Consider the following 71,564-nt stretch of genomic DNA (forward strand, 5'->3'; position numbering starts at 1 on the left):
AAAGAGACCAGCCACATATTTAATACACATCAAAGCCAGAGGCCTCCCCCTGTTTGGGGATCAGTGGTTCCCAGCTGGTAACGGGAGAGTTGGCTGAACCCTTTTCTTTTCTTCACCTGGCACGGGATGAGGAGGTCACTCTGAGTGCAGTGTGGGTCCAGAAGTATCCTAAACCCCATGGCAAATGGCCTCTGTGAGGGGTTGCTTCCCGCAGTGCTAAGATGCAGCCACCTCTGGGGTGGATCCATGGTGGCCATTATTTGCTAGTGACAGGCCATGGACATTTCTTACCTATTTTGTCCCTCCAGGTTTTCCATTCTCCTGTTAAAGAAGCATCCCCCAGGGCTCCCTCTGCCTGTGTGACTGGCCAGCAGGGGGCGGTGGTCACTTTCTATCCACTTCTCAGGCACTGTGAGGTAACAGTGTAGCTGGGTGGGGGTGGGGCTGTGTGGGGAGAATGCAGCTGAAGGGGGATTGTGGTGGGGGAGGCCTCTGGGTGGCTGGGCAGGGGGTACCCTAGTGAGGTTGTTGGGTTCTGGAGATTTGGGGTTTCAGGGGGTGGGTGTGATGTGCCCAGCCCTGAGGCTGTGGGTCCTGGAGATGGGTATCGCTGGGGGCCGTTGGCTGCAGAACAGCCAGGGTGGGCATCTCTTGGGGAGGCGGGACAGGGGGTTAGAGGGAGCCTGGTGCTGTGCCAGGGGCTCTGTCTGGGCTTCCCCCGCAGACTCCTGGGATCGCTGCCCTGCCCAGTGCACAGAGTGTGTGTGGGAGAATCCCCGGTGCTAGGCCAGGGGGTGCCACAGTAAAGCACCAGGGGATCCCGCAGGGGGGCGGAGGGGGTGCCAGGCAAAGGGCAGCGCAGATCCTGCTGGAGGGCAGGAGGGGGGATCCTAGGCAGGCAGTGAGGGACTGAGTTCCCAGTGGGGGTCCCTTTTGGGGGGTCTCTGGTTGTTGGGGTCTCTTGGTGGGGGGAACCCTTTGGGATTCCCAACCTGGCAGTGATGGTCTGGTGGGGGTTCTCTGGCCAGTGGGGCTCTGAGGGGTATCTGAGGTCCCTGGCCAGGGACTCTGGGGGCTGGGTCCCAGGGAGTATCTGGGCGGGGAGAGCTGAGGCTCTAGGGGCTGCTCCTGACCCCTCTTCTTCTCCCTGAATAGCTTATGCCAGAATCCTGGCTCCAAGCACTGCCCGACACTCCCCGGCCAGGCCCAGTCACTGTGATAACTTTCTAGCCACTTATCAAACCCTGTGAGGTGAAATCAGAGATTTTTGTTCTTCTCCCCTCTTGAAAACTGCAGGAACTTCCAGTTCCATTGTCCTAGATTGTCCAGTCCTTGTCCTAGATCTGGGGGTGAGGGAGGAGGGAAGGGGGTCAGCACTGCCGCACAATGGTCCCTTCCACAGCGTTCTGGACTCATTCTTTCTGAACTCTGGTTTCATTGAGACCATTGTTAATCCAGAGTCACTGTATGGAAAGACAAGGAGTGACTCCGGATGGACAGTGGGGCAAATGAGATCAGCAATTCTCCCTGTGAGGAGGGGCTCTCATTAGCTGCTCTCCCCAGAGAGCTAAAGGAGGGAAGCTGCTCAAACGCTCTGTCCCTCTCTGCTCAGGATATTGTGGTTCAGCTTCCTGGGTCAGACGCTGCAGCCTCCATTGTGATGTGGGAGACCAGGCTTAGCAGCTGCTGCTCCCTCAGCGGGGTTCTGTGCTGGGAAGTGACCTGAATTAAAGCTGCTTCTCTGCCCGGCCCAGGGGATGACTTTCTCAAGCTGGTCCTAGCCCCGTAGGGCAGCCCCGGGACCTGTTAATACTAAATTCTGAGCCAGAGTCTCCAGGTAACTGAAAGACCTCAGGGAAAGTCCTGGGGACTGGCAAGAAAGTGACTCTGCACAAACAGCCCCTCCTCATTTCTCCTCCCAGTAGCAACTGCCAGGAGAAAATCCAGCCATGGGAGAGCAAAGCCCCCAGGAATGGGACTGTCCCAGCCAGAGGGGCAGGGAGAGAGGACAGGGGAAGGAGAGACTGAAAGGGGCAGTGGGAAAAAGGAGCGGGGAGAGATTTCCAGCTCTCTAATCCACCCAGACACATGTATTGCTGCGTCCCTGGGTAGAATCACTTTCCAGTCAACAAAACAAGGATCAGACAGAGGAAAAGCCAGTTCCTGACTCCATATTCCCCCTGCTGGGGTGTGGCTACCATGGGGTCAGTGTCCGAGGGAATCCCCCACAGTGACTCCTTTGGTTCTGCTGTTTTCTAGCCTTGTGTTCACAGACTTTGTTACAGGGTGAGGGGAGGGAGAAGGGAGATTAAAAATGTGTCTGGGCTTAGCCTGTCAGGAGGGGCCAGATCTACATTGTAATAAACAGATTGAGCATTTCCCAGCATGGCAGAATCTAGGGTGTCTGTCTGCAGGGAAAGGGTCTGGGGGAATTGTGATGTGAAATTAACTAAAACCGGTTCTGAAACACCCACAACTGCCCTTCTCCCCCAGACAGGCTGCAGAATGACGTCCATGTTTTGCTCCAGCTCATCCCAGCCTGACGTGGGACAGGGAAGAGAAATGGCTGCAGTGGAGCCAACTCAGGTAGAGATTGTTGGGGGGTTGCTGGTGGGTTCCTGCTGGAGGAGAGGGAGAGCAAATACACCGGAGATGGGAAGGTTTGCACAGTCTGGTTTGGAGGTTGGAGCGGGAAATTCACAGCGTGGGGAAAGGAGGAGGCCAGGGTGTGGCAAACCTGCTGGGAGTTATTTAATAAGTGGCCTAGATTCTAGGAACAGACCCAGGAGTTTTGGAGGTGGAAATGCCCTAATTTGTGAAGAAAGAAAATAGCCCACCTCCATGGAGCTAGTCAAAGTGACCAGACTCCCAGGGCTGGAGCCTGAGCTCACTAACCAGCGGCTGCTGTGAGATATGAAGGGGGCACCCATGAGTCAGGCTTATTGGAGCTGCCTCTCCCTTCATATCTTGCTCCTCCCAGTGAGGAGGCTATTGGGCTTCCTACCAGGGAGCTCTCCCTGGACCCTGCTAGGGGCTCCATCTCCTGTATCAGTCGGTGGCTAGTAGGTGTGTGACGGATCTGCTGGGAGAGACAAGGGACTCTCTCTTCGTCCCCTCACCCTGGTATTTGCTGGATACGCTGAGCGGGGTGGGGGTGGGACTCTGTTGAGTGCGATCCACCCAGAGCTTCCATTTGATTGGCTCCTCTCTGCCACAAATAATGGGGCTGTGAATGGGGAAAGAGGTCCTGAGTGTTGGACTCTCGCTCTTTCAGGGGCCGGTGACCTTCGAGGAGGTGGCTGTGCATTTCACCAGGGAAGAGTGGGCTCTGCTGGACCCGGCTCAGAGAGCCCTCTACAGGGATGTCATGCAGGAGAACTATGAGACTGTGACCTCGCTGGGTAAGGGTTCCTGTCCCCTCGGTTCTTGGAAGGGGAAATGAAGAGATAAGGTTCACGCCAGCCCCGCAATGCCACCTCTACTCTGTCCTGTTTCAGCATCACCCCAATATGCCAGTGACACACACACACTACCAGAGACCCTCCCCTGCTGCAGAACACTTTGGGAACAGAGCACAGGAGCCGTATTGCAGTGTCAAATAGCTCCTGTTTGCTCAAGTGAAACTGGGGGTTAGGTCTGGCATAACTGTTCCATACCCCTAATCATTTTTGTTGCCCTTTTCTGAACCTTTTCCAATTCCAATATATCTTTTTTTGAGATGGGGCGACAACATCTCCATGCAGTATTCAAGATGTGGGTGTATCATGGATTCATTTGCTGATTTTACAAATATGATATATGATATATTCTGTCGTATCTATCCCTTTCTTAATTATTTCCAACATTGCTCGCTTTTTTTCACTGCTGCTGCACATTGAGTGGATGTTTTCAGAGAACTATCCACAGTGACTCCAAGATCCGTCTCTTGAGTGGAAACAGCTAATTTAGACCCCATCATTTTGTATGTATAGTTGGGATTATGTTTTTCAATGGGCTGCACTATGTGCTATCCTGACATCTAGTACTGCTGAGATCCTGCATTCAGTAATATCCCTGTCCTTCCTGTTCCCTTTCTCCACTGAACCCCACCAGCCCATGCTTCCTGTTCCCAACTTCCCCAGGACTCTCTCACTGTCTCTGAACCTCTCTGTCAGCAAGAAGCAGTGCGAGGGAGACTTGCCCTCTCTTGGAGTCTTCGATTTCTGGGACATGGATTTACTTTCTCTGTGTTGTAAGAGGCTCTGTCATAATGAGGGTCTGTGACATTACCTAGAGTACAATCTGGACTGTTAAATAGCTGTGTCCCCTCAGTTCCCCAGGCTGGGGTGCCTTTTACACTGCTCTACTGTGAGAGCAGCCACTCCTGGGCAGTTCACACGCAGTCTCCAGCATGTAACTCACTCCCAGCTACACAGTATTGAGTGCTGCTAGACAGCCACTCGTGAATTACACCCCAGGAGAAAACCAGCAAATTCTCAAGTGCCCAACTTTCCCCCAGAAATGTGCGTCTTGCACTGTCCAGCATGCTACTGAACAACACAAGCTCATATGATGAAATGACATGCACCAGCTTGTTATCCCAAACGGAGTTTCCAACACACTTTAATCCAAACACACTGGTTAGATAAACAATAAACCAAGATTGTTAACTACCGAAAACTAAAACTAGGCCCAGCCCATGAAAGGGGCACTCCCAGGAGAGACTGTATAAAGGCCGGAACATCAAACAAATTGGAAACCTGAGAGAGCTGCCTTGGGGACAATGACAGGGAGAATCCCCCAAAGTGACTCTTTGGATTCTGCTCTTCTCTGGTCTCTGATTGTTCCTTCCAAAGTGGAGTACTTTGCACTTGTCCCTACTGAATTTCATCCTCTTTCCTTCAGCTCATTTCTCCAGTTTATCCAGATCATTTTGAATTTTAATCCAATCCTCCAAAGCACTTACAACCCCATCCAGCTTGGTATTGTCCACCAACTTGATAAGTGTAACAGAAAGACTGTTATTGGGAGGGTTTCACCATGTGTCAGAGGGTTACACCCTGGTGGGAGGGGGCTAGACCTGTACTGGGATAAGGTCACTCTGTGCTTCACAGTGTGGCAGAACCTAGAATGTCCATTAGCAGGGGAAAACCTGGGGGGAATCGGGTTGTGGAATGGACAAAAGCCCCATCTGAATTCTTACACCTTGCCCTTTTCACCCCAGCAGGCTACAGAATAATGTCCATGCTTTGCTCTAGATCATCCCGTCCTCCCTGGGGGAAGGAAATGGCTGCAATGGAGCTGGCTCAGGTATGGGATTTTCAGGGAGCTGGTGGTGGGTTCTGCTTGGAGGGAGAGGAGCAGTAAATGCATAGGAGGGTGGCAATTGCTAGAGGTGGTGGGAGGCAGGAAATATCTCGGGTGGAGAAAGGGAGGGGACAGGATGTGACAAACCTGCTGACACTAGTGTAGTTTAGGGTGTGATGGGTTGTCACCCCCAGGGGCAGTCTGGGAACCGCTGTGCCCTCTAACCCTCAAGCGGGGCTGGCCCTTCTCACACTGTTTTGCTGGAGATTCAGCCAGCCTCTCCAGGGCCTGTTATCACCCAACATGACAGCAGGTGGCGCCATACACCCAACTAAGCTACCTGAGTGCTTTACCTGAGCCACTCAAGGAGAGAGAGAAAACAGCCAATTTCCCAGCTCCCCAACCTTGCACACTTGCTGTAGTATAAATTCAGAATTATACCCTCTTATAGTGCACAGGGATCTCTGTAATGTCAGCTCATTAATATAGTTCACCTTCCCCTCGATATGGGAAAGATGTGCACAGCGAGCTTGTGCTAACCCAGCTGAGATTTTCCCCAGACATTTTACTCAAAATACGCTGGTTAAGATAAAGCATAAAACAAGTTTATTAACTGCAGAAAGGTAGATTAATTGATTATAAGTGATAACAAACAGATCAAAGCAGATTATTTAGCAAATACCGAAACTCAAACTAAGCCTAACATACTATCTGGATAGAATTTGAATTAGCAGTTTCTCACCCTGACTAATTGATACAAGCAGTCCACCAAGTTTCCATACACAAGCTAGAAATCCCTTTACCCTGGGACCAGCACTCCCCCCACTTCAGTTTTTGTTTCTCAGGTGTTTCCAGGAGTTCTCTTGTGTGGGGAATGAGACCAAGAGATGACGTCACACCCCACCTTATGTAGCTTTTCCATATGGCGGGAACCCTTTGTTCCAAACTCAGTTCCCAGTCCAGTTTGTGGAAAAATACAGGTACTAAAATGGAGTTTAGTGTCATGTGGTCTGGTCACAGGCCCTGCTGCGTCATAGTATCCATGACTAATTGGCTGGCTGAAACATTCACAGGAAGGCTAAGCTCTTCTACAGTCCATTGTCTTTGTTGATGAGCCATCAGCACTGTCTGGCTTCTTCATTGTTGTACCTGAAAGGCTCGTTGTGGCTGTTACCCAGAGTAAGCACCTTTGAAATACAGATTCAGAGTCAATATCCATAACTTCAGATACGAACATGATAGATGCACACAAACAGGATAATCATATTCAGCAAATCATAACTTTTCCAGTGAAACCACACATGATGCATCTTGTACAAAATACATCATAATTATGTCCTAATCATATTATAACCATACCACTATGATGAATATGGGGGTGTAGTGTCAGATAGGGCCTAATTTCAAGGCACAGGAGTTGGGAATGGCACTTGCCCTCTTTGTGGAACAGGAAATAACCCTCCAGCCAGGGCTGGGACAACTTCCCAGACTCCCAGTGATGGAGCCTGAATCTACTGGCACTTCATTAGTTACCACCAACCCCAATAGTTGTGGCAACTGCAAACTTTATCAGTGATGATTTTATACTCTCTTTTAGCTCATGGATAAGAATGTTAAATAGCACAGGGCCAAGAACCAGTCCCTGCAGGAACCTGCTAGAAAGAAATCCACTCGACCACGGTTCCCCATTTACTATCACAGTTTTTAATCTATTTAACGTATGCCGTGTTTATTTTGTATCATTCTAGATTTTTAGTAAAAATATTGTGCTGAACAAGTCATATCTTTACAGAAGTTTAGGTATATTACGTCAATACTATTAGCTGCAACCAAACTTTTGATCTCATCCAATAAGGATATCCCGTTAGTTTGATAGGCTCTATTTTCTCTAAACCTTTGTTAATGGGCACTAATCATATTACCCTTCTTTGATTCTTTATTAATGAATGAAATCCAGTATTGGCTGCACCATTCTCTTGATGAGTATAGATGTCAGACTTCAGGACTTTTAGAAAGTCTTGGATACAAGTTATCCGGACCCGCTGATTTAAACATGTCTGATTTTTAATAGCTGCTGTTTAATGTCCTCATGACTTCTTGTTGGAATGGAAAGAGTGTCGTTGTCAACATCTTATGATACTAGTACATCATCTGTTTTTCTCCAAATCCAGGAAAGAAATATTTATTGAGGACTTTTACTTCTGCATTATTTTTGATAATTCTGCCATTTCTATCTAGTAAAGTTTGCACTTAATATACTTTTAAAAACTTCCTTCTTATTGTCATTGATTGGTCATTGATTTCTGATAGCTTTCTTTATCAATTTTCTACAATTCTAACTTTCTAACTTCTATTCTTTACTATTGACTTCTCCTTTCTTCCATATATTTTATTTGGAGAGTGTTGGGATTCCTACCAGGGAGACACCAGTAGGGTCCAGAGCCAGTCCCATCTCCTATATCAAGCTCTGGCTAGTAGGTATGTGATAAATGTGAAGACCCTGCCTCCGTCTGTCAGGTGGGAGACACAAAGATTCTCTCTTTCTACCCTCTGATGCCGCCTGGCTGCTCTAAGCTAGGTGAGGTGGGACTCTGTTAACATGTGCCTCCCAGAGCTTCCATTTACCTGGTGCTGCTGTTCCGTGAATAGTGGGGTTGTGAGTGGGGCAGCAGGTACTGAGTGTTGGACTCTTGCTCTTTCAGGAGCCGGTGACCTTTAAGGAAGTGGCTGTGTACTTCACCAGGGAAGAGTGGGCTCTGCTGGACCCCGTTCAGAGAGCCCTCTACTGGGATGTCATGCAGCAGAACTATGAGAATGTGACCTCGCTGGGTAAGGATTCCTGTTCCCTCTGTTCTTGAAAGGGGAAATGAAGAGTGAAGGTTCATGGCACCCCCATAATGCCACCTCTACTCTGTCGTGTTTCAGCATCACCCCAATATGCCAGTGACACACACACACTACCAGAGACCCTCCCAAGATGCAGAACACTTTGGGAACAGAGCACAGGAGCAGTATCACACAGTGCCAAATATCTCCTCTTTATTCAAGTAAAACTGGGGGTTAGGTCCAGCATAATGAATAGAAGCTTCCTACCCCCGGCCTTCTCTCAAACCCTGAGCCTTCTCTACCCAAACCAGAATGGGCTTGGTATGTAACAAGCAGGCGGCTGGAGTCAGAGCTGTCGGTCCAGGGTTACTTATCACACAGACACAGAATGCTGGCTGGGGGTATCCAGACCGGGGAACTCCAGCAGCAGAACACTGAATCTCACCCAGGATTACAGATGACACAACTCCTCACTGGTCTGGATTGCGATGGAATGTAAATGTCTTCACACCTTCCCCCTGCAGGAGAATGGCTGTTTGACCAGCTGTTTGCCTTGCTGTCTCTGAGGAACTGCTCTGTGGGTGTTCCTCAGAATTGTGACTTTTTCAGTAATACCATACTGTAAAATCTCATAACTTTACATACAGTGTTACTACACATTTTAACACGAGAATAATATTCAGTAGGTTATGTGTTTTCAAATGATACCTCACAAGCCATACTGTGTACAAAATTGATCACAATTTTCTAGAAGAGTGAACACAGGGGCATAGACTGACACAGTGTCTGTGGGTGTGTTCCCAGCAGATATGTGGGTATTTCAGTCCCTCATAAGCACAGTATTCGGCATCTTCAAGGACCTGGGGAACTGGTCCTGGGAATTCACTGGTTTACCAAGTGTGACACTGTATGGAATTGTGAGACTCTTTGGTATTAATAATAAAATAATAATATAATCTGATAAAATTGCAATCAATCGTGCTAGATATGCCATGTAAGGTGTCAGTGAAAATGTTATGATTTGCCAATAATAATAATATAATAATTTTGTTTCTATGTTTGTATCACCTTTGTATTGTGAGTTATGGATATGTAGGGTATATCTGTATTTTCAGACTTGTGCAGTGTTTCTGGGTGACACCCCCAGACATATTGGCATCAACACTGCCTAGCCTGTTTGATGGCCCATTCAGGGTCATCATCTGTACAATGAGCCCATGGAAAGGACCAAGGGGATACACCTATTGAGTCAGCAAGACATGCTGGGGTATGCCTGTGTAATGAGAACTCCAAGGCTTTTCCATGCCACGTGCTGTGAAGCTTGTGTTTGGGACACAGGAAGTACAGGCCACATGGCAAAAGGAATGTAAAGGGCAGCTGCATCATCTCCATTTGTCTTCAATCCCCCTTTCTACATCTGGAGCAACTTCTCTACAAACTGAACCCTGGAACAAAGGACTGAATGACCCATCCAAGCTATGGATGTGTTCCGGACAGACTTTCAAGCCAGCAACTCACCAATACTGCTAAGAACCTGATATATCCATTTTGGAATGTATCTGACTGCTTTCCCATTTAACTTCTTTCTGTCTTTCTTTCATTTAAACCTTTAGTTTAGATGCTAAAGGATTGTCTGGAAGGATGGAATTTTGGGTACTATCCAAACCTATACTGACCTGGTGATGTGGGTGACTCTTTGGGGTCAGAGGAACACTGTTTATGTGAGCAGAGTTTTTAAATAACCTCTCACTGTACTGGACCTAGTTGCTGATTGGGAGTCAGAGAACAGGGATGCAATAAAGGGGGCCGTGTGATTTCTTTTTTCAGCTTCTCGATAACCCGTGTGGGGGATCAGAAGCACAGTTGGTGACTGGTTGGTGAGTTTAACTTCAGTGTTAACCATCAGTTTTGGGAGCATCTGCTCTCCCTTTTTCAGCCTGTCCTAACTTTGGCATTTTCAGTGAGAACTGCCCCTGGCGCACCAGGTCACACTAAGCACTGAAGTTATGACCAAGTCTTATGAAATCAACTGAACTCCTTTGTTTTCTTTCATCTGAGCAGGGTTTCTAGTTTTCCAGCGTGATGTGATCTCCCAGCTGGAACAAGGGGAAGACCCATGGGTCCCAGACCTCCAGGGTTCAGAGGAAAGAGAGATCCTGAGATCTCCCTGCACAGGTGAGGAAACATTAAACCACCTCAGAATCTGTAAGTGCCTGAAGGAAACATCTGGGATGCCCTACAAAGCTCTTGGGGAGGTCTCTCGGTTCATTATTGTCCCTAGCAGGGGTCGTATCCTCATGGTAAATATAGTTCATGGCTTCCTATAGATCCTAGCAGACACCAGGCAGTAGCTTCCTCCCTTCCCCCTGCGTATTTGGATGGGATGTGAAGGCTGAATTCATCCCCCTCCTCTCTCCTATTTGGGGGAAGAGTTTGGGGGAGTTCAGCTCCTGATTTTTATTTGACCTGTCTTCAGCACTTGTTTTTGTTTGGTCTTCCCCTTTCCATCCCTGTTTGAGGTTTCTGTCTCTATCACAGCAGGTGATGCAATGGCATGTGAGAAAGAGGAGCGGAATTCTCAGCCTGGAAATGTCGAGCCAGTGGGTAAAAACAGAGCATTATCTCAAAGATCGAAAAGGAATGTGTCCAGGAGTCATGAGCAGGGAAACTCCTGGGAGATTCAGCACAGACCAAAAACAGATCAAGGAAACCAGACAGGGAAGAAAGTGGATAAATTTATTTCCTGTCGGGGAACTCAGAAGGTCCTCATGGAAACCACAACACAGCAGGATATCCTCAGGCGAAAGAGAAAAAATAGATGCAGTGAGTGTGGAAAAACCTTCTCTTGCAGCTCAGCCCTTTCTGTACATCAGAGAATCCACACAGGGGACAGGCCCTATGAATGCAGTGAGTGTGGGAAAACCTTCAATCGCAGTTCGCACCTTATTAGTCATCAAACAATCCACACAGGGGAGAGGCCCTTTGAATGCCGTGAGTGTGGGAAATGCTTCACTAGCAGCTCAAACCTTTCTCAACATCAGAGAATCCACACGGGGGAGAGGCCCTTTGAATGCCGTGAGTGTGGGAAATGCTTCACTAGCAGCTCAAACCTTTCTAAACATCAGAGAATCCATACAGGGGAGAGGCCCTTTGAATGCAGTGAGTGCGGGAAAACCTTCAATCGCAGTTCGCACCTTATTAGGCATCAAACAATCCACGGAGGAGAGAGCCCCTAGGAATGCCGTGAGTGTGGAAAATGCTTCACTAGCAGCTCAAACCTTAGATTTAATTTATCCTGGTTCCTCAACTGTTGCTACAGCTCTACTACCCATCAGTCCAAAGACTGAGAGAAATGGAGAGTTCCAACCATTATCCTTTTAGTATCTTATTGTTCCTCTCTCTGTTTTTTGTGCTGGCCTTTCTATTCTATCACTTTCTGCCTTTGTTTAGTTGGTAACAGTTGGTTTCCATCACTCACGTTTGTTTGTTTAAATCTCTATCCGTTGTGAAATAATTTTTTTGCTTGTTCGATAACTGTACTCAGGTGCTGTGTGAGATACAGTAGCAATGGTCCACAGTAAAACTAGTAACCTGGGATACTTGGGCAAGAGAGGATCTGGGATTTCACCAGGTATCTGGTGATCTGGGCTGGACCCCAGAGGGAGACACATTGAAGGAACTCAGGGTTAAGGTGGCTGCTGTAGCTCAGAGGAGGGTCCTTGAGTTCCAGCAGGCTGGTGAGTTTGGTCACTAACATCCAGCTGCCAAATGCAAAACTCCCTCTTCCTTGTGGCAGGTGGCAACAAGGAGACTCACAGTCCTCAGCACCCTGAGAAGGGTCACAGTGTATCTCTGTGTGGATCCACCTGTCAAATCCACACAGGGAAAGCTCCCGATAACACAGAACTCTGCCCTATGAAATCATGGAACATGTGCTCTGTGAAAGCATGTAAAGAATCCAAGCGCTGGAGGACAGGGTTTGGGTCCAGAGTGACCTAGACAAATTGGAGGATTGGGCCAAAAGAAATCTGAGGAGGTTCAACAAGGAGAAGTGCAGAGTCCTGCACTTAGGACGGAAGAATCCTATGCACTGCCACAGACTGAGGACTGACTGAGTGAGGGGGGGTTTGATAGCAGCCTTCAACTACCTGAAAGAGCAGCAGTGTGGGCTTTCTCCTGGCCACTTTTGCTGGGCTGGGCAGGCGTCCTGGAGGCCTTTCTAGAAGAGAATTGGGAACGGAGTTAGAAAAACCAATGTGAAAACCAGAACCTCAGGTTTAGACTCATTTATTTATAATATTAAATCTTCAATTCTAGTGTCACAGTCAATACAATTGCTTCAGCCTGATAGTTGCCCAAAGGGAAACTTAACGTCTCTCCAAGGGGAGTGGAGAGAAAAAACTTTTCAGAGTCCAAGAGAGACAAGGCGGGTGAGGGTAAGAGCTTGCAGAGGACCAACCTCTGTTGGTGAAAGAGACAAGCTGTGGAGCTAACCCAGCACCCTTCTTCAGTTCTGTGTAGCCTGGAAGGTCGTCTCCTCCATAACCAGCAGTTAGAACATAAGAACAGCCACACTGAGTCAGACCAGTTCATCTAGCCCACTCTCCCGAAAGTGACTAATGCCCGGCGCCCCAGAGGACCCCTGGGCCCAACATGGATACAACACCACCACAAACAAGGTTAAAAGTCAATGCACATGGGAGAAGCATCTTGTGTTTCCATGGGCGGTAGGTTTGTAGAAATTTTGGTGGTGCCCAGAACCTGCCCAAACTCCGCCCCCCACCTGCCCAAGGTTCTGGGAGGGAGTTTGGGGTGTGGCTGGGGATGAGAGGTTTGGGGTGTGGGAGGGGGCTCAGGGCTATAGCAGAGGGTTGGGGTGTGGGGTGATGGCTGTGTGGTGGAGCTGGGGATGAGGGGTTCATGATGCAGGAGGGGGCTCAGGGTTGGGGCAGACGGTTAGGGTGCAGGGGGATGAGGGCTCTGGCTGGGGCTGGGAATGATGGGTTTGGGGTGTGGGAGAAGCTCAGTGCTAGAGCAGAGGGTAGGGGTGTGGGGGGTGAGGGCTCTGTCTGAGGCTGGGGGGTTTGGGGTGTTGGAGAGGCTCAGGGCTGGGGCAGAGGGTTAGGGTGCAGGGGGATGAGGGCTGTGTCTGGGATGGGGATAAGGTGTTTGGGGTGTGGGAGGGCTCAGGACTAGGGCAGAGGGTTGGGGTGCAGGGGTGTGTGAGGGCTGTATCTGGGGCTGGAGATGAGGGGTTTGTGGTGTTGGAGGGGGCTCAGGGCTGGGGCAGAAGGTTGGGGTGTGCGGGCGGGGGGAATGAAGGCTCTGGCTGGAACTGGGGATGGGAGGTTTGGGGTGTGGGAGGAGCTCAGGGCTGGGGCAGAGGGTTGGGGTGTGGGGGGAATGAAGGCTCTGGCTGGGACTGGGGATGGGAGGTTTGGGGTGTGGGAGGGGCTCAGGGCTCGGGCAGAGGGTTGAGGATGTGGTGGGGGGGTGAAAGCTCTGACTGGGGGTGTGGGCTCTGGGGTGGGGCAGGGCTGGGGATGAGTTTGGGGTGCAGGCAGGCTGCTCCGGGACAAGGGCCAGAAAGGAGGACTCCCCCCAGCCCTTTCCCTGCTGGCAGCAGCAAGCTCTGGGGGGAGGAACCCCTCATTCCCCCCCCCAGCAGCACACTCACTCCCACCACTGTCACTGCAGGTGCTCCTAGGGCCCTTCTCAGGTCCAGGAATCTCCCTCGCCTCCCCCATTATGGGTGCCGGGGGGTGCTGCATGCACCTCCTCCCCTGCTGTTGCCCCTGACTATAGCCTCACTGGGGGTGGGGGATGGGGCTGTCTCCTTGCCCAGCATGGGGCAGGAGTGGTGACTGCAGGGGGGGGGGGCTGTGATGGTGGAGGGTCCCGCTGGAAAAGGGAAGGGTCTGAGGTGGAAGGGCAGGCTTGTTGGAAAACCATAGTGCTAAAGAAGCCTTTTTGTATTAGGCCTGAGTGAACCAAAGTTATGCTATGCTTGCCCAAACCATGTTGGAAAGCTTACAGAACTTATTAGACTGAAGGCCGTGTATTTACCTATGTCAGCTATTTTGCTTATCAGCTTGTTTGGCTCCCCAAGTGTATGCAGCTGCGTTCACATGTATGCATCCAAAGTATCTAGTACAAAGGGTCAACGGATGTATCTTGTGTCCCCTTCAGAATGACAAATGTATCCTCAACAGATGTATCTTGTAGCCCCCACAAAATGATATATGTATCCTGCGTATCCAATTATCCCCTAATAGATGCATGTACAGGTTCTACAGGTCAACCAAATGACGTAGACAAACGTAGGCTAAGTTTCAGAGGGGAAGCCGTGTTAGTCTGGTTCTGTAGAAGCAGCAAAGAATCCTGTGGCACCTTATAGACTAACAGACGTTTTGCAGCATGAGCTTTCGTGGGTGAATACCCACTTCTTTGGATGCAAGCAGTGGACACTTCTTGCATCCGAAGAAGTGGGTATTCACCCACGAAAGCTCATGTAGGCTAAGTTGTTTGTTACTGATTATAAAAAGGCCCGTTCGGGCTTGTGGGGTGTGTCTCTTTCTCTGGCACTAGCCGAGAGGAGCACCCGCTCAGCTGACCGATCAATAAAGGGTGTGGTACTCGTCTTCCTGTCTCCGTGCCTCCTTGGTGTAATTAGGTAAGCTCCAGGGGGAAACGAGCCCTTTTGGCTAACAGGCTCAGAGTCAGTCTGCCCTGGCAGCGAGTTGGGAAGGGGGGGCACTAGGACCCTGTGGCAGCAGTTGCTGCAGGGAGGCAGCATGGAGCTGCATGGAAGAGGCAGGGACGCTCTGCTCCCTCCGGGGCCCAGGGACATGCATGGGGCCAGCAAGAGGGTCCGGGGGACACTCGGGGGAAGCACGGGGGGTGGCAGGTGGGGCCAGAGGGGAGACCCAGCCCCAAACTTTGGTGGAGCGGGGCCCCAGGGCTCTGAATATTGCTGGTGCCCGGGCACCACGTGGGTATATAACTGGTTCGTATTAACTGGTATATAACTCGCCGCCCATGTGTGTTTCATTCCTTATGTCCTAGTCCCATCATGTGGCCATTTCCTTTTCTTCCTTTCTGTTAATGTTTCTGTGCAAAACACCAAAGCTTTTATTTCCCCAGGAGAGACCCAGGAGTGGGGGCTGCATTCCTGTGCCAAACAGTCACTGGAAGGGGGCAGACAAAGGCCTTTAGGACGAGGCGTCCGTCACTGTCAAAAGATCATCTCCCTCCTACAGGTCACTGGCAGTCTGAATTTGTTCCTTATCCTCCCAGAGTCTGGGGGCTGGAATCAGCACTACCCAGCCCCTCCGTATGTAGCAGGAACAAACACAAACCTGGACTTTAAAACAAGCTGTCCCCTTCCTCCTCAGGGAAGAGTTTTCTGTGATTGAAGTTGAGCTTCAGTTCCCCTCTCCTAGGGGCGGGGCTGGTGTGGGGCCAGCTCCCAATGAGCTCTGTTTTCACCTTTGCCCCCTTTCAGTCACTCTGGGATCCTAACTCTGCTCCCAGCTGTCAGGCAGCTTCCAGCCCATCCACCCTGCTCATTAACTCTGTGGTTATGTGTCACTTCCTCTGCCAGCACTCACAGCCTGCAGGAAAGCTACTCCTGCCAGATGCATTGGTATAGTGGTGTGCGTAGGTGTCTTCCAAGCAATTAATCTGGGTTTGATTCCTAGCCAATGCAATAATGGCTTTTCTCTTCTGTTGTTTCCTCATCTGGAAGTGGTTTAATTTCAGTCACAGTGTGTTATAATCACATTATCTATAGAATGAGACAATAAATGTGTCAAAGTCCAGCAGGTCATACAGGATGGAGGCACACAAGGGGCTGGAATGTGTCATCTGAGAAAGACAGAACCCTTGGAAACCTGCATCTCCCATCCCCTGGCCTTGCGTGTTATGATTCCAGCTCCGTGAGCTGTTTGTATGATGTTCCGGCATGATGGGGAAATGAAGTTTTGATTCAGTTTTTGCTCCTGCAGATTCCTTTGCTGTTACAATTATAATGACATGAACAAAAGGGAGGCACAATAAACATAACCCCCAAATTGCAATACAGGTGGGGAAAGAGACGATCATGGTTAAGCCAAACACGTCAAAATAAAAATTAATACTAAAAAAGCTGAGAGGGGAACAGATCAGGTATGTGGAGATCCCCTTGATATTTCAACGCACATTGTTAGAATCAAAGTTCAGACTTGACACTGGAAAACCCGCAACTACCTGTCTCTCTGAACACCTGTGATGAGCAAGATGGAGTTGGGACACCTGTTCTGCTTCAATCATTTATTGTCTCTCTGTTCTCTCCTTTTTCGCCCCCCAATTCCTCGTCTCCAGTGTCTCTGCCTTTCTGCTCTTGCTCCCTCTCCTCTCCCCTTTCCCAGGAACTCACACTCTACAGCATTTAGGACAAGCCAGAGCTCCCATGTTCTGCACATGAGCCTGTGTCAGAGGACGTGTGACCCCGGTCAGAACCAGTCACCAGATCAATATGCCCCTTTATGGGCAACTTCTCTGCCTGCTCTGCAATTTACATCTCCCCTCTTCCCCCCCCCCAGTGGTCCCGAGGGCAGCAGGAGCAGCCACAGCTTGGTGGCCTCTGGCAGCACTTCTGGGGTGGCCAGAGCAGCAGCTGGCCCCCTGGGGCTCCCCCCCTGCCCCAGCAGCAGCTGGAGTGGCAGTGACTCTCAGGGCTTCTCCCATCAAATAAATCAAAACACTTCCCCCTGCAAGTGGATTTAGCCCAGGACCCTCAGAGTCAGCAGCTGTTACGCCCCCACTGAGCTCTCTGGTCAGGTGTCCTAGTGCCAGGAGCCTCCGATGTAGATCCTAAAATAGTGTTTTTGCACCAGGGGGGCTGAAATTTTGGACCAGACATTGTAGCTCCTCTGTTATTTTACTGAATTGCTTCAAAACAGCAAGTGTAGAAAGTCTCCTAAGTGCCAGGCTCTCTGCCATGGAAACAGCTGCCCCTGCTCTGCAGGAGTCTGTGCGTTCCACACAGCAACTCACAAACCTACTCCACACTGAAGGGGGGTCAGACAGTGACGGTAACGCAAATCTTCAGACTATTAACCCAGGTCCCTTTCTTTTACCCAGGATGTGCCAGTCACCTGTTAGCCATGGCGTTATCTTCACCTTCAAATACCTCTCAGGACATTTAACAGAGGAAGTGAAACCCCCTCCCCCGAATGGCTCCCTGTTGAGGCGTTGTACCGTACCTGCCCCTGGAGACTGTCTGGTTTTATACTCTTAGAGCTTTTTCTCTTCAAACCCCTTATTCCAATCTCTGGGCCAACCTCTGCATTTCAGAGTTTAGAATTTACTCTCATCACCCTCCTATGGCACTTTCCATGTGAATTGGGCAAAGCAAGTGGGGGAAGCTCCGTGGCTAATGAAAACCAATGCTCTGGGTGAGGCCTGAACTCACACCCACAGCTGTATTTCCCCCTGCATGCGCCACTATAGGTGCTTCTTAGACAAACTCGGGCTGTAGGTGGTTATGTGTGTCTGTGCTTCGCCGCTTTGGCTGCTCTGTGAAAAGCTGATGGTTCAAACAGAAGCTGGTGGGTTTTTGTTTTAAGCAATTAGAGTCTAGTACATTTTAACAGGCAGAAAATGTCCTATTCTGGTCTAGCCCCATTTGACTCCTTCTGTCCATCTTCTTCCTTCCCCCTCAGTGTCTTTCCTTCCCCATTGGGGACATGCAGAGATGAACCCCGGTCAGTTTGTGTCACAGAGTGTAGAAATGAATGAAGCCAAGTCAGTGAGTCTGTTCCGGTGGAGTGCCGTGGAGCCGCCCCCAACGGGGCTGTCCACGTCTATTTATTATAAGTGGTTACATAAATCATGCTATTATGCGCATGTGCTAACATAATCCAACTACTTCGCCCCCTCCCCTGTTTGGTGCCTTATGCGCTGTGTACTACAGTAGAATGCACCTGGTCGGCGCTTTATCAGTGAGTCTCCTGATTGAGTGTGGGGGTGTGGGAACCACTTCAGCCGCTTGAGAAGTGTAACATTCCTACATCCCCTCCTTTTCTGTTTTGTCGACCCGTGCCTGGTCCGCATGTTTCATGATTCTATGGGCATACATGACGGCTTGAAATGTAGGCAGGGGTTTGCGCCGACAGGGTGTAAAACACATCCTAATTATATTAGGAATACACTGAGCAAAGCAACAAAAACCAATCAAGCAGGCAATAACAATCAAAGCATATTGCAAAACAATTCGGACCCATCCCATGGATGGCAGCCACGCCCAAAGGTCATCCCACCATGATGGGTTCCTGTCCTGCTGAATGTGTTGTGCCAATTCTTGGAGGTTATCTATGTGTGCTTGAATCCGTTTAGAATTGTCTGTCAGATTAAAACAACACATGCCATATACCTCCTCACATCCCACATGGCTGAATAATAGCAGGTAATCAATTACCGCTCTATTATCTAATATAACATTCATAAAATTAAACATCCCCATTGCATGTGCAGCACTGCCCGGCGCCTTACATACTGGGACCAGGCAGGTGCCCAACAGGCCATGCATCTCAGGGGCCTGCTGTAAACAAAAGGAGGATCGATTGGCAAGGATCACAAGTCAAGCCCATATATTATAACACATACGGTTATGCAATCTGGGTTCGGCCCTAGCCTGTAACACACAAAAACAACACAACACTATGGTAAAAGAATTAGCAATCAAACAAGCAAAGATAGCAACAGTAAAATTCTCGGGGGTAGGCTTGGCCTTGTTATTCTCCAGCATTTGCTGAGCCTGCTGCGCCAGTCGTTTCACCTGCCCCCAGGTAACCTTTGGTGCCGTCTTTATGGCTCGGCACACTGGAAAGGTCTCGGTTAGGGTCAGATTGAAGTTGGATATCGGGTTCTTGAGGCTTTGATGCCACGTCATTGTGCCACGGTCGCACATTCTTGGCAGGGACCCACAACGGACCTGTGGGAGTAAGCACAGCGGCATGCCCCCGTCCCCAGATTATCAATGGAACGGGGCCATACCAATTAGGGTCTGGGCTCTGCCTATATTTGACAGATGGGCATGGGAGCGGGGTTTCCATCTTAAATGTCATTCAGTGGCTGTAAAATTCTGAAAGACATTTAAAATATTTAGAATAAACAATACTATCGCTAATCAATTTTGCTTGGCTCCCATTGTTGGCCCATCATCCCCCACTGTTTTATTTTGCTTTTTCAGGGACTCTGTAAGTGTATGATAGATCCGTTCCACAATGGCTTGACCTGTGGAATTATACAAAATACCAAAAACGTGATTAATTTGCCACTGCGCACAGAAACCTGCAAATCTGTAAAAAATGTAGGCGGGGCCATTATCAATTTTTATCTATCGGGGGGGGGGGCGGCCCATTACGGCCACCACAGCAAAAATGTAATTAATTACATGTTTGGCCTATTTGCCCCATTGGGGGGTGGCCCAAATGTAATGAAAGTAGGTATCAATGGTAACATGTAAATATTTCCAAGGAAAAAAAAGGGGAATAAAGTGTGACATCCATTTGCCAAATTTAATTAGATTAAAGGCCGCAGGGGTTAACACCCAATTCAAAATTATAATAAAAACTGGCACAATAATTACAGGTTTAAACAATACATCGGGCCTGAATTAAAGGGATCATAAAATGCTTCACTAAAAATTTAGCATTTTAATAAAAAAATGCATGACTATCAATGGGATCCAAAAAGAACAGAATGGGTTAACTGAAAAAAGCTAACAAAAACCAAAACACTGACTCAGTCAAGGACACCGCTTCGCAGAAGGGAGAGCTTGGCAAACAGCCAAGAAGAAGGGGGACTTGGCAAACAGCCAAGAAAAGCTGCAATGAAAACGGCAGGACTCGGCCAGGCAATAGCAAAATATATTAACCAAAAAGGGAAGGGAAGAATCACCATCTGGGCCCATGAGTCCCCTTGGTGCTGCTATTTTGGCATATGAGCCCAAATCTGAACATAAATTCTTCCCACATAATCACTATCTATTACCCTGGGGACTATCTAAATGCCATATTTTCCGGCATGGGAACGAGAAAGGATTAGCCCCATCGTGCCCGGGGGCAGGGATCCAAAAAATTAAATAAAAACCACCACCACCTCCCTGGGAAAAATAAGCTCCCTATCTTTAAAACAAGAAAAAATCATTAAAAAAACAATCTTTAAAACCTATTATCATAAGCTAATAATCATATGAAATAAAACTGGAATTTGGGGTTCCACACTGCAGGGGTCCCATGGATTAAATACATACATTAATCGCTCTAAAATCATGGAGCATTTGCCATTTACCAAATTTTTACTTGATAACAAAAACCGGCGAATTTCAGGGGCTAGTGGATTTTTCCACATGGCCCACCTGGTATTGTTCCTCACATAAGTGATACAATACAAAAATCTTTCTCCTGGGGCAGTGGCCACTATTCCACCCACACAGGGGTACTAGTTAGCCATACAAGGGAAAGGGCAATAAACTCAATCATGAATGGTATCCAAAAAGAACAAAATGGGTTAAACACCTTCAACTGCTCAAACTTGGCGGACAGCCAAGAGAAAGGGGGGCGTAACTACACCCAAACACAAGCGGCAAAACTTGGCCAGGCACTAACAGCACTGGCCTCAATCATAAACAGTAAAATGCAATCCAAATTTACTTAACAAGTCTCTTCCCCATAGGGATACAGCAATATCCATGATATAGGGCTTAAGGAAAATCTCCTTTCCCCCTTCTCGTGGAGTAAGAGCAATCCATCGGGTGCTTTGTTGAGCAGCCTGCAGTCCGCCCACTCCCCAAATGGCTGGCACTTTGGATTAGTCCCAGGTGGACGGCCACTGCCAAGCGGAGAGGACTGTAACGTCAGCTCCAGTATCCGCCAGTCCCTCAAGGGGGATACCGATAAGCGAGTTTCCTCATTAATTCCCACTGGGCATCAGGATTATCTGCCTGCTCTCGTATAACGGCGAACTGTCCTGCTCCATACAATTGCTCGGGAGTGTAGGCCCCTCCCAATGCCTTCTTATGGCGTTCGATTTCTTTCTGCAGCCGCTGTATTTCTTTCTTGTGATGATTAATTTCTTCTAACATGCCTCGGGTAACGGTGGATTCCAATCCAGACTCAGTAACTGCTCGTCTCGCCTCTCGCAGAACAGAATAGGGGAGGGCTGTAATGTCCACCTCAACCTCCCCCTCTACGTTGCCTGGGCGATGTGTCACTGGGAAGGCAGCCAGTAGCTCCCTTATCTCTTCGCTACTTGATTCTCCCTCGCTGCTCAATTCTCCCATCTCCTCCCTGTGTATCATTGCCTGAAAAGGGGACAGCCAAAAATTTGGCCGTGAAGAGCCATCCGTACCCGGACATGCATCATGGCATTCGGGTACCGCCTCAAGCGGCTTGGGAGGCAAGATCCGAGGGTAAGGAGGGGGGGCCGAAGGCGCGGGGGTGAGAAGGATAACCCTGGATAACGCTCCAACTCTGATTGAATCCAGAGCCTCTGTACATCGCTGCCAAAGCAGGAGCCATTGCACCGCAGCTCTAGGCTCTGCGTGCAGTGTCGCCCCTATCTTTATCCAATCTTCTACTGACAGTGACCCGTGATCCGGGTACCAAGGACATTGGCGATTGATTTCAATTAATAGCTTTTCTAACTGACCCAGGGAAACTGGCCTGCCAGTCTGTCGTGTGATATCTTGCAACTTTTTTGCATGAAGCTTCTGCTGAGCTGACAAGTTCCCCCCCATACTCACGAAATGGGGCTATTCAGCGAGGGTCGATGCATCGGAGGCTATTCCAGCCGGTGAGCAGGGGGTATCACGTCGGGGTCACCAGATGTAGCAATGAATGAAGCCAAGTCAGTCAGTCTGTTCCGGTGGAGTGCCGTGGAGCCGCCCCCAATGGGGCTGTCCACGTCTATTTATTATAAGTGGTTACATAAATCATGCTATTATGCGCATGTGCTAACATAATCCAACTACTTCGCCCCCTCCCCTGATTGGTGCCTTATGCGCTGTGTACTACAGTAGAATGCACCTGGTCGGCGCTTTATCAGTGAGTCTCCTGATTGAGTGTGGGAACCACTTCAGCCGCTTGAGAAGTGTAACATTCCTACAACAGAGAGTCTGTATCTCCTAAGGAATGTGGGTGAAGGATTCCAGCTGAATTAACGCCGCTCACCTGGGTTAGAAACATTTGTTTCTTTCGAGCAGATAGTGGGAAATGGGACATTAATTCAGACCCAGGAGGCAAGGCAGAGGCTTCATGCTCTTGATCTCCAGGAAGGGAGAGAGGATCCCCAGGAAGGAACAGAGCTTCCTTTAGTCTCAAGCTGGGTCTCCTGGAAGTTGGAAAAGACCCTTGGTCACTGAGGATCTCATGGGATTGTGCTGCTCCAGAGGCTCAAGAGTCCTGGGTGCGGGGAGGGTGTCACTGCACAGTCTGAAATGGAAGGGAGGACCCTGGAAGGGATGGGGAGGAACAGAAAATGGAGAGGAATGAAACAGAGCAAACCCCTCTTCTCTCTCCCATCCCCAACCCAGCAAGAACTGTTATCAGTGGGGAAACTCCCCACGATGAATGGCAGAGACCACAGAGACATTCGCCTCATGCTGAAAAGTAAGCTTACCAGACACTAAGTGTGAAAAATCAGAGACTTTCACCAGATTCATCGGTGGTATAGTGGTGAGCATAGCTACCTTCCAAGCAGTTGACCTGGGTTTGATGCCCAGCCAATGCAATGATGTGATGATTCCTCCACTGGGAATTGGTTTAATTTCAGTCATGGTGTATCAATTTATCAATGGAATGAGAGAATCAGTATCCCAAATCCCAACAGGTCATTAAACACCCAGTGGAGGAAGAAAGGGGTGGGACTATATAATGAGCAGTTGGAGTCATCCTGGTATTACAATGCTTGGTTCATTTTTTTTTTTTTAATTCCTTTAGTTCCCTCTCCCTTTTAGACTCAGAGCCTTTAAGGTCAGAAGGGACCAGTGTGATCATCTAGTCCGACCTGCTGCACCTTGCAGGCCAAAAGACCCCACCCACCCACTCCTGTAATAGACCCGGGAGGGGAGGCAGCTCCGTGCTCTGCCCCTACCCCAGGCAGCGCATGGAGGCCCTCTGCTCCCCTCCCCAATGCATGTGCAGAGATGTGCCAGCAGCACTAAGGTGGCTCCCTGCCCACTCTACCTCCGTCCCTCCGTGCCGCTCCCAGAAGTGGCTGGCATGTCCCAGCATCCCCTGGGGTGGGGGGAGTGTCTCCACGTGCTGCCCCTGCCCCGAGCACCAACTCTGCAGCTCCCATTGGCCAGGAACTGTAGCCAATGGGAGCTCTGGAGGCAGCGCCTGCAGACAGCAGCACATGGAGATCCCCTGGCCCCACTCATGTAGGAGCTGCTGCCAGAGGGTTGTGTGTACCGGTCACTTTGGGAACTGCACCACCCCTTCTGCACCCCACCCCCACCCCCAGTGCAGAGCCCACACCCAAATTTCCTCCCAGTGCTTTGCTTGTCTTCCTTTCACCAGAACCATCCTTCTTCTCCTGGGCTGCAAGTAGCCACCCCTGGGAAGACAAGAGCCAGGCACAGGATTCTGCAAGGTAAGTGTCCCACAGCGCCGCAATGGACGGTGCAATGAAGGTAAGTCTTCCTGAGGCACAATGAACTGCAATGCAGCGAACCACTGGCCAGGCGGTCAGGGCGAAGGGCATTCACTGGAGGTACAAGCTTGTGAGTGACTCCTGAGCACAGGGCCCCTTCCCCTTTTAAGGACCTGCTCCTCATGGCCTGCGACTGGAGATGACTTGGCTGCATCTGGTGGGTCACACTCCACCTCATCCAGTGTCCATGCTCTGGGTGTGTGATCACTGCCTAATTAGAGTCCCAGACACCTTGTCTATCTAGGAGCTCTTCTGATCTTCCAGCTGTTCAACCAGCTCCTTCATCCCACAAGCATTGCAGGAGGGAGCGGGAGGGAGAGGGGGAAAGCCACTTCACAGGCATTCAGAGAGGGAGAGGAGACAAAAATGGGAATGGGGGAAGTATAACAGACCTATTGAGCATAGAAATCACTGCTGCTCCTACAACAGCAGGGACAGGCCACTAGGAGTTGGGAAAAATTAAGCCATTATGTTTCTGCCTGGTTTTGAACCAGGGACCTTTTGTATGTTAGGCAAACGTGATAACCACTACACTACAGAAACTCTGTTACAGGGCTTTGCCCCTCCCTTCATAAGAACAGAAGAATGGCCAGACTGGGTCAGACCAAAGGTCCATCCAACCCCATATCCTATCTGCCAACAGTGGCCAATGCCAGGTGCCCCAGAGGGACTGAACCTAACAGGTAATGATCAAGTGATCTCTCTCCTGCCATCCATCTCCACCCTCTGACAAACAGAGGCTAGGGACACCATTCCTTACCCAGCCTGGCTAATAGCCATTAATGGACTTCACCTCCATGAATTTATCTGCAAAAATAATGAGGAGTACTTGTGGCACCTTAGAGACTAACAAACTTATTTGAGCATAAGCTTTCGTGGGCTAAAATCCACTTAATCAGATGCATACAGTGGAAAATACAGCAGGAAGATATATATATACACAAAGAACATGAAAAAAATGGGTGTTGCCATCCACACTATAATGAGAGTGAGCAGTTAAGGTGAGCTATTATCAGCAGGAGAAAAAAACCTGTAGTGACAATCAGGATGGCCCATTTCCCACAGTTGACAAGAAAGTGTGAGTAACAGTAGGGGGACAAATAAACATGGGGAAATAGTTTTACTTTGTGTAATGACCAACCCACTCCCAGTCTTTATTCAAGCCTAATTTAATGGTGTCCAGTTTGCAAATTAATTCCAATTCAGCATCTCTCGTGGGAGGCTGTTGTTGAAGGTTTTTTGTTGTAATATTGCGACTTTTAGGTCTGTAATCGAGTGACCAGGGAGATTGAAGTGTTCTCTGGCTGTGTTTGAATGTTATAATTCTTGATGTCTGATTTGTGTCCATTTATTCTTTTATGTAGAGACTCTCTGGTTTGGCCAATGTACATGGCAGAGAGGCATTGCTGGCACATGATGGCACATATCACATTGGTAGACGTGCAGGTGAATGAGCCCCTGATGGCATGGCTGATGTGATTAGGTCCTATGATGGTGTCCCCTGAACAGATATGGGGACAGAGTTGGCAATGGGCTTTGTTGCAAGGATAGGTTCCTGGGTTAGTGTTTTTGTTGTGTGGTTGCTGATAAGTATTTGCTTCAGGTTGGGTGGCTGTCAGTAAGCAAGGACTGACCTGTCTCCCAAGATCTGTGAGAGTGAGGGATTGTCCTTCAGGATGGGTTGTAGATCCTTGATGATGCACTGGAGAGGTTTTAGTTGGGGGCTGAAGGTGACGGCTAGTGGGGTCCTGTTACTTTCTTTGTTGGGCCTGTCCTGTAGTAGCTGACTTCTGGGTACTCTTCTGGTTCTGTCAATCTGCTTCTTCACTTCAGCAGGTGGGTACTGTAGTTGTAAGAACGCTTGATAGAGATCTTGTAGGTGTTTGTCTCTGTCTGAGGGGTTAGAGCAAATGCGGTTGTATCTTAGAGCTTGGCTGTAGACAATGGATTGTGTGATGTGGTCTGGGTGAAAGCTGGAGATGTAGGTAAGTATAGCGTTCAGTATGTTTCCGGTATAGGGTGGTGTTTATGTGACCATCGCTTATTAGCACAGTAGTGTCCAGGAAGTGGATCTCTTGTGTGGACTGGTCCAGGCAGAGATTGTAGGTGGGATGGAAATTGTTGAAATCATGGTGGAATTCCTCAAGGGTTTTCTTTTCCATGGGACCAGATGATGAAGATGTCATCAGTGTAGCACAAGTAGAGTAGGGGCATTAGGGGACGAGAGCTGAGGAAGCGTTGTTCTAAGTCAGCCATAAAAATGTTGGCATACTGTGGGGCCATGCGAGTACCCATAGCAGTGCCGCTGACTTGAAGGTACACATTGTCCCCAAATGTGAAATAGTTATGGGTGAGGACAAAGTCACAAAGTTCAGCTGTGACATTATCGGGGATACTGTTCCTGACGGCTTGTAGTCCATCTTTGTGTGGAATGATGATGGAGCGTCTACATAGCCAGACAATCCTGCTGTCAGGGTGCCAATGCCTGAGATGATGGGGCATCCAGGATTTCCAGGTTTATGGATCTTGGGTAGCAGATAGTCTAGAATCCCAACCAGGGTTATTCTGTCTTATTGCCAAGGGACAGAGAAACTCGGCCAGCAGCAGGGGGTGCATAACACCGCCCTAGTGTGGGGGTGACAGCGCCTCCAAGATCCTGACACCCCTATTGGTTCCACTGCTGGTTGTTTTCCTTTTCCGGTGGGACTTTGGGCAAGTTGCTCCCCCCTCTAGGGCTCCGTCAACAGCAGGCAAATGGGGATTTCGTACCTTCCCGCTATTGGAAAGTGCTGGGAGAATCCCCCAGCCAAAGCTGCTCTGACAGCGCTAAGCAGCATCTGACCATTCAAGGTCGGAGCGCACTGCCCAGGAGGAGGAGTGTTTGGCTCTGGGGTTTCACTTCAGCCCAGTCTAGAGAGAGGGGCCCAGCCATGGGGTTTGGCTCAAGAAGACCAAGTCTCCAATTTGTTACGGGCGTTTTGAATTCCAATCCTGAGCTCCAAAGTGCTTGGTGTCAGTTGCACATTTTAGAAGCATGCTCTCCACTCCATTTTCCAAATCATTCATGAAACTATTGAATAGTACCGGACTCCGGACTGATCCCTGCCGGACCCACTAGGTGCCCCCTCTCCGTTGGGCAGCCAACCATGGAGAAGGGCCCCTGGAGTCTGGGCTTTCAACCAGCTCTGCACCCACGTGACACTGATTGCATCTACACCGCATTTTCCTCATTTGCTTGTGAGAATGTCCTGCGGGACTGTGCCAAAAGCCTTAGTAACCCCAAGATAGATCCCATCTACTGTTTACCCACCTCCACTAGGCCCGGAACCCTGCCAAAGAAGGAAAGAGGCTGGGTTTGGGATGATTTGTTCTTGTCAAATCCATGCTCACTCGTCCTATGAACCAAATTATCCTGTAGGTGCTGCTGACACACTGATTGTTTAAGAATATATTCCAGTATCTCTCCAGCTATGGAAGTGAGGCTGGCTAGTCTGTAAGTCCCAGGGGTCTCTTTGTTCCCCTTTGAAAGATAGGTCCTGTCTTGTTCATGGATGGGAAGATGTTCTTTTTCAGGGATCTCAAGACGAGAACTGGGGCACAACACCTGGTTTGTTAAGGCCACAAAAATGGAGGCAGGAACCTCTTCTCTCCTGCTGGCAAAAAACCCCAGGTACCTAAAAGTCAGAGACTCACATCCCTGAATGGGCTTTAGAAAAGTCAGTGGTTAAAAAGTTTGGCCCCGACCATTTCTTGTTTCCACAGACTAGACATTTTAGCAAACTTTAGAATTCCTTGTTGCTAAACACTGTGAAACTTCCCTTTCTCCTTCTCACAGGGCTTTAACGCCCCTTATCTCACTCAGGCTCACAACTGCCCAGAGTTCGAGAACTGTTCCTGTTCCCATTGGGCAGATGGGGAGGAGCCTGAGGTACAGAGAAGGGAAGTGAGTTGTCACGGGACGGATCAGACTGAACAGGTTTCAAACCTCGAGGAGGCTCTTACCTTCTAAACAGGGACGGCTGTTTTCTAGTAAAATCACTAAAAGGGAAGGAGAAAACTCGAAAGAGGTTCCTCCTGGCGCTCACGTCCGTGAACCCGAATACTCTCTCAGTCCTCAAAGAGAGACCTGGAGAAGGAGACTTGCCGAAGCAAAGCCCCAGGGGGCTCTGAGGTTTCCCTGGCCCCTCACTCCTGTCCTGCCTGGCTGATGTCAGCATCTCTCTGTGAGGTCACCACCTCCCCTCCACCTTGGACCAATAGTCTGAGGTCCTGCCAAAGGCCTTTGTGATGTCACTGCCACACCCCTCCCTTGCTGGGCCAATGTCCTGCCCCTGGCCAGGCACTTTGGAGGTTTGAGCTACTCCCTGTGGTCATCCCACTCAAGGAGCGTTCGTTCGAGGCAGCAAGCCGGCTAGACAGGGAAACATCAGACGCTGCTCCCAATGCTACACTCAGTTTGTCAGAAATGAGTCGGCTTTATGGCCAGGAGAAACCATTAGAGCATCTAATCTGACCCCCTGCGTATCACAGGCCTCCTGTATGACACAATAGCAGGTGAGGGAGGGGGGCTGAGGAAATGAGCGGGCAGTGGCGAAGGGGTGGGTGAGCCGGCAGCACGGAAGGGGGTGGCTGAGGAGGCAAGTGGGAGGGGCTGGTGAGCCGGCAGCAGGGGACTGAGGAGACGAGCTATGAGTCAGTGGCTGACCTGTTCTGCTGATCTGGTCTGGCTCCCAGCCCCTCTCCAAGGATTGCAGCTGTCTGGAGGTGCTGCCTTCCACCTCATTCACTCCACAGGGCGACTGATTACAAAGTGGGGAGAAGATCTTATTCTACTTCTAGCAAAAAGACATTTTCCTTTTACCTTAATTATACTACCTTAGAGGCCCGCTATAACATATTACCAAGGTTCGATGCCACCGTTTTGGCAGGGCGGTGCTGGGGAAGGAGGGTTTGTTTCCACGGGGCAGGTGGCGCTTGGGCGGGATTGTTTCGGGGAGGGGCTCGACCGCGCTGGGGGTGGTGTTCAGTGAGGCTGGGGGGATTTCATCTTTCAGCTGTTTTCTTTGGAGTAATATTGCCCTCGCCGCTTTACGAGTTGTGCAGGCCTAGACTAAACCACACACTCTGGACTCAGCATTCAAGTATCCTGCAGTCTGAACTTCGCATCTGATACATTCCCTCATTGGCTACCATTGTTTGGCCAGCATGGAAGTGCTTCTTGTCCAACAAGGCAGCCAGATTGGGACCCGTAGGCATGGAATGGCTCTGAAGGAACCAGCTGTTTCTCTCTGCGCTTCATCTAACTTTGGATCCAAATGGTAAAAGACAGTTGTGCCCAATTTAATCATGGCGTCCTTCAGGAGTGTGATCAATGCCACTTAACTAGGGAGCAGCATTCTAAAAATGGTTTACCTGGGCCACAGGTCACCACAGCTTCCATCTCTGAGGTGAAAAATCAACCACTAGTACCTGCAATTTCTACCTGAGTTCTTGTCAAATCTTTGACCTTACTTGGAGTAATTTTACACTTCTCTGGTGTAGAATTCTTCACCAACCACACAACAGATCAGTAGCGACAGTGAGGTACAACTCCCCCAACTATGCCTTTTTATTTCTTTAATCTGGTGGCACAGATTTAAATTAGGGACTAAATTCAGGTGCGACTTAGAATCCCTGTAAGACAACAAATGTCAGGTCTCTATTAAAAACAGGTATCTTTCTGCAGCTATATCACATTCAACAAGGATTTCATTTTCTACACATTTGCAGCATCTCCCAGGGGTGAGCTGAAGAGAAAAGTCACTTCCATGTTTCCCATCTCTACCTAGATAGGGATTGTATTTCCCAAATAATAGGCAACATGCAGCTAATGAGGAAGGAGATCTCTTCAGGAGCCACTTCCTGCAGGGCCTGGGCCACAACGGCTTTGGGAGCCCAATGCATGGGCACTTTGTTTAGTTACAAGTTATTTACGAGGGAATCCTCTTCCCAGCCCTTTAGAAAAAATACTGACCTAACCAACTGCACAACAGGGGGATTGGGATGGTGATGGGGAATAAGGGAATCCCTCTGATTTACCCCATCTTCTTCTGTTGTTCCAGAGGGTGAAATGACATTTTCCCTTATCCCTGCCCTGTTCCTGCTCTTTGTTATAGTTCAATATATTTTAAGTGAGAAAAATGATAGTAAAAATATCTGCTCTGCAGCAAAACCTGAACCAACATCACAGCAACTGGGAGTGAAACAACTTCTTCCCCAAGAGTGAACTCGTTGACTAACAATGGCTTTGAAATGGGGGAACAGTATAACCGTGATGCTCAGGGTTTGTTTAGACTAGGGAAAGTGATGGAGTTTAGGTCAGGTCAAGGGGGAAGCTAATGCCAACCACTGCACCTGGGCGCATCTGCACTACAACTATAATTGTCTTGTTACACCAAGATCATTAACTTGAGCAGCCAATGTCATGTACAGCCCTAGTGGATGTCAGGCACAGGTAGTTTTAGCCTCAGTGTAGCTTGTTGGAATCAAACCTCTCTCCCCCCACCTGGAGCTGACGAACATTCCTGGCTGGAGGGACACACACTCCTTCGACTCAAAGGAAAGGAGTTGATAGAAAAGATCACAGGACTGACCCCAAAGAAGGGTGAGCTGCAAAAGGCAGAAGCAGGCAACTCATTTGGTGGAGCTGAGACACCACGGTGAAGAAATTAGCAAATGTGATTAACAAAAAAAAAATCTTTCTCCAGCCCTAGTCAAGGCATTTGCTAAGGTTCTCTCTCATGTGGATTTTCTGATGTGTAATAAGGTTTGAGCTCTGATTGAAGCTTTTCCCGCACTCAGAGCATGTGTAGGGCGTCTCCCCTGTGTGGATTCTCCGATGTGCGATAAGGTGAGAGCTCGAAATGAAGCTTTTCCCGCACTCAGAGCACGTGTAGGGCGTCTCCCCCGTGTGGATTCTCTCATGTCTGATAAGGTGAGAGCTCTGCCTGAAGCTTTTCCCACACTCAGAGCACGTGTAGGGCGTCTCCCCTGCGTGGATTCTCCTGTGTGTGCTCAGGACTGAGCTGTAACTGAAGCTTTTCCCGCACTCAGAGCACGTGTAGGGCGTCTCCCTGGTGTGGATTCTCTGATGTGTGATAAGGTGAGAGCTCTGCCCAAAGCTTTTCCCGCACTCAGTGCATGTGTAGGGCAGCTCCCCTGTGTGGATTCTCTGATGTCTAATAAGGGTAGAGCGCCGATTGAACCTTTTCCCGCACTCAGCGCACGTGTAGGGCGTCTCCCCTGTGTGGATTCTCTCATGTCTGATAAGGTTTGAGCGCCGATTGAAGCTTTTCCCGCACTCATGGCACATGTATCGTCTCTCTTCCAAGTTGATTCTGTTGCGTGGAATAAGGTCTGAGTGGCTACTGTAGTTTCCCTCTGGCCTCTGCTGAGTCTCACAGGCTTTTGTGTTTTCTGGGAGTGCACAACTCCTGGAAACATTCCCTTTGGATTTTCCTGATAACAGCCAATGTGGATCTACTTGCACAGTGTCTTCCTGCTGGGGTTTCTCCTCCTCGTTCTCACTCACCATCCCATCGCCGAATGGGAGACAGAGAGAATCCAGACATAGGTCACTCCCTGTGCCTGAGAAAAAGGAAATGTCAGAGAGAGGAATGGAAAAAGGGTGAACAAACCAAAATATATGTGGGAGAGATCAAACCTATCAGGAGCTGATTTTCCCCAAACCCTTCCACAGAAAAGAGAGGAAGGCATCAGTTCTGGGTCCTCATTGCACCATAACTCTCAGGGGAAAGTGAGATCAGGGAGCGACCTGCTGCCAGTTGTCAATCAGAATAGCAGGGAAGCCATGTGGAATCATTATGGCAGATGTCACTCATCTGCAGGGAACAATCCTGAATTTGAAGAGCTCACAGGGTCTTTGTAGGGCATCCCAAATGTTTCCTGCATTCCTAAGCAGTTGTTGAGTTGTTTAACCAATTCCTCACCTGTGCAGGCAGCTCTCGGGACCACTTCTTTCTCAGAGCCCTGGAGGTCCGGGACCCACGGCTCTTCCCCTCGTTCCAGCTGCGAGATCACATCAGGTTTGGAAATTGGAAACCCTACTGCAGGCAAAGAAAACAAGGGAGGTCAGTAGAATTTGTGAGATACTTGTCACAAAGAATATTCCATAGTTTTAACCCCATCTCATTTTAGGCAGTAACATCTGTAGCCCTCAGGATTCATCTGCTTGCCTGCATCAATATCTCTTTTCTTATAAGTACAGTATTGTGATAGGTTTATTAATTTATATTAAAAATACGTTTGGCTGTAATGCAAGAAACCTACAGGCCAAAAACCTGCATTTTAAGCTAAAGCAAAATTAGCATAGCTATATCCTGTGCCCTTTTACCCAGAAAAGGAGCTGTTTTTCCTATACCCAAATAAAGTGCCTACGCTTAGGTCTAAGACCCTTCACCTAGACCAACAGACAATGAAGAATGGCAAAGGGGATTTTTCAAAATTGCACTCACAGACTTAACAAGTACCCCTCAAGTGCGCAGATACCTGTCATCCATACGCACACACACACTAGACTATGGAGTAAGCATACCCTAACATTTCTATGGGGGAAGACTGAAATTTGGGCATAAGAGGAAGAATTTCCAGCATTTATTTCTATAAAAAGAGGTAACCTACCTCACTATGGTATTCCCACCCCCACCTCGACCTCCTCCTTCTTCTCTACACTTCACCATCTTCAGCTACGTATTCATGCTATCCCTCTACGACGGCTATTAACCAGTAATAGGCCGCACTTATTTTCTTTTCAAACTTTAAGTTCAAAAGGGACTCTGCTAAGCTTGGTCTCTCTAAATGTTATTTTAGTCTGTGTATCAGATTATTTAGTTGAGCTAAAAAATAAATTCTAAAGTTGCTTTGACAGCTCTTTGCATTAGTTTCCTCTGCAAGAGGTGTGAAACCGGAACCGCCAGAGGCGAGGCCAACACCAGTTTATCAAAACAGGCTGTGAATATTAACCAAAGTTTGCAGCACATAATATTGTATCATCATATGTATCTCCTGAATAACAGTATTACAATTGTAACTCTGTAATTCTACCTGCTTTACAATTTACTTACTATTTCATTGAGTTTAATAAAAAGTCGTTATGACTATATCTGTCTCACTGTGAGCTTCCTGTCATACCCCCGAAGGTCCCTTTATCAATTCTGTGGAACCCGATTCGAAACACGAACTTTTATCTTCTGATCAAACAAATTGGCGAGCCTAAACCCATCTTAATTAATATAAATGATTAAGTATTATTAATTAATTAAATAATTACAATGCAAATTAAATTAAGTTGATATATCAAATCAACATTACTAACACACCCCAAATAAGGTTACGCATCCCAAGGCCATCTTCCTTGGCTCAAAGTGGCAGGAGAGTTACTATTATAACAAATCATATTCATTACCTTAGTGCCTAAGGACCAACTAACAGTGGGTCCCCATTGTGCTAGGCAAAGTGCAAACAGAGAATAGTAGATGGCCCATGCCCTGAAGAATTTACAGTCTAAATCAGGGGTAGGCAACCTGCGGCAGTGAGCTGATTTTCAGTGGCACTCACACTGCCTGGGTCCTGGCCCCTGGTCGGGGGGGGCTCTGCATTTTAAATTAAGCTTCTTAAACATTTTAAAAACCTTATTTACTTTACATACAACAATAGTTTAGTTCTATATTATAGACTTATAGAAAGAGACCTTCTAAAAACATTAATATGTGTTACTGGCACACGGAACCTTAAATTAGAGTGAATAAATGAAGACTCAGCACAGCACTGCTGAAAGGTTGCCGACACCGATCTAAATAGACAGGACAGACACAGAAGGGGGGAAGGGGTAGAACCCACTGTTAGAATAGAGATATTCAGGCCTGCCTGTAAAGCCTATAGTTTAAGAACGTAGGTGTATTTTTATCACTTTGTCTTTATACCCCTGTAACTACCTAATTATCAAAATCTCAGTCTGCCTGTGTAAGGGCCTTCTCTCACTAGGATAGGCTGAGGCCTTGTTCTTAGGCTAAGGCCTTTGGCTAAGCAGCAGGGGCAGCCATAAGCTGGGAAGCGAAGGGTCACATCCTCACATCCCAAACCAGTCACACGGAAATAAGGTGCTACTGGGCTGTTAGGAAGATGATCCTGTCCTGATAGCGCCCATCGCCACCAGATAAAGATACAGATCTTAAGATGGATAAAGAAAACTTAGTTTGACAGCCAGTCTGGCTGGCAAGAAATCACTTATCAATGGTTGTGAAACCCTCATTTCTGTACTGTTTTATCTTTATGGCCACCACTTTAACCTTGTTAATCAGTCTGGTTCTCTAATTGTTTCTGTCTGCTGCATAATTATTTTTTCTAGGTGTAAGTTCATTGGGGCAGTGGAATATGCTTGCTTGGAAATAACCCCAATAAACATCGCATTATCTGTGCTTCAGACTTCTGGTCATTTGCTGCTTGCTGTCTGCGTGACAAGAACCAGGGAAGTGGGAGGGTGAAGGGAAAACCCTCTAACAAATGGACATGACCTGAAAACCAAGAGGTAAGTCTTTAAGGAAGGTTTTAATACACTTTGGAACGGACCAGGGATTCCCATGAGGACTGAGAGGGAGCGATGGTAAACACGCATTTAGATCCTTTTCTTGTTTTGTATCTTTTCCCCATAAGGCTGAACCTCTGGCACTGTCATGGATCCATAGGATCTCTGCAATGCCCTGGCTTTTAAACAGTCCTTGGGAGGTGCCTCTTGAGTGCACTAGACCCCCAAGGGGTCCCACTCTTCCACAAGGACAGGCCACTTAGCTTCAAACCTGAGACTGAGCCACTTCCTCGGTGCCCTTCCTCCACACTCCCCTCCACTTCTTCCCATTACTCTCAGCCAGCACCACCTCCCGGCACCTTGGGAGATTCTTGTGTTCCCTCCTCGTCTCTCACAACCTCATCCCTCCCTGCTGCTTCTTAGCTCTAACCCTGCACACACCCTCCCCATGTCCTGACACCCCAGAATTATCTACTCCCCCCTTCTCCTCCCCTCCCACAGCTCTGTTCTCCCTTCATCCGTGGGGTCCTGAATGGCAACATTATACGCTCTCCTATCAAAATAGGAGCTCATCTGACTGTCACACAAGCCATGCATGAGTCATACACCTATTTACTCAATTTAGAATTCTACAGGAGGTATATTTTCCTCTTAAAATGAGGAATAGGCACGAAAGCTACAGTTATTAATGTATCCAATAAGGATACATTAAATGCAATTTTAAAATGACTGACGGCACCAAAAAGGCACATGTCCAAAAATGATACTAGTGGGTGGGAGATAAGGCAAAAAAAGGGGGGGCAAGGAAACTTGTCAAAACTTGTATGACAAATAAAGGTATAAAGTTATTACTACTCAGGTTCTTTACAGACCCCACAGCTTCTAATAACCCAGGGGACAGGACTCCTTACCCAGCGAGGTCACCGTCTCATAGTTCTCCTGCATGACATCCCTGTAGAGGGCTCTCTGAGTGGGGTCCAGCAGAGCCCCCTCTCCCCTGGTGAAATACACAGCCACCTCCTCGAAGGTCACCGGCCTCTGAAAGAGCAAGAGTCCAACATTCAGGACCCACTGCCCCACTCACAGCCCCACTACTCACGGAACAGCAGCACCAGGGAAATGGAAGCTCCGGGAGGCACATGTTAACAGAGTCCCACCCCACCTTGCCTAGAACAGCCAGGCGGCATCAGAGGGTGGAAAGAGAGAACCTTTGTGTCTCCCAGCTGACAGACGGAGGCAGGGTCTTCACATTTATCACATACCTACTAGCCAGAGCTTGATACAGGAGATGGGGCTCTCTCTGGACCATGCTGGTGGTTCCCTGGTAGGAATCCCAACACTCTCCAAATAAAATATATGGAAGAAAGGGGAAGTCAATAGTAAAGAATAGAAGTTAGAAAGTCAGAATTGTAGAAAGTTGGCAAGGGAAGCTATCAGAAATCAATGACCAATTAATGAAAATAAGAAGGAAGTTTTTAAAAAGTATATTAAGTACAAACTTAATCCCTAACAATGGTAGTGGTAAATTACTAGATGGAAATGGCAGAATTATCAAAATAATGCAGAAGAGGTAAAAGTGTTCAATAAATATTTCTCTCCTGGATTTGGAGAAAAACGGATGATGTAAGTCATATAAGACATTGACGACGACAGTCTTTCCATTCCAACAATAACTCACGAGGATGTTGAACAGCAGCTATTACAGTTAGACATGTTTAAATAAGCAGGTCCAGATAACTTGTATCCAAGAGTTTTGAAAGACCTGGTGGAGGAGTGTGGAGGACTGTTAATGGTGATTTTAATTAGGACTTGGAACACTGGGGAAATTCCAGAAGACTGGACTAAGCTAATGCCGTGCCAATATTTTAAAAGTGTAAAAGAGATGACCCAGCTAATTACAAGAGTGTTAGTCTGATACTGGTCAAGATAATGGAGCAGCGAATATGGATTTAATTAATAAAGAATGAAAGGAGGGTAATATAATTAGTACCAATTAACAAAGGTTCAGAGACAACAGATCCAATCAAACTAACTGGATATCCTTATTGCATGAGATAAAAAAGTTTGGTTGCAACTAACAGTATTGATGTAATACACCTAGACTTCTGTAAGGCATATGACTTGGTTCAGCACAACATTTTGACTAGAAAACTAGAAAGATACAAAATAAACACAACATACATTAAATAGATTAAAAACTATGATTGTAAATGGGGAACCATGGTCGAGTGGATTTCTTTCTAGGGGAGTCCCACAAGGATTGGTTCTTGACCCTGTGTTATTTAACATTCTTATCAATGACCTGGAAGAGAATATAAAATCATCACCGATAACGTTTGCAGTTGCCACAAAGATCGGGGTTGGTGGTAACTAATGAAGTGTCAGTAGGTTCAGGGTTCAGCACTGGGAGTCTGGGAAGTTTTCCCAGCCATGGCTAGAGGGTTATTTCCTGTTCCACAAAGAGGGGAAGTTCCATTCCCAACACCTTTGCCTTGAAATTAGGCCCTGACACTGCACCCCACATTCAGCATAGTGGTATGATTATCAAATGATTAGGACATAATTATGATGCATTTTGTGCAAGATGCATCATGTTCAGTGTCATTGGAAAAGTTATGATTTGCTGAATATGATTGTCCTATTTGTGTGCATGTATCATGTTTGTATCTGAAGTTATGGATATTGACTCTGTATCTGTATTTCAAATGTACTTACTCTGGGTAACAGCCACAACGAGCCTTTCAGGTACAACAAAGAAGCCAGACAGTGTTCATGGCTCATCAACAAAGACAATGGACCATGGAAGAGCTTAGCCTTCTTGTGAATGTTTCAGCCAACCTATGAGTCATGGCTACTATGACTCAGCAGGACATGCTAGTGCATGTGACCAGACCATATGACACTAAACTCCATTTTGGTACCTGTATTTTTCCACAAACTGGACTGGGAACTGAGTTTGGAACAAAGGGTTCCTGCCATATGGAAAAGCTACATAAGATGGGGTGTGACATCATCTCTTGGCCTCATTCCCCACACAAGAGAACTCCTGGAAACACCTGAGGAACAAAGACTGAACTGGGGGAAGTGCTGGTCCCAGGGTAAAGGGATTTCTAGCTTGTGTATGGAAACTTGGTGGACTGCTTCTATCATCAGTCAGGGTGAGAAATTGCTAATTCAAATTCTATCCATCTAGTATGTCAGGCTTTTTTGAGCTTTTGGTTATTTGCCAAGTCATCTGCTTTGATCTGTTTGCTAACACTTATCGCTGGGAAATTGGCTGTTGTCTTCTCTCTCTCCTTGAGTGGCTCAGGTAAAGCACTCAGGTGGCTTAGTTGGGTGTATGGCGCCACCTGCTGTCGTGTTGGGTGATAACAGGACCTGAAGAGGCTGGCTGAATCTCCAGCAAAGCAGTGCAAGAAGGTGTGATGGAGTAGGGGCTGTCTGTGTGGGAGATGGGAGAGCCGGGGATTACTTTAGGTGAGAGACAAGTGCTCAGCCTGTAACCTGAGCCAGGGAGCAGGGAGGGGTGTCAGCACCTTTGCCCAGGAAGGTGGACAAAGGAAGGGGCTGGCTGGAGGGAGGGGAGTTTAGTTTTGGTTTTGGGCTGGGTGGTTGGAATTTAGGGGATTAAGCTTCCTGGACCCCAGAGGGGCTTGATTGAGGGGTCCTGGCTGTGCCTCCAAGCTCTGCTGTAACCTGCATTCCTGTTGTCCAATAAACCTTCTGTTTTACTGGCTGGCTGAGAGTCACTGTGAGTCCCAGGAAGAGGGGTACAGGACCAGACTCCCCCACACTCCATGACAACTGGTGGTAGCGGTGGGATTTACTGCACCCCGTGGATGGCGCTTCCTGCAGTAAGTGACTGGGGAGCAGTAAAAGAAAGGGACAATTTTAGGGGTAATTAACCCTTGGGAGTGTGTGACCAGAGAGAAGGAATTTGCAGTAACAGGGTCCCCCGGGGGATTGCAGCGAGCGGTCCCAGGGGCGGAGGAGTCTGCGGCTCGACCCTGGCAGAGAGGTGGAGACCTCAAGAAGGGCTGGTGCACTAGGGGTCTCCCTGGAAACCGTGGGGAGCGGTGAGCACCCCGGCCTGTGAGTGGCCAGCAGGAAGATGTATGCCAAGCGGCGTCAGTGCGACCTGGTGGAGCTGTGCAAGCAGAGGGGGCTGCACAGAGGGAGGCTCACCAAGGACCAGCCGATTGCCCAGCTGGAGGAGGGAGACCGCTTGAATGAACTGATCCATGTGTCTGAGGGAAGCAGCCTGGCAGATGCAGCGCAGGCCCCAGTGTCTGTCCCAGCTGGGAGTGGTCAGCCGGCAGCTGAGGGCTTCCCGAGACCCCCCATCCCTATGCCTAGGGGAAGGGCGGGGAGGAGCCCAGTGAATACCGAGGGCACTGTGACCCCTCCGGCCAGCAGGGGATCCTCCCAGCGAAGCTCACCCCCCAGCAGGGGATCGTCCCGGCGACGCTCGGCATCCGTGGAGCGGAAGCGGCTGGAATGGGAGAAGGAGCTAAAACTGAGAGAGCTGGAGGATCATGAGAAACAGAGAGAACATGACCGGGAGGAGAAAGCGAGACAGAGAGACCATGAGGAGAGACAGAGAGACCATGACCGGGAGGAGAAAGAGAGACAGCATCATCATGAGCTGGAACTGGTGAGGCTGAGGGGCAGTGAGCCCCCGGCTGTGGTGAGTGAGGGGGGGCCCAGGACTGCGCAGAGCTTTGATAAATGCATCCTGGCCCAGCGTAAGGAGGGGGAGGACATGGATGACTTCCTGGATGCCTTTGAGATGGCCTGCGAGCTGCACCAGGTAGATCCTGCGGACAGGCTCCGAGTTCTCACCCCCTTACTGGACCCCAAGGCCGTGGCACTGTACCGCCAGCTGGGAGAGGAGGAGAAAGGGAACTACGAACTATTCAACTAGGCTCTGCTGCGCGAGTTTGGGCTGACCCCTGAGATGTACTGGGAGAGGTTCCGGAGTCAGTATAAAACCCCTGAGGTCTCCTATCTGCAACTAGCCGTCCGCATGGAGGGATACGTCAGCAAGTGGGCAGATGGGGCCCAGACGAAGGGGGACGTGATTAAAGTGCTGGTACTGGAGCAACTGTATGAGCGGTGCCCATCCGACCTGAGGCTGTGGTTGAGGGACCAAAAGCCGGAGAACCCGCGACATGCAGGGTGGCTGGCCGATGACTTTGTGAAGAGCCGGTCAGGGGGTGGCAGGGAGGAGTCCCAAAGGAACAGGCCCGCTGCGATGCAGAGAGAGAGTCATCCTGGGACCTCCCAAAGGGGGAATCGGGAGAACCCCCTCCCAAGGGGAACGCCCAGCGTTAGGGACAACCAACCAGCTCGAGGGGACCAACGGGACATGAGCTGCTATCAATGTGGCCAGAGGGGCCACATACGATCCCAGTGCCCCAGGCTCAAGGACAGACTGAGCAGACAGACCTCACACCGGATTAACTTGGTAGAGACCCAGCTGGACGAGGGGCAGCGTTCCCAGGAATGGGGGGCTGGCCGCGTACCACTGGCGAAGGAGGGAGGAGGGTCCCAGGTCAGCTCCTCTGGGGGGCTGGATGCTCCAGGCTCTGAGTTTTTGGTTTACAGGGTGGGGGCAGGGCTGTCCCTGCGGAGCGAGTGCCTTGTTTCCCTGGAGGCAGATGGGAGAAAGGTCACTGGGTACTGGGACACGGGCGCAGAGGTGACGCTGGCCCGGCCCGAGGTGGTGGCCTCAGATCGGATGGTGCCTGACACCTACTTGAACCTGATGGGTGTGAGCGGGACCCCATTCAAGGTGCCCGTGGCGAGGGTACACCTGAAGTGGGGGGCCAAGTGGGTACACCCATATTTGCCCACGGAGGGGTTAATGGTGGGGGACCTGGAGGTCTGGCCCAGCAACGCCCTGGGTGCCCTGGTCATGACCCAGCCAGCGAGAGAGAACAGGTCCCCATCCCTGTCCCAGCTGCTGAGTTCCAGGCCGAGTTGCAGAAGGATCCCTCCTTGCGGAAGCTCAGGGACTGGGCTAACCTCAGTGCGGTACAGACCATGAGGAGAGGTTGCAAGGAGAGGTTCCTGTGGGAGAAGGGGTTCCTGTACCGAGAATGGGCTCCCCCAGGGGAAGTAGAGTCATGGGGGATCAGGAGGCAGCTGGTGGTTCCCCAGAAGTTTTGCCACAAGCTGCTGTACCTGGCCTATGACATCCCCCTCGCAGGGCACCAGGGAATTCAACGCACCAGGCAGAGGCTGCGACAGAACTTTTACTGGCCTGGGGTCTTTACCCATGTCCGACAGTACTGCTGATCCTGTGACCCCTGCCAGCGGGTGGGGAAGGCCCGAGACAAGGGGAAAGCAGCTTTGAGGTCTTTACCCTTCATAGAAGAACCTTTCCAGAAGGTGGCCATGGACATAGTGGAACCTCTCAGCAAGGCGACCCGGTCGGGGAAGAAATACATTCTGGTGGTAGTAGACTTCGCCACTCGCTATCCTGAGGCGGTGGCCTTGTCCTGTATCAAAGCCGACACCGTGACAGATGCGCTGCTGACCATTTTCAGCCGGGTGGGGTTCCCCAAGGAAATCTTAACGGACCGGGGTCCAACTTCATGTCGGCCCTGCTCCGGTGCTTGTGGGAGAAATGTGGGGTCCGGCACAACTGGGCCTCAGCGTATCACCCCCAGACCAACGGGCTGGTGGAAAGGTTCAATGGGACGCTAAAGATGATGCTAAAAACCTTTATGCACCAGCACCCACAGGACTGGGACAAGTACTTACCTCACCTGCTGTTCGCGTACAGGGAGGTACCCCAGGAATCTACTGGGTTCTCGCCTTTCAAACTGTTATATGGAAGGCGGGTGAGGGGGCCCCTGGACCTGATGAGAGACGAATGGGAGGGGAAGGCCGCTCCCGATGGAGAGTCAGTGGTGGAGTATGTCCCGACCTTCCGGGAAAGACTGGCCGAGCTCATGGGCCTGGCCAGGGAGAATCTGGCCAGAGCCCAGAGGAAGCAGAAGGTCTGGTATGATCGCACGGCGCGGGACCGTGCCTTCGCCACCAGGGATCAAGTGATGGTTCTCATCCCCATGAGGAAAAACCAACTCCAGGCTGCCTGGGAAGGGCCCTTCAAGGTTGTCAAGCAACTAAATGAGGTAAACTATGTGGTGGAGCTGTCGAACCGGGCGCACCACCGCTGGGTGTACCATGTAAATATGATGAAGCCATACTATGACAGGGAGAATGTGGTGTTGGCCGTGTGTGGACATTGGGAGGAGCAGGGAGATGCCCCTTTAGTGGATCTATTCCCTGGGACAAAAGCTGGTTCCCCACCGGGAGGCAATTCCCCTCTCTGATCAGCTGACCCTGGCCCAGCATGCTGAGATCAGAGGGGTGCTGCATCTATACCGACAGCTGTTTTCCAACCAGCCTGGACGCACTAATTTAACTGTCCAACGGGTGGAGACTGGGTCACATCCCCCTATAAGATGTTCCCCTTTTCAGGTCACTGGGAAAACTGCCCAGGACCTACAAAGAGAGGTCAGGGACATGCTGGCTTTGGGGGTGATCCAGCCGTCTTCCAGCCCTTGGGCCTCGCCGGTGGTGCTGGTCCCCAAAAAGGAATGGGTCGATCCGGTTCTGTGCGGACTACCGAAAACTCAATGCCATCACCGTATCTGATGCCTACCCCATGCCCAGGCCTGACGAGCTCCTAGTCAAGCTGGGAGGCGCTCGGTACCTCACCGCCATGGATCTTACAAAGGGCTACTGGCAAGTGCTGCTGGACGCAGATGCCAGGCTGAAATCGGCCTTTATCACCCCTCTGGGGCTCTACGAGTTTCTGACCCTGCCCTTCGGCCTCAAGGGAGCGCCAGCTACCTTCCAGCACCTGGTGGATCAGCTACTGAGGGGGATGGAGAGTTTTGCCGTGGCATATATTGACGACATCTGCGTCTTCAGCCAGACCTGGGAGAACCACGTGTCACAGGTTAGACGAGTGCTGGACCGACTCCGAGAGGCGGGGTTAACCGTAAAGGAGGAGAAGAGCAAGGTGGGGATGGCTGAAGTATCTTACCTGGGCCATCAGGTGGGGAGCGGCTGCCTAAAGCCAGAACCAGCCAAGGTGGAGGTAATCAGAGACTGGCCCGCTCCCCAAACCAAAAAGCAGGTCCAGGCCTTTATCGGGATGGCGGGGTACTATCATAGGTTCGTGCCCCACTTTAGCCGCCCCCATCACTGAGCTGTGCAAGAAGGGGAAGCCAGACAAGGTGGTCTGGACCGAGCAGTGCCAGCAGGCTCTCCGGGCACTGAAGGAGGCTCTGCTCAGTGGCCCAGTTCTGGCAAACCCAGATTTTGACAAACCCTTTATGGTGTCCACCGACGCCTCAGACACGGGACTGGGGGCGGTGTTAATGCAGGAGAATGAAAAGGGGGAGAGACACCCTATCGTGTACCTGAGCAAGAAGTTGCTACCCCGGGAGCAGAACTACGCGGCCATCGAGAAGGAATGCCTGGCCATGGTGTGGGCCCTTAAGAAACTAGAGCCATATCTCTTTGGGCGACACTTCACCGTGTACACCGACCACTCTCCCCCGACCTGGCTGCACCAGATGAAAGGAGCCATCGCCAAGCTCCTGAGGTGGAGCCTGCTCCTGCAGGACTATGACATGGACGTGGTCCATGTGAAGGGAAGTGCCAACCTCATAGCGGAAGCGTTGTCCCGGAGAGGGGGCCCTGAACTTCCTCAGGTCACTGGGCAGAGTGACCCCGCTCAGTTCAGTCTCAAAGGGGGAGAGCTGTGATGGAGTAGGGGCTGTCTGTGTGGGAGATGGGAGAGCCGGGGATTACTTTAGGTGAGAGACAAGTGCTCAGCCTGTAACCTGAGCCAGGGAGCAGGGAGCGGTGTCAACACCTTTGCCCGGGAAGGTGGACAAAGGAAGGGTCCAGCTGGAGGGAGGGGAGTTAAGTTTTGGGCTGGGTGGTTGGAATTTAAGGGGATTAAGCTTCCTGGACCCCAGAGGGGCTTGATTGAGGGGTCCTGGCTGTGCCTCCGAGCTCTGCTGTAACCTGCATTCCTGTTGTCCAATAAACCTTCTGTTTTACTGGCTGGCTGAGAGTCACAGAGTCCCAGGCAGAGGGGTGCAGGACCGGACTCCCCCACACTCCGTGACAGAAGGGCCAGCCCAGCTTGAGGGTTAGAGGGCACAGCGGTTCCCAGAAGCTCCCCAGACTGCACCCCGGGGTGACAACCCATCACACCCTAGAGTATACAAGTCTCAGCAGGTTTGTCTCATCCTGTCCCCTCCCTTTCTCCACCCAAGATACTTCCTGCCTCCCACCCTCCTATACATTTACTGCTCCTCTCCCTCCAACCAGAACCCACCACCAGCTCCCTGAGAATCCCTTACCTGAGCCAGCTCCATTGCAGCCATTTCCTTCCCGCTGGGAGAGGGGATGATTTGGGGCGAAATGTGGACGTTATTCTGTAGCCTGCCAGGGCGAGAAGGGCAATGTGAGAGAATTCAGACAGGGTTTCTGTCCTTTCCATATGTCGATTCCCCCCAGCATTTTTCCCTGGTAATGGACATTCCAGGTTCTGCCACACTGTGAAGCACAGAGTGACCTTATCCCAGTACAGGCCTAGCCCCCTCCCACCAGGCTGTAACCCTCTGAGACATGGTGAAACCCTCCCAGTAACAGCGTCTTTGTGTTATACTTATCAAGTTTGTGGACGATACCAAGCTGGGAGGGGTTGCAAGTGCTTTGGAGGACAGAATTAAAATTCAAAATGATCTGGACAAACTGGAGAAATGGTCTGAAGTAAACAGGATGAAATTCAATAAGGACAAATGCAAAGTACTCCACTTAGGAAGGAACAATCACTTGCACACATGCAAGACAGGAAATGACTGCCCAGGAAGGAGCACTACAGAAACAGATCTGGGAGTCACAGTGGATCACAAGCTAAACATGAGTCAACAATGTTACACTGTTGCAAAAAAAGCAAGTATAATTCTGAGATGTATTAGCAGGAGTATTGTAAGTAAGACACAGGAAGTAATTCTTCCGCTCTACTCCGCACTGATTAGGCCTCAACTGGAATGGTGTGTCCAGTTCTGGGTGCCACATTTCAGGAAAGATGTGGACAAATTGGAGAAAGTCCAGAGAAGAGCAACAAAAATGATTAAAGGTCTAGAGAACATGACCTATGAGGGAAGAATGAAAAAATTGTGTTTGTTTAGTCTGGAGAAGAGAAGACTGAGAGGGGACATGATCAGCTTTCAAGTACATAAAAGGTAATTTCAAGGAGGAGGGAGAAAAATTGTTCTTAACCTCTGCAGACAGGATAAAAAACAATGGGCTTAAATTGCAGCAAGGAAGGTTTAGGTTGGACATTAGAAAAAACTCCCTCACTGTCAGGGTGGTTAAGCACTGGAATAAATTGCCTAGAGAGGTTGTGGAATCTCCATCACTGGGGATTCAGAAAGAAAAAGGTTGAGAACCCCTGGAGTAAGGGACCATCTGTCACGAAGGTGAGCTCACCTGCGTGGTGAGATATATGGGATCACCCAAGGGGACTGTCTGTGATTCCATGTTAATACTGTTACAGTGCCTGAAGCGTTTACACTGGATACTTGGTTGGTGAAATCTCCATACAGACCTCGCACCCAGTTTGGGGTTTGTGCCCTGATTCTTGCCAGTCTGCCTGAGGCTGGTGCTCGCGCTCTCGAGACACTGAAGACAGCGTTACAGAGAGAGGGGCTGTGACTTCCCCACGGTCACTGAACGGGTCTGTGACAGAGCCAGGAACAGACCCTGTTAGCTCCAGAGCCCCGTCACCGGCAGCTTGGGAAGGCCCCCGAGCACACTGTATTAGGCTGCAGGAAGAGGTGTGCAGGGACTGCAGCTGAGCTGCCCTGCCAAGACAGCCTGTGCATCCATGGACAAACCACCTCGCTGGGGGGTGTCCCCTGGGTCAGGAGAAGTCAGTGCCCAGCCCTGTGGGGCTGTGCTCCTGGCTCATACCTCCAGCACTCACTGCTGCCCCTCCCTTACCAGCTGCACTGTTCAGCCAGCCCCAGGCCTCTGTGAGGTCACTTCCCCCCGCCCCCACCTCAAACCTTCAAACAGGGACATGGTGCACCAGTGCCAATCAGAGCGCACTAGTGTAAACTCTGTCTACACTAAGGGTTTGCACCAGTGCCTAAAACACCAGTGCGGCAGAGACCTTCAGAAACAGCAGTACGGTGGCACTAGAACCTATTTCTAGCTCTGTCACAGACAGCCTGGGTGACCTTGGACACGTCAATGTTTCTCCTCCCAACTTCAGTCTCTTTACCCAGCTGCCACTCACTGGGGTCTCCTCTCTCTCCAGAGCTGCTCACCACTACAGTCTGTGTGGGTGTCCCCAGAGCTAAGGCAGGTCAGCTCTGGAATAGTCTTACAAGGGGGGCTGGGGAGTCTCTGTCCCTGGAAGTTTTTAAGAACAGGCAGGACAAAGCTCTGTCAGAGATAATATACAGATACTTGGTCCTGCCTCGGCAGAGAGAGCTGGACTTGATGACATCTTGAGGTCCTATCTAGCCCTACATTTCTAGGATGTGATGCAATATATACATATAAAAACCCAACATACAGAATAAAACCCACCACAACATAACGTCAGGCAATTCAGGGGGGGAAAAAACAACCTACATTCCACAGCATAGAATGACAATACAAAGGAAAAGAAAGCAACACGATGCAAACGACGACATCCTAGGAGAAAAGCACAAAACGGAAAATAGCTCAACTCAAAGCAACACAGCACAGGCACCAACAAGCTGAGGCAAAACGATGCACCATAAAACTGTAATACAACAAGGTGCGATCAGAGTTCCAAATGGCACCATGCAAAACAGCTCAGCGTAGAACAGGACACAGCACAAAAGAGAATTATTTCAATGTAGGCCTGGAAGGGACCTTGAGAGGGCATCTACTCCAGCCCTCTGTGTTGAGGCAGGACTAAGTATCCCTAGACATTCCCAGACTGGTGTATCTCTAACCTGGTCTTAAAAACCTCCAATGAAGGAAATTCCACAGCCTCCCTTGGAAGCCAATGCAAGGCAAACACTGACCAAAACAACGCTGCACACACACACGCTGGGCCTGGGGTTAAGGGGAGAAGCAAGAATTCAAACAATCTGGGTTCAGTTCCCAGTTTTGCCCCAAATTCTCCATGCAAACTTCTTAGACACCGGCGGCTGGCTCATGCCCGCTGACTTGGGCTCACACGGCTCAGGCTGTGGGGCTGTTTAATTGTGGTGTCCATGTTCCGGCTGGGGCTGCAGCCCAAGGTCTGGCACCCTCCCACCTCGCAGGGTCCTACAGCCTGGCCCCAGCCCGAGCCCAGACACCTACACTGCAATTAAACAGCCCCCTCGCCTGAGCCCGTGAGCCTGAGTCACCTGGCATGGGCCAGCTGGGGGGTTTTAACAGCAGGGTAGAGATACCCTTGGTGTCTGTGCAGCACCTGTCACAATGGGGACCCTGATCTTGGTGTCTGTGCAGAGCCCTGCACAACAGGGGCCTGACCTCAGTCGGGGGCTCTGCAACTCCCAGCATTACAGGATCCCGGATTTTGTTTAGGGCCCCTGCAGCATCTGGCAAAATGTGGGGCCAGGATCTCTGTCAGGGTCTGTGCAGTGCCCAGTACAGTGGTGCGACGTGATCTGGGTCGGGGTCAGTGCAGTGCCAGACCCAGCGGGGACACAGATCTCAGTCGAGGTCTCTGAAGTGCCCAGCACAATGGAGGCAGCGCTTCGGGTCGCAGTCGTGCGCTGCCTGCGACAAGGGGGGCCGTGATCTCGGTCCAGGTCTCAGTTTTACCTGGCACAACAGTGGGGTCTGATCTCACCTGGGGTCTCTTCAGTGCCTGGCAGAACGGGGCCCACATCTCAGTTGGGGTCTCTGCAGCGCCTGGCAATACGATAGGAGCCCTGATCTCAGTCACACACCTGGGGAGAAAAGGGGGAAGATTTTTGAGCATTTGATATCAGTATTTCAGAACTGAGGAGAAAATGGGGCACAAACTAAATATTTGCCAATGTAAAAGAGAAGCACCAACCTCTGGGAGATTTTGTGTCACCATTTAACAGTTGAAGAGAAAAGATGGGAAATTGGAGGGGATTACACAGCGATATTGAATCAACAACAGACTGGGACGGATTCTTCTTGCCTCACACTCACATGGCCGGCAGGGAGCCCTGGGTGATGTCTTTTCACAGGGGACAGGAGGGGGCTGGAGTGAGAAAGTCACTATCAGTGGGGAGGGGCTGGCAGTGGGGTCTGGGAATGTGACTAGCAAGTGGTGCGGGGGGGCTGCTGGGTTGGGCAGGTGGGGGAGGGGAAGTAGCTGGGGCTGGGCCGTCTCCATGGGGGACACTGGCTCCTCCCTCCCCTTCCTGGCCCTTCCCAGGCCCCGTTGCCAGCAGAGAGTGGCCCCCCCAGCCCAGCCCAGAGGTGTCCCTGTCTCAGGGCCCCCCAGCCTCTGCCCATTCACCCTCTGCCCAGCTCAGAAATCACTCGGGGGAACCATTTCCCACCCGCACAAGGACAAATCCCTGCAGGTGGAAATGGAGGGAAACCCCCCAAACCTGAGATCTGAACTGGCCATTGGCGAAGTGGGGTGCCCCAAGGATCGGTGCTGGGGCCGGTTTTATTCAATATCTTCATTAACGATCTGGAGGATGGTGTGGACTGCACCCTTAGCAAGTTTGCAGATGACACTAAACTGGGAGGAGTGGTTGATACGCTGGAGGGTAGGGATAGGATACAGAGGAACCTAGACAAATTAGAGGATTGGGCCAAAAGAAACATGATGAGGTTCAACAAGGACAAGTGCAGAGTCCTGCACTTAGGACGGAAGAATCCCATGCACTGCTACAGACTAGGGACCGAATGGCTAGGAAGCAGTTCTGCAGAAAAGGACCTAGGGGTAACGGTGGACGAAAAGCTGAATATGAGTTAACAGTGTGCCCTTGTTGCCAAGAAGGCTAATGGCATTTTGGGTTGTATAAGTAGGGGCATTTCCAGCAGATCAAGGGATGTGATCATTCCCCTCTATTCAGCACTGGTGAGGCCTCATTTGGAGTACTGTGTCCAGTTTTGGGCCCCGCACTACAAGAAGGATGTGGATAAATTGGAGAGAGTCCAGCAGAGGGCAACAAAAATGATTAGGGGGCTGGAGCACATGACTTATGAGGAGAGGCTGAGGGAACTGGGATTGTTTAGCCTGCAGAAGAGAAGAATGAGGGGGGATTTGATAGCTGCTTTCAACTACCTGAAAGGGGGTTCCAAAGAGGATGGATCTAGACTGTTCTCAGTGGTAGAAGATGACAGAACAAGGAGTAACTGTCTCAAGTTGCAGAGGGGGAGGTTTAGGTTGGATATTAGGAAAAACTTTTTCGCTGGTAGGGTGGTGAAGAGCTGGAGTGGGTTGCCTGGGGAGGTGGTGGAATCTCCTTCCTTAGAGGTTTTTAAGGTCAGGCTTGACAAAGCCCTGGCTGGGATGATTTAGTTGGGTTTGGTCCTGCTTTGAGCAGGGGGTTGGACTAGATGACCTCCTGAGGTCCCTTCCAACCCTGAGATTCTGTGATCATTAGGACCCATGTTGCTCTCAGGACTTCAGTGTCCTCTTATGGACACAGCCCTCTGGCTGTGCCCCACTCAGTTCTCTCCCCCCTGCTGGGTGGGGGGGGATGTCCCTCTACCCAGACACTTGCCTCAGTGGCCGGCTGCAGTCCAGGGTGTAGCCACCCATGTCAGTGGCTACTGAGGCAAAAGGTCTAAACCTCCAACCCTGCCATCTGTTTCCCTGGACCATTTCCCAACAGACCTAGAACCTTCCTCCACCTTTGTATCAGGGCCTTAGTCTGGCAGTAGTCAGCCAGGAAGTCACTCATGCACCCCTTACCCCAGCACTGCTCTGATCACGGTGCCCTCCCTGCTCCTTCCTTCCTTCCTTCCTTCCTTCATGGCAGCCAATCCTCCCTCCTCAAACTCCAAGGAGTGACTAACTCTTGCTGTGCTGAGCAGCTCTTTATATATGGGCTGCTCCAGCAAGCCTTCTCCTGATTGGCTCTCCCAATAAGCCCTTTCTTGATAGGCTGGGTTCTGCACAGCCTCTTCAAGGCTGCCTTAATCTTTCTCCTGCTTGTTTGGGGCAGACAGCCCATCACACATGGAAAGTGGCAAATGAGAAGTCTGGAGCTGAAGGAAAGGTTACCATGACTCAGAACTGAGCCGAGGTTGCTGCGACTGAAACACAGATCACTAACCATTATATGATCACAGTGACTGGTGGGAGAGGCACATGTTAGAAGCCCTCTGTCTACTCAGCTGTGGCTTTCTGTGCACAGAGAGCCAGACACCTCAAGGTCTGCAAGTCTTGAGGGAAATGGGGAACGTCTGTACATTAGAATTTGCAGGTGCTGACTTCAACCATCAAATGAAACAGTTGCAAATACCTTCTTCAGGCAGGCACCATGGCTTAGCTGGCTCAAGCCCCTGTCTCGTAAACAGGAGATCCTGGGTTCAACTCCCAGTGGTGTTTTGGTGTATGGCTTTTGTCTCCTCTGCTCACATTTTCCTGTGTCTGCCTAGGAAACAGAAGAGGCCTCCCTTGGTATCCAAGTCATTGCTTGCTAAGGAAAAAGCTTTTTTGGAGAGAAGCATTGGAAACAATCAAATCACAAACCTGGAGTTGATGAAAATGCTGCTATGACTGGCATTGGCATGGCGGTTGCTTCGACTGCAATTGCTGCAACACGAGAGCCTGCGCCACACATCCTTGTGATTCCCTGGAGATGTTCACACACAGATGTCATGTCACCTTCCTTTTGATTGTCATTGATGAAAAATGGAGCGGTTGGGAGAAAAGTCCCAGAGAGTCGCACCATGGCTAAGCTGGGTGACTCACCTGCCAGGTAAAGTGGAGTTAGGGATGCAGCTCCCAGTGGTGCCTTAACAAATGTGTCTGCTCTTCCCACCTTTTGGTGAATCTTTTGCGGAAACAGAGAAGACTGCCTCTGCCTTGCAATGCAAATGCTTGCAAAAGAAACCAGTTGTTTTTTCTGACAAGTGTCAGAAGGAGGCACATAAGAAATGTGGAGACAAGGAAAAGGTCATCGTAACTCAACATGCATCCATGGCTCTTGAGGCCAGAATGCAGAGCACTAAGCACTGTACGACCACAGCAAAATCTAAACTTTACACCTTATTACACTAGGCAGTAGTTAGGTCAAGCAATTTTCTCATCCTACTGGATGTTACCCTCCTTAATACATAGAATTCCCCCTAAAACCTGGATTACTGTCCTCAGATGACTTTCATTTTCTCAGGATTCCTGCTGCTTCCAGCATAGGTGGGGGAGGAGAAAGGCAAAAACATGATGCCACAGTCTCCTATTTTATATCCTTAGTTGAAGTGACTAGAAGACACTTGCCCAGACGTGTCCGGGTGGGCTCTGCTGAGTCACTAGGTTGGGGAATCCTCCTGGTGTGGTCTTGTGCAACTGAGTCATAGACTTGAGCGGTCCCCACAGTGTTGTGTTTGGGCATCTGTCACTGAATTGGAAATCCCTTAATTACAATTCCTCTGCTGATTCATGGCTGTTGAACACCCTCCTCCGCAGGGTTCACTAGCAAAATTAGAGCCTATTTCAGTAACAACCATACAGCAAAATGCATAACTTCACACACCCTCATGCTATACATATTTGGACAGAATAACCGATTTCAGCAGATCATGACTTTTCATATGATAACTTACATGGAATGGTTTGTAGGACATATCACAGCCATATATGAACGATGACTATGTGAGCTACAGGGAGCTATTTTGAAGTACATCATGTCACAAAAGCCTCTAGAGACTGGCCTTTGGGAAGATCTGGCTGAAGAGCCTTCTGAGTCACTGAGAGATCCAGGCTTGGCCCTGCCAGTTTGTGCTTGCGAACTAAACTTGTCCGTTGGGCTCCTTTTTTTGTGTCTCTTTCACAGAAACAGAGCAGAAGTTCTTGGCCAATCCTTGAATGTGCTTGTTCAAGACACAGAGAGCCTCTGTGCTGGGGCAGGGGTAGGGGTGCAGGAGGTGGTCGGGGGGTGGAGGTGCTTACCTCGGGCAGCACAGCTCCCAAAGTGACTGGCACACACTCCCCTCCGGCAGTGGCTCCTAGGCAGTAGGATACGGGGGCGGGTCAGCTGTGGCGTTTGCACTCAGGGCTGCAGGGATATGCCGGCCACTTCCAGGAGCCGTGTGGCAGGGAGGGAGGGGGCAGAGTGGGCAGGGAGCCGCCATAGCGCTGCCGGCACATCTCCGTGTGTCACTTGGGGAGGCATCAGGTCTCTGTGGGCTGCCTGGGGCAGGGGCAGTGGCCAAGGGGGCTCGGGCCACCCCTTTGCCTCCTCTCTCCAGGCTCCCAGCCCATCTTGACGGCCGACAGGGATTTTAGGGTGCAGCAGCGCAGGGAGCAGGAAGGGCGAACCACAGCGGCTGCCTCCCCCACATGCAGGAAAATGGCTTGACCTGCTGGCCCCACAGACTAAGGCACCAGGCCTCCAGCTTGCCCCATTCGACCCAATGGGTTGATCTTGTGGCCAGAATTATTTGCAGTCGGGATTTCCCCCAACAGTGCCCCACAGGGGTCCAGGGTCAGCTCCAGCACAGGCCACACAGGAAGGCGTAATGCTCGAGCTGCAGTGCATGCTGGGCAGGCTCTAGGCCGGGCTCCCCAGGGCAGGAGAGAAGAAGAAGACTCGGCCCCTGGAGGGGCAGGATGGGGCTTTCTGGATCCCATTTGCTCACAGCCAGCACCCTGCCCCCACTCCCAAGTCATTAATGGCTCCCCCAGGTCAGCCAGAATGGAGCAGCGGTTTTCACTGCACCAAGTCCACTTATGGCTTACAGGCAACTCCCAAACTCACCACAGCCCACAGCCCACCATGTCGGCTAGAAAGGAGCCCACTCAGCCTCGCCATTGCTGCTTTTCCGTCCCCCCAGAACCCCGCTTCTCCTGGGCTGCAAGTAGCCACCCCTGGGAAGCCAAGAGGCAGGCACAGGATTCTGCCTCCCAGCAGCCAATCGCACCTCCCCCAGCTTTGCAGATCGAATGGTGACGCTCTACTAACCCCACGTAGCCGCACTGAGGCGCTTAGCTTCTGCCCTGCCTTCTTCTGCTCCACTTTCCTCTTTTGCCCCATTCCTGCCTCACTTCCTCCTTTGGCAAGTCACGCAGAGGAGGCCAGCAGGAAGAGCCGGCCTCCACCGGCCAACCTTTCAGGGCAGAGGAGGCCAAGCCTCAAGCCTCCAAAAGGTAACATGCCGCACTCCTCTAGGTTCTCCAGCCTGATGCCAAGGTGCTTTCTCCACTGCTGTCAGCACCCTCTCTCATGCAGGGGTTGGAGTTATCCCACGGACAGGCCAATAGGAGAAGGAGGAGGCCTTCCTGAACAGCAAGGGGATCTGGGAAAAGGAAGCCAGCATGTTTCTGCCTGGTTTTGAACCAAGGACCTTTTGCGTGTTAAGCAAACGTGATAACCACTACACTACAGAAACTCCATCTGCTTGGCTGTTGCTCACCTTGGCACAGACCGATGGACAAACCTGGAGAAAGTGGTGGCAGCCCTTCGAAGGGTCAGCTGGCAGAGCAGAGCACTGTAGCGGGCACTCAGGAAGTCATCCTTACGTCGCCCTTGTGACTCCAGCTTGAGGGAGAGCTGCTTTTTCTTCCCCTTGCTGACAAAGAGCAAGAGAAGAATGAAAGGTCAGGTGGGCCAACTCGGTGCAGAAGCCCATGCTGCCTTTTCCTGCTGCATAGCCTGAAATGAGGGACTCGTGGCAGTTAAAGGAACTGCTGCACTTTCAGAAAACATCCCACCCGTGCACACAGGGGGACAGAAGAGCCTGTTAGTCTAGCACGCTCCCAACTGAACTACTTCAGCAGCTGCTCGGTTTCTTTTTGGCCTCCTGCTTTTCTGTCTGGGATGTTGTTGTCAGCTGTGGCACAGAAAAAGGACGTCATTGCGAGCGGCCCATGAAGACAAGATTCACTTTTGCCTTCCTTGCTCGGCTTTACTCGCTTCCTCGCCCTATTCCTGCCTTAGTTCCTGTGTTACCTGAAGGCGACGGGGGGCCAGCAGTACCAGGAGGAAGTTGGGCAGCTAGACCCTGGTGGCAAAAGTCCTGCTGCCACTTGCCACCCCACTCTCTTCTCCCAGCGTCACATATTGGCCACCAGGGACTTGGGGCCCAGCTGCGCAACGGAAGGCAGTGGACAGAGCCACCCTCGCCTTGAAGCTCCGGCTCATTAAACCACATCTTCAGTTGCTGATGGCCAATGAGAGATCGACATCGCTTGCTATTTTAGCTCTTGGAAATGCCATTGGTCAGTCATTGGATCCCTGTAATGCTGTTACAGAACAAATGAACATAGAATCTCAGTGTGACATTCTATACCTTTGGGGGAGCGGCTGTAACCCCCATAATCCTCATTTTCATATCATCGTGATCTTACATATAGAGCATGACTTGTAAGGTATCAGGGAAAGTATATGATCTGCTGAAAGTCACTTCTCTACCCATAGATGTAGACCATTCATGCATATGAAGTTATGAGAATTGTGCAGTGTGGTTTTCACTGTGCTGCAAGGTGGGGGAGTCAGCCACATATTAGCTCCCTAGTGGCAACAGCAAGGAAAGTAACCAACACCCGGACAGGGTGTCAAACAACCCATCGACAGCCATTGCCCAGCAAGGGAGCTACAATGCAATGACTCACCTGCATGAGGACACCCCATGGGAATTGCTCAGACTTGCTTGGAGAGACGCAGTGATGCTCACCTGACTCTGAAGGGGGGGGGAAGCCATGAGGGAAGAAAGGACATGATAAAAGGAGAGACATTTGCCAGGCTTTATCTCGCTCTGTCACCTACATCTACAGACACCCCCACACCAAGCAACTGAAGCGCTGATGAAAGGGGAGAGCCTGGCTGAAAAGCCACCAGCCAGCCTGTGGTGAGAAGCATCTGAGTTTGTAAGGGTACTGAAAGGGTTAAGATCAGCTTAGAATTAAAAGCAATGAGGAGTCCGGTGGCACCTTAAGGACTAACAGATTTATTTGGGCATAAGCGTTCGTGGGTAAAAAGCCCACTTCTTCAGATGCATGGAGTGAAAATTGCAGATAGAGGCATAAATATAGATTGGAACATGAAGTGACGTGAGTTACCGTACAAGGGGAGAACCAGTGTTGAAGGCTAATTCAGTCAGGGTGGATGTGGTCCTCTCCCCATAATTGATGGGGAGGTGTCAATACCAAGAGAGGGAAAATTGCTTTTGGCGTGAGCCAGCTACTCGCAGTCCTTATTCAAGCTCAAATTAATGGTGTTAAGTTTGCAAATCAATTGTAACTCTGCAATTTCTCTTTGAAGTCTGTTTTTGAAGGTTTTTTGAATGGCTTCTTTGAATTATTAAGTGTGAATGTGTAAATGTGCTATTGACTATACAAGTCCCATATGGTCTCGTGATTTGGATTCCTGGTTTTTCACCCAGGTGGCCGGGGTTCAATTCCCAGTGTGGGAACAGTGCAGAGCTTTTGCTCAGAGCGGAGGCAGGAAATGAAAGGAATGGGAAGGGATCCTGCCAGCAGGGGAGTTGGACAGTGTTGGAAGGGGACCCCAGAATTGGGGGTGGAGCAGTGGTCTGGGGGGAGATGAGGGAAGGATCCCAGCTCTGTGGGAAGTTGACATTCTGGAGAGCACAGCCCGGCATGGGGGTGGGAAGAGTGAGTGTGTCCCTCTAAACTCACCACCAGCAGACTAGGCAGGCTTGGAAGAATTACGTATTTGTTGGTAAATGTCAATTTCTGTGTAAACACACGACCCAATGGCAAAATCTTTCCATCGATAATCATCAAAACTAACAGATGGGCAAAGTAAGAAACGTGTTGCTTGAGAACTTATCCTGTTCTAATCCTCTAGGGTTCCCTTTTGCCTTAGGCACCACCACGTGGGCATTTCATATCCCTCCTCATTTTCACACAGACACACAATTTCTTTTGCACAGATCCATGAACAGCAAAACCTCCCTGTGTCTGTTGTCTGAGCCAGGGCATTCGATTCCACTGAAACCTTCTCTCCTGCAATGGCAATGGTCAGACAGAGGGAATGTGTCCACCTTCCCCCTGGCAGTGAGATATTCACTCTCCTCTTCATGCTGTTGTTGTTATTCCATGAGTCATCAAGGATGGAATAAAAAGCTGAGTTTACTCCATCTGGTGAGGAAAGAAAGGAGCCACCAACGCCCTCAAAAATCTCAGTGCCCAGAGAAAACCTGCCTCTGTTACTGGACTCCCAGAGGTGCTGGCGATACAACGGGAAAAGGGACTGTCTGAATTGCCAAGGCAGGGAATGAACAATCTACAGCAACATCATTAACCACAAACACACTGTAGCCATGCTCCAGCCACTGGGGAAATGGGCAGGAATTCTTGCTGTTCAGCCATGGCCACACTTACAGAGCTGCACAGCAGTGAGTGTGCTGGGGAAGCTGGTCTGAGCAAACAATTTGTAATGACCCTTCAGTGAGAAGAGAACCAGAGTGTAGAAAGGCCCCTGTGTTAACTGGTTGCGGCTGAGGCCTTAGGTAGTTGGGCTAGAAAACCATGGGTGTCTTTCTGTGAAGGTTTGATCCTTGCCAGCTAGGCAAGGCTGGTGTGTGGTGTCTCCATGGCTGCACTTCCAGGATCTGATCACCCACGGTGCCACAGGGAGCCAAGCCTAGACATATTCAGAGGCTAAGGCCAGGTCAATATTTCAAACAGTGAGTCTAGGCTGCTGCAGCTCAGTAATGGAGATGCTCTGTGCCAGGGTTTCTCAAACGTCCTTTCACTGCAACCTCCTTCTGCCAAAATAACTTAATACGTAGCCCTGGAAAGAAGCACCAAGCCCCTCCACTCGGGGGGGAATGCCAAAGCCTGAGGGATTCAGCCCTGAGTGGGGGGGGGGCTCAGACTTTTGGCTCCAGGACCCAACAAGTCTAATGCCAGCCCTGGTGACCCCATTAAAACAGGGTCACGACCCACTTTGCGGTCCTGACCCACAGCTTGAGAACCACTGCTCCATGCTGAGGGGGGAGAGTTTTCCTGTTGGTGTAGTCAATCCACTTCCCCAGGAGGTGGCAGCTCTGTCATGGGGAGAAGCTATATCAGTGGGGGTGCAAGCTGTGGTGTTTACCACATTTAAGAAGTTTAATCAAACCCCATTTTTAAAACCACCTGTGGTCTGGGAATGGCAAAGGAGCTCGATGAAGCAGGGTCTGTCCTTCAAAGTCCTGGAGATCACGATTCCCTACTCCTGTTGTAATGGGGGTATAGCTCAGTGGTAGAGTGTTTGATTGCAGATCAAGTAGTCCTTTGTTCAAACGCAGGTGCCTTCTTAAAAAAAAAGAAAAAAAATTTCATTTCCATTCTCCATTATGTTCAGGAGCTCCACTATACGAAGATGGTTGAAAGGAATGTGAGCACTCAACATTTTGCTGTCCAAATGCATAAAAACCTAGCAAACCTGTCCATCTGCTGAAATCAGTTCCAATCCTCTAAGTGTTTAGTTTATGTTTTCATCAATTAAACAAAGGTATCATTCCCTGAAGCAGAGCACAAGTTTGAAATACAGGCAGCATAGAGCTAATATTCATAATGTCAACTACAAAAAAACGATACACATCTAGAGATAGCATCATTATAATCAGCCAATCAGAACCTCTCCATAGACCCCTTACACGACCACTTCTCTGTAATATTGGCTGCAAATATAGAACAGTGGTCACAACGGTGATCTATACAGTTACAGATTATGTCAATAACGTCACAGGAGATGACACGGCATCAGTGAGACAGATACTGGAATACTGCCTCCAGTTTTGGTGTCCTCGTTTGAAAAAGATGTTGTGAAATTAGAGCTGGGGCAGCAAAGAGCCACCAAATGTTCTGAGGGCTGGAGAAAAATGCCTTCCAGGGAGCTACTGAAAGAGCTCAACCTGTTTAGCTTATCAAAAGAAGATTGAAAGGTGACTTCACTGAAGTGTTGAAGTGCCTTAATGGAGAGATAAGATTGGGTATTAAAGGGCTCTTGAATCGAGCAGAGAAAGGCCTAACAAGAGCCAATGGCTGGAAGGTGAAAAGAGACAAATTCATATTACAACTAAGGCACAAAAATTCAACAGCGAGGATGATTCACCACAGGAACAAGCTACCAAGGAAAGTGGTGGATTCTCCATCTCCTGATGTCATTTCATGAAGACTAGATGCCTTTCTGGAATGTGTTTGCCTCAAAAGTAGCTCTTGTGTCCTACAGGAGGCCTGTGATATGCAGGGGGTCAGATTAGATGCTCTAATGGTCTCTTCTGGCCATGAAGTCGACTAATTTCTGAAAAACTGAGTGTAGCAGTGGGAGCAGCGTCTGATGTTTTCCTGTCTAGCTGGCTTGCTGCCTAGAACAAACGCTCCTTGAATGGGGTGATCCCCAGGGAGTAGCTCAAACCTGCAAAGTGCCTGGCCAGGGGCAGGACATTAGCCCAGCAAGGGAGGGGTGCGGCAGTGACATCACAAAGGCCTTTGGCAGGACCTCAGACTATTGGTCCAAGGTGGTGGGGAGGTGGTGACCTCACAGAGAGATGCTGACATCAGCCAGGCAGGACAGGGGCGAGGGGCCAGGGAAACCTCAGAGACCCCCTGTGGCTTTGCTTCCGCAAGTCTCCTTCTCCAGGTCTCTCTCTGAGGACTGAGGGAGTATTCGGGTTCATGGACGTGAGCGCCAGGAGGAGCCTCTTTCGAGTTTTCTCTTTCCCTTTCAGTGATTTTACTAGAAAACAGCTTCCCCCACAGCTCCCCTCCTGGAGGTTTGAAACCTGTTCAGTCTGATCCATGTGGTGACAGTTGAATTCTAGGCATGGATAATACGAGCTTAAGGAGGCAGAATTTTATTCTGCACCCGGGTTTGTCCTTTTTGTTTCACCTTTTGTCCTTTCTCCTATTCCCCTCTCAACACCGGGAGAGGGGTGTGTGTGTGTGTGTGTTGCGGGAGAGTGCTCAAAATGTGGGGCTGAAATAGTGCTCGGGCAGTGATCCCCACCAATGACCTGGGCCATCCTTTGGGCTCTCTGGTGAGACCCCTCAGCCTCCCGTCCTCAGTCTGTACCCTGATTGGCTGAGCAGGGGGTTATTGACAGGGAGGAGACTCAGGTCCTTGTTCTCTTTTAAGACCAAGTAAATAAGTCAGAACCAGTTCTATGTTTTATGAATTTTGCTGCTTCTGGGCCCAAGCCGCCTACTCCTTGGGCACACTTGTTCCCCATTCACAGTGCCACCCCCTCTCCATTCACAGCAAGCTGCAGCATGAGGTTTCAGCTACCATACTCCCACCCCCTCCCTTTCCTGTTGATAGCAGCCAAGGGAATGCTGGGAAATTTGGTTCTTTCCCTGCTGCAGGGCTGGCTCTAGGCAGGGAGCTAACCAAGGAACTACAGCTCTCAGGGCTCCCTGTTGGTTCTCAGCTCCCAGGCTGGATCCCTGCCGGCTGCCGCCCCTGCAAATGGGCTGCTCCAGACACCTACTTACTTTATTGGTGCCTAGAGCCACCCTGACCCTGTGCCCCTGCCCGGAGCCTGCATCCAGCACCCAAACTCCATTCTAGAGCCTGCACCTGACTCCATCCCAGAGCGCAACCTCTCAACCATCCTACACCCCAATCCCCTGCCCCAATCCAGGGCCTGCACCCCAGACCTCCTCCCCCAACCCAAACTCCCTTGCAGAGCCTTAGGCAAGTGTGGGGAAGAGTTCGGGGGGGGGGGGCTCTGAGTGGTCTGGGCACCACCAAAACTTCTACAAACCTGCTGCCACTGATACTTGGGGCGGGGTGAGGAGGCGAGCGGCGAGTCGGTGGATGGAGGAGGGGGCGCCATTTTCAGTATTTTAATGTTTGGTACTGTATTGATTGACTACTGTGTGCAGTAATATAGTGACCCCTGGGGGGTCCATACTCAGGGGGGTGAGGAGGTCAGCCACGAGTCGGCGGATGGAGAGGGGCAAATCTCTCAGATTCAAAATCTGGGACAGTGTCTGTTGGTCCTTTTTGCTGCTTTTCTCTGGGCTGGGGGTTGTCCCAGTGCTGCACAGAGGGGGCTCCCACAGGAAGGTGCTTGCTCCTAACCCCCGAGGCCGTCAGTGTGTCGGCTCTTCTCTAGCCAGCCCACTTGCCAAGTCTGATTGGCCTTGGTCGGGCTCCCAGCCCCTCTCCACGGGGTGCAGCTGTCTGGAGGTGCTGCCTTCCTCAGTCCCACCTCATTCACTCCACAGGGTGACGGATTACCAAGGGGGGGGGGGAAGATCTTATTCTACTTCTAGCAAAAAGACATTTTTCTATTACCTTAATTACACTACCTTAGGGGCCCCCTATAACATATTACCAAGGTTCAATACAAAGTCATAGACAAGTTATACAAAAATGCATAATGCAGAGATTTATCTACAACTGCATTGAGTGACTGCTGGGCGCAGTGATATAGTGACCCCCCCCCCGGGTCTTTGAATGAGGCTTTATACTGGGGGGCAGGCGAGTCGGAGGCGAGCGGGTGGGCAAGTGGCAGGTGGGCACAGAGGTGAGCAGTGAGCCAGCAGGGGCTCTAGGGGCAGGCAGGGGGGTTTCTGGCCGGGGAGGGAGGAGGTGAAAGGAGGCGAGTGGTGGGTGGGGGACTGACTAGGAGGAGATGCAGCAGGCCAGCGGGGGGCTAGGGGTTGAAGAGGGGTGTGATGATGGGGTCGAGCGGGGCGGGGGCAGGTCCTATTTTACTGCTGTGATCTGGTCACCCTATGGGTGCCATTTCTTCCCTCTCCCTCAACCTTCCTTTTTGGCCCACACCTGTTTTGGTGGGGCGGCGCTGGGGAAGGAGGGTTTGTTTCTTTGGGGCGGGCAGTGCTGGGAACGTTGTTTCAAGGGGGCTGGGTGGCACAGCGGGGGGAGGCACTTTTATATTCTTGCTTTGAGTGCAAAAATAGCTAGTAACGGCTCTGGGACCCCATATTGCACTAGGTGCTGTACAATCCCTGGTCAACACTGGGACACCCAGGGGGTTCCCCTCAATCTCCCTAAGCCTCTGCAGCCCAACTTCTTCTAACTCCATCTGGATCACACACACACACACCCCGGCAAAAAAAACAAACCAAACTGGGCGGGGCAGCTCCTGGGGGCAGGGCTCTGGCACAGCCTGGGGGCGGGGCAGCTCCTGGGGGCGGGGTTCTAGCACAGAGCAGGGGCGGAGCATCTCCTGGGGGCGGGGCTCTGGCACAGCCTAGGGGCGGGGCAGCTCCTGGGGGCGGGGCTCTGGCAGAGATGGGGCTAGTTCCCACCTCAGAAAGTCCCTGGCCCGGTGAGTGTGGCAGCTGCAGCCTGGGTTGGGCTTGAAGGAGCCAGGAAGGGGCTGGAGCAGTGGGGAGCTGGTAGGAAGGAAGCAGGAAAAACAAGGAAAAGAGCCGTGGGGTAGCTCCTGGTGGCTGGGCTTTGTAAGGTGCAAGACACTGCTGGTGCTGCTGCCTCCAGTGTGCACTGGGAGCCCGGGCTGAGCTCCGGGCTGCTGCTGCGGCGCCAGAGGGGGCTGCTCCAGGGACAGACTTTCACTGAAGCACTTTCTGTGCCCATCCGAGGTGAGGCAGCACTGGGTGGGCAGAAGAGAGACTCCACACACAGGTCCCAGAAGCTGAGGGTCTTGCAGCCCCTGGGGATCTGCTCTTGGGTGGGGTCTGGACAGCGATGGAGCCCCTGCCTCATGCTGCCTCAGGTGTAGTGTGAGAAACTGCTGTGTGTAGGAATTTGCTACTTATGGTGCACTGAGCATGCTCACATGAACTGAGCATGCTCAGTAAATCTGCTGAAGCCACTTCCCTTCACCCTGCCCTTTCTCAGGATCAGATTCTGCAGATTGCTATTTACAGGGTGTCATAAACATATAGCTACAGGTAGCATAAAATACCCTGTAAAGGGTTAAAAAGCTCAGATAACCTGGTTGGCACATGACCAAAAGGACCAATAAGGGAAGAAAATACTTTCAAATCTGTGGGGGAAGGCTTTTGTTTTCGTGTTCCTTTGTTCTCTCTGGGTCAGCGAGGAACCAGGGCATGGAAAATACATCTCCCTAAGCACATGGCACAGAAAAACCTTAGAGTTCTGTCCATAGGCAGGTCCCTGCAGACTTTGCTGAGTCACAAGGCGTATCTGCCTTCTCTCAATGGGTCGATTGTGTAGCTGATGGTCCTTAATGGGCCATCAAGCAGGCTAGGCAGAACTGACACCAACTTGTCTGGCTGGGGTGTTCCCTGGAAGCAGAGCACAAGTTTGAAATACGGGCAGCATAGACCCAATATTCATAACGTCAACTTCAAAAATGATACACATCTAGAGATGGCATCATTATAATCAGCCAATCAGAACCTCTCCATAGACCCCTTACACGACAACCTTTCTACAATATTGGCTGCAAATATAGAACAGTGGTCGCAATGGTGAGCTATACAGTTACAGATTATGTCAATAACGTCACAGTAGGTGACACGGCATCAGTGAGACTGATACTGGAATAGCCTCCAGTTTTGGTGTCCTCATTTGAAAAATATGTTGTGAAACTGGAGCTGGGGCAGCAAAGAGCCACCAAATGTCCTGAGGGCTGGAGAAAAATGCCGTCTAGTGAGCTATTGAAAGAGCTCAACCTGTCCAGCTTATCAAAAGAAGATTGAAAGGAGACTTAATTGAAGTGTTGAAGTTCATTAATGGAGAGAAAAGATTGGATATTAAAGGGCTCTTTAATCTAGCAGAGAAAAGCATAACAAGACCCAATGTCTGGAAGGTGAAAAGAGACAAATTCATATTACAACTAAGGCACAAAGATTCAACAGCGAGGATGATTTACCCCAGGAACAAGCTACCAAGGAAAGTGATGGATTCTCCATCTCCTGATGTCATTTCATGAAGACTAGATGCCTTTCTGGAATGTGTTTGCCCCAAAAGTAGCTCTTGTGTCCTACAGGAGGCCTGTGATATGCAGGGGGTCAGATTAGATGCTCTAATGGTCTCTTCTGGCCATAAAGTCGACTCATTTCTGAAAAACTGAGTGTAGCATTGAGAGCAGTGTCTGATGTTTTCCTGTCTAGCCAGCTTGCTGCCTAGAACGAACACTCCTTGAGTGGGGTGATCCACAGGGAGTAGCTCAAACCTCCAAAGTGCCTGGCCAGGAGCAGGACATTGGCACAGCAAGGGAGGGGTGTGGCAGTGACATCACAAAGGCCTTTTGCAGGACCTCAGACTATTGGTCCAAGGTGGTGGGGAGGTGGTGACCTCACAGAGAGATGCTGACATCAGCCAGGCAGGACAGGGGTGAGGGGCCCGGGAAACCTCAGAGACCCCTGTGGCTTTGCTTCAGCAAGTCTCCTTCTCCAGGTCTCTCTTTGAGGACTGAGAGAGTATTCGGGTTCACGGACTTAAGCACCAGGGGGAACCTCTTTCGAGTTTTCTCCCTCCCTTTTAGTGATTTTACTAGAAAACAGCCGTCCCTGTTTAGAAGGTAAGAGCCTCCTCGAGGTTGGAAACCTGTTCAGTCTGATCCATCTGGTGACAGTTGAATTCTAGGCATGGAAAACTCGAGCTTAAGGAGGCAGAATTTTATTGCGCACCTGGGATTTTGTCCCTCAGAATCACTGGGGACATTAGGTTTTGTCCTTTTTGTTTCCCCTTTTCCTCCATCCCTCCCTCCTTTCTCTTCGTTTCTTGCTTCTTTTGTCCTTTCTCCTGTTCCCCTCCCAACATCAGGAGGGAGGGGTGTGTGTGTTGCAGGGGAGTGCTCTGCAGCTCCCACTGTGGGAAGTCCACCCAAAAATGTGGGGCTGAAATAGTGCTCGGGCAGTGATCCCCACCAGTGACCTGGGCCATCCTTTGGGCTCTCTGGTGAGAACCCTCAGCCTCCCGTCCTCAGTCTCTACCCTGATTGGCTGAGCAGGGGGTTATTGACAGGGAGGAGACTCTGGTCCTTGTTGGTATCTTTTAAGACCAAAGAAATAAGTCAGAACCAGTTCTGTGTTTGATGAATTTTGCGGCTTCTCTGCATTAATGGTCTCTGAGCAGTTCATGATTCTCTCTAACATTGCAGTTCTCCTCAAATACTTGCTGAATAATTACTGTTACTGTTGTTGGTCTGGAGCTCATCTGAGAGCACTTTATTCAGGTCATTCAGTGTATGAAATTCAAGATCCAAAGGTTAGTTTGAAAATCAGGGCTCTTGGGTCCTATTCCCAACTCTGCCACTGACTGGCTGTGTGACCTAAGACAAGTCAATTCTCCTTTCTCAGCCTTAGCTTCTCCCTCTTTCAAGTAGGGATAATAATGATCCGCTCCTACCTAGCTCAACACACTCACTCTTCCCCAGCACACACACTGTCTCTCCCCAGAACACAAACAGTCTCTACTCCGCCACGCACACTGCAGTTGAAAAGCAGCTGGTAATCTAGTAAGATGCCCGTGGAACGGTGGGATAGAGAAACCTGCATCATGTGATGCTGTACCAGCCCGTGAGGCATTGCAAACCCTTCCCAAAACACCCTGCAGCCAGTTGCACAGTGGGATAGTTGCCCACAGTGCACTGCTCTCTATTGCCATCCAAGAACTGCTAGCATGGATGTGCTCTGGTGACACAAGGGGCATAGGGAGGACATTCAATAGCTGTTTAATTAAAACACTTTAACTAAAGCAGCAATGCCAGGGGGTTGGTGGCTCCTTTCTTTCCTCACCCTGGAGTAAACTCAGCTTTTTATTTCCATTCTTGATATTTCATGGAATAACAACAGATGACCGAAGAAAGACGTGGACAGGGTGGGTCTCAGGGGAGGGGCAGAGAGGTTCGAGCGGTGGGCAGAGCAGGTCTCGGAGGTGGGGGCAGTGGGCAGGGAGGTCTCGGAAGGGGCACAGAGGTGCAAGTGGTGCAGGGCAGGTCTCAGGGGAGAGGCAGAGAGGTGTGGGTGGTGGGCAGGGTGGGTTGCAGGGACGGGTCAGAGAGGTGGCGGTGGCGGCTGGTGGGCAGACCGTGTGGTAGCGGGTGGAGAGGCACGAGCAGCAGGCAGGAAGGCCTTGGGGGAGGAGAGGAGCGAGCGAAAGGTGGATCAGCCGTCCTCAGCCAAAGAGGAAGAGCGAGGGTGGGAAGTGGCCAAACAGGAGCAAGAGGGGAGCACAGGTGGGGCCGCAGAGAGAGGAGAAGGGTGGGGGTGCAGTGCCATGGTCTGGGCACCAATGGGCCCCCCACTTCTAGGGAGCTTCCAGCGCTCACACCCAGCCTCCCCAAATGCAAGAGCCATGGGCCACCTATTCTCTTCATCTTCACTAACCAAGCCCCTCCCCAAGCTATGTTGATGGGAGAAGCCCTCCTGTTGGCACAGCGCTATCTGCACCGGGGTTAGGCTGATATAACTGCATTGCTTAGGGAGGTAAATTTTTTACACCCCTGAGTAATGTAGTTACACCGATCTAATTTTGTAGTGTAGACCTGTCCAAAGAACCTTGGGAGTAAAACTTCACCTGCTCCTCTGCTTTACTGAATCCAAACACAAGCAAAGCTTGTCAGGCCCAGATGGAGGTTGGCAGAGAATCAGGTGTGTGCAGACATGATCCCTTCAGTAACTGTAGGCACCATGGCTTAGCAGGCTAAAACCACTGTTTTGTATACAGGAGATCCTGGGTTCAAGTTCCAGTGGTACCTTACTGAGTTGCTTTTGGGGCACCTGGTATTGGCTACTGTCAGAAGACAAGATTCAGAGCTAGATGGACCTTCGGTCTAGCCTAGTGTGGTTTTTCTTCTGGTTTAAATTACACTCACAGGCACTGAGGATAGAGTTACTGAAAGTTTGGGAGTTAGGAGCTGATAGGTCAGTGGTCCAGTCCCCTCACAGATGATCCCGCCCCTCTGGGACAGGGGCAGGTCTGAGCTCTCCCACCAAATGCTCATTGTGGCTGCCAGAATCTGTGGGCAGCTCGTTTAGTTTATGCCGAGGGTTGAGTCCTGTTTTGTGCACCGAGTCTGAGAATGAAAATCCTAACCTGCCCTTTGAAATAACAAAAGCAGCAGGACGTGTTTCTGTCCCTGCCCCAGAGCAGACAGACCAATGGAGAAATGCCATGAGTCCAGGGTAATACTCCCCTGCGGTTTTACCATTTCCACTTGCTAAACCCCCTCCCAACCTTCTGGGCTCCTGGAGCAGGGGACTGATCCTGAGCCGAGACACGGACACTGCAACTTTACAGCCCAAGCAACATGACCCTGATTAATGTGACACGGGCCAGTCGTGGGTGTTTCAGTGCACTGGAGACGTAGCCTAATGTTATGTCTGCACTGTGATTAACACACCCAGGGCACCTGTCGCAAAGCCCGGGTCAGCTGACTCAGGGTTATGGGGCTTGGGCTGCAAGACTATAAAATTACAGGGCAGACAGATGGGCTTGAGCCCAACCTCTGAGACCCCACGAGGGGTGAGGGTTTCCGAACCCAGGCTTCAGTGTGAACACAAATATCTGCACCACAGTTTTTAGCCTCTCAGCTTTAGCTTCATGAGCCCACGTCAGATGGTCCAGGCCAGCCACGCTGCCATCTTTATCCCAGGAGAGATGGACTCTAATTTCCAGCCCCAGCTCCACTGCAATGTCAGCCCAGGTGTGGCACACTGTGCTCAAAGCAGCACCCTGGAAGCCCCATATTCACCAGTCTCATACAATGATGATACGGTTTGTACAAAGTCTGCCTGGTGAGGTATCATTTCAAAAGTCTTGGTCTGTTGAACATTAGTATTGTGTTGGATTGTGTGTGTAGCATTGGCTGGGAAGTTTTGCTCTGTGTGTGTTACTGAGATGAGGTTGGGAAATGCCCACCACCAGCCTTTCAGGTGTGACAATGGAGGAGCCAGACTCGCTGCTGGCCCATTAAAGGGATCCACACTCCCAAGGACTATCCCAGGAACCGTGTACAATGCAGACTTCTCTGAGATAGCACAGCGACAATGGACACTGCTTGACTCACATCGTAGCAAAGGTACTTCCTAGCAAGTTGGAAGAAACTATGAAAGGGGGGGTAGAGACATTATGAATTGGCCTCTCTCCCCCAAAACTCAACACCTGTAAACACATCTGGAGGACAAACACTGTTAGGTGTAAGAAGTATAAATTGTTTAATAGGTTCAATGAGTTGGTTAATAAGATGTTTATGAAGTAAATCACTGGCTTTAAAATAAGATCCAATCTGGAGCATATGAACTATTGACCCCTGGACTCCATCTCTGAGAGGGGACTTGTTTACCATCAGGGGACAGGCTCAAACCAGTCCAAACCGGTTTTTCCCGCCAAAACCAGCCCTCAGTGTTCCATCTCCTCAGCACTTTTCCCGCCACAGAAGTGATATAAGGACGTGCTCAGCGCCTGCGCGGGGCCGTCCCCCCCCCAGCGACGGCCCCTCCACGGTCGGGTCTTCCCAGTGCTCCCGAGCCGGAGAGTGACGAGCCCCCTCGGTCCCGCCGTGAGACTGAGGAACAGGAGGCCTGTCACCCCCATTCCTGCCGTCCTGCATCCCTGGTGTCCAGCCTCTCACGGAGCCCCCCGGGGAGAGAGAGGATGAGGGTGGCTCTTGGGAAGAGAGAAGGAGGGAGCCTTATGGGAAGCTCTTGTTTATCGCTATCAACCCAATGATCAGATCATTGATGCCTAGAATCTTCCCGGACATGTTGTAATTGATTGGATCTAGGTTTTAAAATGGGTACCACATTTGCAGATGGAAAAATGTCAGTGAGTTGAGTGGAAGGCCATTGCAAGCTCAGCTAATTATGCAGCGTGACTTATGCCCCATCTAACAAGCTCCTTAAACAATAGCTCCCAATTTTCACTTACATTCTTCTGTTTAGTTTTTTCTCCAAAACACTTTCACTGATCATATTGGTCAGCTTTGGAAAGTTGGCCCTTTCAGTGCACCAAATATAAATATTGCTGGTGGGGACTGCCCTCTATTGGTCATAAGAACAGCCATATTGGATCAGACCAATGGTCCAGCCAGCCCAGAATCCTATCCTCCCACAGTGGCCAATGCTAGGTACCCGCGAGGGAATCGACAGAACAGGGAATCATCAAGCGATCCATCCCCTGTCGCTCATTCCCAGCTTCCGGCAAACAGAGGCTGGGGACACTTCAAGAGCATGGTTTTGTATCCCTGCCCCTCCTGGCTAATAACCAATGATGGACCCGTCCTCCATCAACTTATCTAGTTCTTTGGTGGACCCTGTTATAGTCTTGGCCCTCACAGCATCCTCTGGCAAAGTTTCCCCAGGTTGACTGTGTGTTGGGTGAAGAAATACTTCCTTTGGTTTGTTTTAAACCTGCTGCCTATTCCTTTCATCGGGTTCTTGTGTTATGAGGAGTAAATAGCACTTCCTTACAGAGGCAGACTAAGACGGCTACCCCTCTGATACTTCCTTATTTACTTTCTCCAAACCCATCATCATTTTATAGACCTCTATCCTAGCCCCCACTTAGTTATCTTTTTTCCAAGCTGAAAACTCCCCTCAGTCTTATTAATCTCACCTCACATGGAAGCTGTTCCATACCCCAGTCATTTTGGTTGCCCTTTTCTGTACCTTTCCCAATTCCGATATATCTTTTTGAGATGGGGGACCAGCTCCAGTATTCAAGATGTGGGCATACCACAGATTTATAGACAGGTAATATTATATTTCTGTCTTGCTAGCCATCCCTTTCCTAAAGACTTCCCAACATTTTGTTCACTTTTTTGACTGCTGATGCACATTGAGTAGATGTTTTCAGAAAAGTATCCACAGTGACTCCAAGATCTCTTTCTTAAGTTGTAAGAGCTAATTTAGACCCCATCAGTTTAGATGTAGAGCTGGGATCATGTTTTCCCATGTGCATTACTTTGCATTGATCCACATTGAATTTCATCTGCCTTTTTGCTGCCCAATCTCTCAATTTGGTGAGATCCCTTTGTCACACTTTGCACTCTCTTTTGGATGTAACTAACATTGGGTTGGTTTGCATCATCTGCAAATGTTGCCACCTCACTGTTTACCCCTTTTTCCAGATCACTTAGGAGTATGTTGAACAGTGCTGGTCCCAGTACAGACCCCAGGGGGACACCACTATTTACCTCTCTCCATTCTGAAAATCAGACCCTTTCGTTCTTGCCTTTGAACCAGTTACCTAACCCAGAGAGGACCTTCCATCTTATCCCATTTTGCTTCAGAGCCTTCGGGGAGAGACCTTCTCAAAGGTTTTCTGAAAATTTAAGTATACTATATCCACGGGATCACCTTTATCCACATGCTTGTTGACTCCCTCAAAGAATTATAGTAGATTCGTGAGGCATAATTTTCCTTTACAAAAACCATGTTCATTCTTCCCCAATGTAAGCGGGGGCGGACTCACCCGGTGGCGCCTTCTGCTGGTCGTTTTGGGAATTAGCTCTGCAGCCATCAGAGCGCCCTCTGCAGGCCAGTGATCTGCCTTACCGCAGCTGGCCCCCTGTCCCTCCCAGGACACCCCGGTGCCCCTTTTTCCCTGGCAGTACCCCCTGGCAGTACCCCAAAAGTTCTGGGTCTCCCCCTCCCAGGGGAACCCCCACCCAATATCCCCACTTCACCTCAGTCTTGGCTACTGCCCAGTCTCCATCCAGCCCCCGTTCTCTGGGGCAGACTGCAGCATGAGCCACTCACCACAGGCAAAGGGATTTGGATCTGCCACCTCTGCTTCCCCCTGGGCTGCCCCATTGCAGCCCTGCACCTATTCAGCCTATAGTCAGGCCTGCAGCCTGGGGCTTTCCAGGCCAGAGCTCCCAGCTCCTCTGTCTCTTCCCCAGCCCTGCTCCCAATCTAGGTGTCTTTCTTGGGTCCCTGCAGCCAGGCCCTTCTCTCGCTACAAGCAGAGGGAGACTGACTGGGCTCCTGGCTCACAGCCTCTTATAGGGGCCAGCTGGGCCTGACTGGGGCATGGCCCCAGCTGAGCCTGCTTCCCCCAATCAGCCCAGGCTCCTTGCCCCAGCCCCAGCCCTCTCCTGGGCGCTTCAAGCCCTGCAGGGCAGGAGCAGGGGACCACCCGCTACACCCAGCAAATTCCGTTCACCGATGGGTCTAATCATTGGGCTCTACAATTTCACCCAATGTGCCTGGTACTGACGTTAGCCTCAGTGGCCTGTAATTCCCAGCTGCATCTCTGGAGCCTTTTTCATACACTGCTCCAGCCAGGGACTAACGGCCGCCCCAGACTTTCCCTTTCTCCCTTCTGGGAAATCAAGTTCACGTTCTACAAGCAGCTAAAGAAGCTTCAACCCTGCATCTGAATTAATGTCACATTTCTCACTGCCCCACACAAACAAATGTCATTTCAATCCCAGGTGAGTCCACTTCAGTCATTCCTCAGCCCCATTCCTTCACCCTCCTGCCTTAGCTTAGGGCATTGCACCACCCTGTGGGCGTTTCATGTCCCTCCTCAGTTTCACATACAGACACAATTTCCTTTGCCGTTCAAGGAACAGCAAAACCTTTCTGTGTCTCTAGTGTGAGCCAGGGCATTCAACTCCATTGAAACCTTCTCTCCTGCAATGGCAACGGCCAGACAGAGGGGACGTGGCCACCTTCAGCCCTGAGAGTGAGATATTCACTCTCCTCTTTCTTCAAGCTGCTGTTGTTAGTCCATAAAACATGTACCATGGAATAAAAAACTGAGTTTACTCCAGGGTGAGGAAAGAAAGGAGCCACCAACTCCCCGAAAAATCTCTGTGCCCCAGAGAGAACCTGCCCCTGCTATTGGAATCACTGATGTGCTTCAGCTACAATGGGGAAAGTATCTGCTCTCATGGGGGTATAGCTCAGTGGTAGAGTGTTTGACTGCAGATCAAGTGGTCCCTGCTTCAAATCCAAGTCCCCTCTAATAAGCCTCTTATTTTTTTATTTTTATTTTTGAAAAAAGGGAAAACATTTTCATTTCCATTCTCCATTATGTTCAGGAGCTCCACTATACGGGGATGCTTGAAATGAATGTAACACTCAACATTTCACTGTCCATCAGCTGAAATCAGTTCCAATCCCCTAAGTGTCTAGTTTATGTTTTCATCAGTTAAACAAAGGGATCATATGAATGTACATTTGCAGATCCCTCCTCTCCAGGGCTGTGCTGTGCAGAAGAACAAGAACCACATCCAGTTGGGGTTCAGGAGTCTGACGAGCAAAGGCAACTTGGTGCAGGCTAAAGTCACCAGCACTTTGGCTCCTTCACATTCAACCAGCAGCTGGGCCCCCAGGACAAGGCATGAGAAGAAGACAGTGGCTGTGAGCAGGAAAATAGCCACCAAGAAGCTGGCTAAAGCTGTCAAGATCCCCAGGAAGGTCACCATGCCCATGTCTAGAATGTACTGACTGCAGCGGGACCAAAAAGGCAGAGAAAAGCCCTCAAAAGTTCTAAGCTGCCAAGCCCCAGAACGTGATCAAAATCCTACCTAAAATCAAGACAGGAGTAAGGCTAATGTCATCTCCAAAGCCAGGGCTAAGAAGGTAACACTGAGAAAGAAGTGGAGAGATTTCCATTGGGATGACTCCTGCTCCCCTAATGGCTCTGTTATGAATCACCATGGACCACCTGGAGAGATGAAAGTCCTGCAGGACAAACAGCCCCATGGACAGTATAATGAAGTGGTGGCAGTGGGGGGAAGTGATGTGTTTTGTGTAACACCTGCCAGGTGAGTGATGCACTGACAGGGCAGCTGCCCATGAGCTCATTCTCTTCAATCTGCTTCTGCTGTTATTTCAGAGCCAGCACTAGCAGGAGTGTGTCCCTGTCACTTCACCAGCTGTAGAACAGGCTCTGTCTGCAGCCCAGCTCTGATTAATCCCACTTTTTAAAGTATTCCTACTGCGAAACTTTCCCAGTTCTCTGCCTCATTCGAACATTCCGGTCAGAGACTGAATAGGGGGAGGGATGGACTAATTTGTGTGACATTCGGTAAGTTGCCATCGTATGTGATTGAAACCTCTGCTGGAGGTGGGCAGGAGCCTGTTACACACATAAAATAGCTAAGC

At 50.2% G+C, this 71,564-nt stretch overlaps 1 long non-coding RNA gene and 2 other non-coding genes across 3 annotated transcripts; 1 reads left to right on the forward strand and 2 right to left on the reverse strand.

The window, feature by feature from the left end:
- The first annotated feature begins 5,235 nt into the window (after positions 1 to 5,235).
- Positions 5,236 to 10,199, forward strand: LOC123356729. Its single transcript, XR_006575436.1, has 3 exons — positions 5,236 to 5,289; positions 7,989 to 8,115; positions 10,174 to 10,199. It is a non-coding gene; the product is annotated as an uncharacterized LOC123356729 (long non-coding RNA).
- Positions 10,200 to 24,281: 14,082 nt separating this feature from the next.
- Positions 24,282 to 24,354, reverse strand: TRNAV-AAC. The gene has a single exon. It is a non-coding gene; the product is annotated as a tRNA-Val (tRNA).
- Positions 24,355 to 52,902: 28,548 nt separating this feature from the next.
- TRNAV-AAC lies at positions 52,903 to 52,975 on the reverse strand. Its single transcript has one exon. It is a non-coding gene; the product is annotated as a tRNA-Val (tRNA).
- Positions 52,976 to 71,564: the final 18,589 nt, after the last annotated feature.

Source organism: Mauremys mutica, chromosome 26 (genome assembly GCF_020497125.1).
Source record: "Mauremys mutica isolate MM-2020 ecotype Southern chromosome 26, ASM2049712v1, whole genome shotgun sequence".
NCBI lineage: Eukaryota > Metazoa > Chordata > Testudines > Geoemydidae > Mauremys > Mauremys mutica.